This window comes from Lotus japonicus, chromosome 6 (assembly GCF_012489685.1).
Source record: "Lotus japonicus ecotype B-129 chromosome 6, LjGifu_v1.2".
Taxonomy (NCBI): Eukaryota; Viridiplantae; Streptophyta; class Magnoliopsida; order Fabales; family Fabaceae; genus Lotus; species Lotus japonicus.
Window position 1 is genome coordinate 7960432 of NC_080046.1, and position 70511 is coordinate 8030942.

At 37.1% G+C, this 70511-nt stretch overlaps 7 protein-coding genes across 10 annotated transcripts; 3 read left to right on the plus strand and 4 right to left on the minus strand.

Annotated features, from left to right (window-relative positions):
• The first annotated feature begins 11210 nt into the window (after positions 1 to 11210).
• On the plus strand, positions 11211 to 15338 carry LOC130726061 (probable polygalacturonase At3g15720). The gene is made up of 7 exons (XM_057577281.1): positions 11211 to 11354; positions 11463 to 11600; positions 11776 to 11949; positions 14132 to 14339; positions 14521 to 14602; positions 14686 to 14794; positions 14910 to 15338. Exons 1-7 carry the CDS (start codon positions 11211 to 11213, stop codon positions 15243 to 15245), a joined length of 1191 nt encoding a protein of 396 aa, XP_057433264.1. The 3' UTR covers positions 15246 to 15338.
• Positions 15339 to 17651: 2313 nt separating this feature from the next.
• LOC130724617 (probable polygalacturonase At3g15720) lies at positions 17652 to 20929 on the plus strand. Its single transcript, XM_057575889.1, has 7 exons — positions 17652 to 17804; positions 17911 to 18045; positions 19144 to 19323; positions 19412 to 19619; positions 19804 to 19885; positions 19971 to 20079; positions 20170 to 20929. Exons 1-7 carry the CDS (start codon positions 17652 to 17654, stop codon positions 20506 to 20508), a joined length of 1206 nt encoding a protein of 401 aa, XP_057431872.1. The 3' UTR covers positions 20509 to 20929.
• Positions 20930 to 23522: 2593 nt separating this feature from the next.
• On the minus strand, positions 23523 to 25246 carry LOC130726760 (probable xyloglucan galactosyltransferase GT14). The gene has a single exon (XM_057578067.1). It carries the CDS (start codon positions 25099 to 25101, stop codon positions 23635 to 23637), a length of 1467 nt encoding a protein of 488 aa, XP_057434050.1. The 5' UTR covers positions 25102 to 25246; the 3' UTR covers positions 23523 to 23634.
• Positions 25247 to 27120: 1874 nt separating this feature from the next.
• On the minus strand, positions 27121 to 33276 carry LOC130723047 (tRNA(His) guanylyltransferase 2-like). Its single transcript, XM_057573970.1, has 3 exons — positions 33172 to 33276; positions 31686 to 33078; positions 27121 to 28132 (listed from the first exon to the last, which is right to left on the minus strand). Exons 2-3 carry the CDS (start codon positions 32994 to 32996, stop codon positions 27908 to 27910), a joined length of 1536 nt encoding a protein of 511 aa, XP_057429953.1. The 5' UTR covers positions 32997 to 33078; positions 33172 to 33276; the 3' UTR covers positions 27121 to 27907.
• A 2172-nt stretch (positions 33277 to 35448) lies between these two features.
• On the minus strand, positions 35449 to 39914 carry LOC130723628 (selenium-binding protein 2-like). The gene is made up of 7 exons (XM_057574737.1): positions 39709 to 39914; positions 39146 to 39341; positions 38035 to 38262; positions 37476 to 37707; positions 37250 to 37357; positions 36866 to 37138; positions 35449 to 35852 (listed from the first exon to the last, which is right to left on the minus strand). Exons 1-7 carry the CDS (start codon positions 39851 to 39853, stop codon positions 35571 to 35573), a joined length of 1464 nt encoding a protein of 487 aa, XP_057430720.1. The 5' UTR covers positions 39854 to 39914; the 3' UTR covers positions 35449 to 35570.
• A 2753-nt stretch (positions 39915 to 42667) lies between these two features.
• Positions 42668 to 45338, plus strand: LOC130726459 (pentatricopeptide repeat-containing protein At4g14050, mitochondrial). The gene has a single exon (XM_057577720.1). The coding sequence runs from the start codon at positions 42950 to 42952 to the stop codon at positions 44792 to 44794; it is 1845 nt and encodes a 614-aa protein (XP_057433703.1). The 5' UTR covers positions 42668 to 42949; the 3' UTR covers positions 44795 to 45338.
• A 927-nt stretch (positions 45339 to 46265) lies between these two features.
• LOC130723101 (probable acyl-activating enzyme 16, chloroplastic) lies at positions 46266 to 57447 on the minus strand. Of its 4 annotated transcripts, none has more exons than XM_057574035.1 (18): positions 57216 to 57447; positions 56491 to 56682; positions 55488 to 55602; positions 54693 to 54780; positions 53490 to 53701; positions 52619 to 52737; positions 52234 to 52383; positions 52074 to 52141; positions 51875 to 51980; positions 50965 to 51123; positions 50417 to 50470; positions 50241 to 50321; positions 49589 to 49726; positions 49082 to 49241; positions 47581 to 47660; positions 47300 to 47445; positions 46705 to 46762; positions 46266 to 46615 (listed from the first exon to the last, which is right to left on the minus strand). In XM_057574035.1, exons 1-18 carry the CDS (start codon positions 57372 to 57374, stop codon positions 46523 to 46525), a joined length of 2178 nt encoding a protein of 725 aa, XP_057430018.1. In that variant the 5' UTR covers positions 57375 to 57447; the 3' UTR covers positions 46266 to 46522. The 4 variants fall into 4 exon arrangements, with proteins under 4 accessions (XP_057430018.1, XP_057430019.1, XP_057430020.1 ...); XM_057574036.1 differs by having other exon boundaries at positions 56491 to 56678; positions 57216 to 57355; XM_057574037.1 differs by having other exon boundaries at positions 54693 to 54785; positions 56491 to 56678; positions 57216 to 57355.
• Positions 57448 to 70511: the final 13064 nt, after the last annotated feature.

Genomic DNA, 70511 nt, shown 5'->3' on the forward strand with positions numbered 1-70511 from the left:
AGAGGGACTAAAGTTAAACTAACTAAGCCACTTATCTATCTAAGTCACTGATTTTCGTTTGTGTAATATTGTTTCTGCATCATCCTCTCTATCTGGTTAACTTGTGAAGAAGACAAAAAGAAGATAAAAAGGTCATACTAATAGAGCTTTCTTTAGATACCAATTATCAAAATTGTTTGGATGTTAAAAATCTCTCCTAACAATCAAAGTAGCAAATAGATATGTAAAGAGTTGTATGAAAGAGGTAAGATAAGTAGGTTAATGTTCAAATTTGCAACAATTAAATACTCATACATCCACCAAAGGTATCTTAATACTGAGGCTTGGCTACGGCAGCCATGGGCATTAGACCAAGATGGAGTAAATGGATTTCTAAATAGGATTAACAACAAAACTTAGGATTCTGAAAAGAGAGAAACATTAGAATGCTCTTCATTTTCACACTTGAAACCAAAAATTTAGGTGCAAAGTATATCAGAAAGTATGAAAGGGGCAGAAAACCTTACATGTTCTCCAATCTTTTTACCAACAATAAAATGGGAAGAATGTTTCACCATCTCAAACAGTTTGCCACCTCTTCTCTGACTCCAGCAATAGCTTCAATAGCTTTTAACATTACATTGTGTTTTCTATCTTTGCTAGCACCATCCTCCAAAAGAAAAAGTTTTGACTTATCCTTGATTCGTTCAAGGTGCAAATGCTCTTCATTTTCCTTTGCTCTAAAGAAGAGAGTTCTTCTGAGCATCATGATTAAAAAAAATACAGTCATAAACATTATGATTGCATAAAATTGGGGAATCCAGACGTTTCAAAACATTTTTTTTGGAAAAAGAAAATACAACTTCTTGCAAATGTTCATTAATCATCACATTAAAGAGATAAAAGCTAAATACTCTAGGCCAAAAGAATAATCCAAATTGCATCTGGATACAGAACTGATCTCTTCAGGTATGAAAGTTCAGCCATGTGAGATGCCATAAAATGAGTGAAATTAAACTTATTCCAGAGGAGAGAGTAAGCAGTGTAAAGTCACTTGTCAAACCGAAGTTATTTGATTCTATACACATTTCAGAAACCCAGTTCTTTTATTTAATTTAAAAATCCCGTGAGTGCATCAAAATTAAACTCATATTTTTCCACTAATGCAATCAAACATGATAGGGGTGTGTGAATGAGCGTGTTTCACCTGAGCATTAGGACTCGGCTAACATCTTTCTTGGCAGATGAATCTCCACCCTTGGCTCCTGAATCCTTGGTATGACCCTGAAACACCACAAAATGAAAAAACCATAACATAATATGCTTAGAAGCACATCAGCGAACCGTAGCCAAACAGAAACAACTCCAAAACAGAGTACAATTAGCTATTCAAGCAATGGAAGAAAATAATTTGAAATTACCTCCATCTGCAACATTCACAATCAGTCCAAGGCAGCAAGACAAAAGCCAACCAAAAAACAAAAGCACAAAAAATCGACCTTAATCGTCTTCGATTACCTCCTCCTTATGATGTTATTGCACTCATGTATCCAATGGGGGGCTTGAGTGGCGACGCGACAGTGAATCGGATGGATGGGGATTGCAAGTCGATAGCAAAGATGTGGCAGAGGAATGGGGATTGCAAGTCGATGACAAAGTGGTTCCGTGGAGAGATGAGACGATTATGTGGGGGTGGTTCCGGTCGGTGGAGAGATGGGATGAGAATTGCATGGAGGAGTTAGTGCACCTGGGGTAACGACGGAGGTCTAAGGGAGCGCGGTGGCGCCGTGGTGGACATGGTGAGTCGACAGAGGAGGTTGAGAAAGGGTTTCTTATGGTATGAAATAAGACTAATGAACTGAGTCAAGAGACATTGTGTGTGTGGAATGGAATGTGTTAAAGAGAGATTGTGAACCGGAAGTGGTGGAGCTGGGCGAGGTAGGAGAGGTTGTGGGATGAGAATTCCATGGAGGAGATGGTGGAGGTAGGCAGGGTTTTAAGAGGGTTTTTGCTAATGGGATGTATTATTGATTTAAATCACTTATAAGATTTTATTTTTGTTTAAAATGACATTTTTTTAGGAAATTTTAAGGTTAAAATAAAAGAAGATATAAAATATTTACCCATTGAATATCTTTTTGTTTTTTCCTTCACATGAATCTCTTATAAATGGAACATGATCATGTTGGATTTTATTTATTTTAATATTTAACATAATCACTTGTTTTTTTAAATTAAATATGTAATAAAATCCTGAGTTAATTAAAAATCCAAAAATTCAACAAAAATACCATAAAAATTAATTAATACTCTAAAAATAAATAATAAGATAAATTAAGATAAAATCAAGAAATAAACAACCTAAATCCTAATCAAATCTAAATTTTAAAAAGGTTCTAAATAAATATAGATAAAAACTATCGAAATCTAGCAAATCACAATAAAAACTCATAAAATCCTGAATTAATTAAAAATCCGAAAATTAATAGGTGGAAAAGCTGACGTGTAAATAATTAAGTGAGAATTAATCTCGGAGCGACACGTCACTAACTTGGCCTGTGAGAGCGACACGTCATGCTAGAAGTTGTTCTTTTCTAATATATATAGATAGATTATATAGTTACTCATAGTCAAATCTTGATGTTTTAAATTAAATAAAATTATTAGTCAACAATAATATTATTTTCAAATGATATGAGAAATATTATTATTTTTGTTTAAAACACATGAATCTGAACTAAGAAATATAATTTAAAACTAAGAATATATCAGTTGAAAATTTGTTTGACTAAAATTTCTATGTATCCTAAAATCGACACAGGTTGGTAGGTAGAGAATACCTAGAGGTGCAAGACAACTCAATAATATTTTTTCTAATATATAAAATAATAAAATCAAGTCAATATGATGAGTGCATTCAAATCCAATGTCTTATATAAAATAACTGAATTACTAAATTTATTCTATATATTTTGTAGAAATTAAACTATTTCTTATATTTTAAAATAAAATATAAATATTAGTCAATTCTTGTTGAATATTTTGTTTTATTTCAAAAGTTTTAAAGATTGAGTTTCACATTGACTATTGTCTCAGATTGACTACTGAGAATAAATAAAATATTTTATTTTAAATTTGGAAACTTAAATTATTAGTTTTTGAAAGTTTTATTTTGACTTTGTCTTGATTTCTTTGACTATGTCTAGCTTTTTCTCTTTTTTGTTTAAAGAAAAACTTTTTCTCTTTTTTACCTATTTTTCCGATCATGTAACGACCCATGTACAACACTTTTTTTTTTGGTAAGCCATAATAATATTAATAAAAGGCACAAAGGGTGCCACCCAAATACAAGGAAAAAAGAGAAAAGAACATGGAAGATAAAAGAGATACAGAGACGAAGAAAACAGGATATGAGCAGATTAAAAAGACTAACTAGAGGTTTCCAAAACATTGCCCATGTACAACATGTTTTTCTTTTTTCAATTCAGTCTCCACTCTCTTTTTTAACATGTTTTAATTGTTAATTGAGAAAAAAGATGATGCACCGACGGTGTAAAATTTTTTGACACCATCAACCAATCAGATTTTAAAGATGTGTCACGTCAATTAATGAAATTAAATAAAAAAATAAGTTTTCTCACATTCCTTGTTAATTTGTGATAATAGTCAACCTTTTTCGATATGAAAAATAAGGTTTGGATGTAAACCATGTAAAATTTGTCTAAGTGATTGAGTGTGATGATTGTGTGGTTTTTGACTTTCTTTTGGAAAGATCAAGAATTGTTTGACTAGTTTATGCTCGAGAATTGTGATCTTTTAGTCCAAGATTTCAAGCTAATTAGTAGTTATGCAGTTCGACCCCTCTCCGCAACAATCTCCCATACTGCCTCATCCACTGCCGTCTCCAGATAGCTCTGGTACCTTCATCCTAGGAAAATTCAATCTGCATAACGTACAGTTGTCAAGATGCACAAAGCAAACACTAAAAGACTGCAGAATGTTGTGCACATATCCCTGCTAAGGAAGAAGAAGACCAGATTGAAAAAGTCCAGAAGAGATCTTTTTGAAGACTCTTAGCTAAGAAAATCAAAACCTCGGACATTTATTTTAATTTTGTCTTATCCTTCACACTTTACTTATGATAACTTTAATTCTTTGTCTAGGTTATATTTAGCTTATTAATGTCTATTCTCTATCTCAATAAATTCTTTTTATAATGCCAAAGGGGAGAAAAAGTAGAAAAAATGGTTTGTTTTTTTTAGATAAGCAAAATTGTATTAGAAGGGAGTACAAGGGGTACCCAACCCATAATACATCAAGGACCAAAATAACAAAACAAATACAAAAGGAAAAAAAACATTTTTTAATTCAATTATCAAACTCAGAGGGAGTTAATAAGACAATTAATTATTAAACTCAAGGGGAGCTCATCATGAAAATTTTATAAGGCCTTTATTTAGGAAACTTGTGTGATGTTAAAAAAAATTGTCATTATTAAAAATGGGAGATTATAAGGTCAAAATGAAATATTTTCTAAAATCTCAAGTCCTAAGTTTTGAGTAACAACAACGATCTAACATAATTGAGCCCGTGGAACACAAATCTACTCAAAGAATTTTTGTGTTTCAACTTTTCAGGAAAGCTAGATATGATCCTTGGCGTCCAAGAAGCCAGAAAAAGGATAGCATCGTCCTGGACAATAATCATGGTCCAGAAGCAGCATGGTTTGACTGCCTTAACATATCAACGTCCTAAATCTCAGCGTTCAACGTCCAACACACCACTTCAAAAAGAAACGCGACACTTGGTTAAAGAAGCGAAATAGATCCGCTAGAGTAACTAAGTCGGAGGTTGGAGGAAAGGAAGAAGCGAAATAGATCCGCTGGAGTAACTAAGTCAGAGGTTTGAGGAAAGGAAGAAGCGGAGTACTAAAAGGAAAAGGGTGAAAGTACAGAGCTGTCATATCAGGTCAAATCGAACTGCCACCTATCAAGAACTTGGTCTATCATCTAAGCTTTGAAGCCAACGACTAAAAGAAAGTTCTTCACACCAAATCATAACATATTGAGCGTCATATTTTCTCTGAAATATTCTTGGGCCCAGTAGAGCCAAACACATACATCTATAAATGAGTAACCTAAGCTTACAAACTCTCTACATCACTCTATAGGAAGATAATCAAAGTAGAAGCCCGGTAGAATACTAGAGAAGTCCCGTATAATACTTGTTGGAAGAAGTCCTATAGAATACTGGGAGGAGTACTAGTTTAAGGTTTTTGAATGGCTTTGAATCTCCAAGTAGATTGAATAAGACGTTGTTTGTCTTGATCCCCAAGATCAAAGAACCTTTAAATTCTACTCATTATAAGCCCATAAGCGTTTGCAATGTTATTTTCAAGATTATAACAAAAACTATTGCAAATAGGTTGAAGCTTATTTTACTTGATTTAATTTGCATCACCCAGAGTGCCTTTGGCCCCGGTCGTTTGATTACAGATAATGCTTTGATTTCTTATGAGTGTTTTCATTATATGAAGAAGAAAATTTCTGGCCGCAATGACATGATGGCTCTGAAGCTCGATATATCTAAGGCATACGACAAAGTTGAGTGGTCTTTTTTACAGGTTGTTTTGGTAAAATGGGGTTCCCTCCAATTGGGTTGATCTCATTATGAGATGTGTCACTTCTGTTGAGTTTTTTATTATGCTTAATGGCAACCCTCAACCGAGCTTTGTCCCGAAGAGAGGTGTTCTCTGCCCTTATTCAGAAATCTATCTCTTCTTCTTCTTCCTTACATGGTATAAAAGCCGTCATCATGCGCAGTAAAGGATCTAGGAATTTTAAGTTGTGGGGGCAACTTATACGTATAATTTTTTTTTTGAAAGTTATACATATAAATTTATAGCACTAAAAATACATTATTACTATAAAAAAAGAGTATAGTTTGTAAGTATAGTTTGCACTCCTCTAAAATTATCCATTATCCAACAAACCAATACTATGGGGGCATTCAATGTAGTACATAAAGAAAAACTTTTACGTGGGGGCATACTATTGGTTCTGGGGGCTTAATTTAGTCTAGTTTATTACTCTTGTGAAACTTTTTTTTTCCAAAAAAATGGTGGGGGCATTTGACCCCTTAGTGTTTCACGTGGATCCGTCGTTGATCATGCGCATGTTGTGCCTCATTTATTGTTTGCAAATGACAGTAGCCTTTTTGCTCGAGCCATAAATCAGGAGGCAGAAACGGTGCGAGCCATTCTAGCCACCTATGAGCGAGCGTCTGATTAATTAAGACAAGTCAATGCTTTCAGTTAGCCGAAATGTGCCTCAAAACCGTCTATATGAGCTTAAACAACTTTTGGGAGTTAAGGCAGTTGAAAGCTTTGACAGTTGCTTGGAGGTTACCTACTCTTATTGGTAAGTCTAAGTCTCATATTTTTCAATTTGTTAAGGACCGTGTTTGGAAAAAGCTTAAGGGGTGGAAATAGGGTTCTCTTTCAAGGTCGGGAAGGTAGGTTTTAATTCAATCGGTAGCTCAGGCTATCCCTTCTTATCTTAGGTCCTGTTTTATGCTTCTGATAAGTGTCATTTTTACGTATATTTGAATATCATTTTAGGCACCTATTTGACTTGTGTGCTTCAATTTATATCATTTTAATCATAAATTTATTAGTTTAGTTATTATTTAGGTTTAGGATAGGTTTTATGATGATTTTAATTCTAATCCCAACTTTTTGATGCAGAAAGTTAAAATCGGTCTGAGCAAAATTGGAATCCCACATTCGTTAACCATCGGATCGAGCTAAAACTTGGATATGTGGTTTATAACACATGGGACTTCAACTTGAACGGTTGGATCGGGAAAAGATGCATGTTTTGGCAAGAAAAATGGAGTTTGAAGATGTGTTGGGCGCTCAGCGGGTTGCAGAGGCCGCCCAGCGCCCATGGCGGTTCCAGAAACCCAACCTTGAAGGAATCTGGCCGCCCAGCGCCCTGTACTGCGTTTTACACTATAAAAATGTCATTTTCAGATTTTTGATGGAGAACTTGAGGAGAATAGAACCCTAACAGAGGGAAACACTTGAGAGACAAGGAGAGAGGCTTAGGAGGCTAGAGAAGAGGCTTGGGTATCGGATTCGGCGGCGAGACATCGCGACGGTTTCGGTTCTTCTCATTCTTCTTCTCTATTTGTAAAGCTATCCATGAAAATGGATAGCTAATCTCTCTTTTGTTGGGATTTGATGTAGTTGTATGATACTTATGCTCTCTATGTTATTCTCTTCAATATAAATCATGTTTCTAGTTGTTGAATTAGTGGTTTTCTATTGATCTTCATGCTATATCTTAGATTGATCACCTATGGTATTTTGTTTGATTCGACTTGTGAGCGAAAGCTACAACGTTTGAGTCCGAACTAGAGTTAATCACCTAATAATCCTAATTGATAGACATAGAGTTAGGTTTGTTAGTCACTAAACACCCAAACTTCATGATAACTTTCTTTCTTAATCATGTGAGACATCAATGTTTAGGATTAGAGAGTTATTGATATCCACTCATACGAGACATCGATGACGAAGGATTGAATTGGTGTAGATGAATCATATGCTTGAACATGTTATGTATTTAAATCACTAGAATGCAAAAAGGTCAAACAATGAAGTCTAATCCCAACAATTCCTCATACTTGTTGTCTCTCCGTTAGTTTATTTGCTTTCCATTTAGTTTTATGTTCAAACAATCAATCAATCTCATTGTGTAATCATCATTTAAGTTTGTTAACTATTGAACGGCGTAAGTATTACACCTCCCTGTGGATACGACAAAACCCTTTACTATACTACAATTGAGTCTTGAGAGATTCAAACGTAGAGTGGTAAAAAATCTTTCAACAAAAATAGCACTTGTGCAAATATTGAGAGAATGGTCTCCAGGTTTTTCTGGGGCAGAGATGTCTCAAAAAGAGGCCTTCACTAGGATAGTTGGAGTAAATTGTGTCGTTCAAAATGTGATGGTGGCCTAGGCTTTCGAGATTTCCATGCTTTTAATCAAGCTTTGGTGGCCAAAACTGGTGGCGGATTTATTCTCATACGTATTCACTCTTTGCTCAGATTTTTAAGGGAGTGTATTTTCCTCATGGGAACCTTTGGAACGCTAAAAAAAGGTTGGTGACCGAGTTATGCTTGGTCCAACATTTAGGGAACTAGATGGATATTTGAACGCGGAGGGTGTTGGAAAATTGGCAATGGTCAATTGGTTGATGTAAGGCATGATAATTGGTTACGACATGGGCGTCCTCTGATTTATAGTGAGGATCAATTGTCTAAGTTGAATATTACAACTGTGTCTGATTTGTTGGTAAATTATGGCAGAAATGGGAATAAGGAGTTAGTTGAAAATGTTTTTTTGTCATAACACTGCTTTGCAGATTTTCTCCCTTTCGTTGTCGGTTCATGGAGGTGTAGCTGACTCTTATTTTTGGCCTGGTACTATGGATGGGGTGTACACCTTGAAGCATGGATACTCTTTCATTAAGGACCACGATGCAAGGTCCACGACGTCGGTTTCACTAGCCGCGTCTCCCTTGACGGCCAAACTATGGAAGATCTTTTGAAAAACATCAGCGTTGCCGCGATGTAACTTGGTGTGGCGTGCGTGTTGTTCTTTGCTCCCTGTTCGTGATTCCTTGTAGCGGAGAGGGTTGGATGTATACCATATGTGCCCTTTCTGTGGAGTGGCTAATGAAATTGTACACAATCTTTGGATTGAATGCCATGTATCAAGGGGTTATTGGTTTGCTCACTCTCTTGCTCTAAGGTTAGACATATTCACCTCTTTTCCAGATTTTCTCCTGCAGTTTTTGGAAGGTGTTGATTTGGTGGCGGTCGCTCGGTGGCAAACCGGATCATATGGCCTTGGGGAGGCCCAGAACAAAGCGATTTTTCAGGGGAGGCCATTCGAGTGCCATGACACCCTTCGGCAGGCTGCTATGCTGGACGTGGTGGCAGGTACAACGTCGGCTGCTTGCAAAAGTCCCACGATGCTTACGGGGGTGTGGATCATACCTATGCAAGGGACGGTAAAGCTTAATTTTGATGGCGCTTAAATGGATGATTCAGATGCAGGCATGTGAATGGTGGTTAAGAACCATGAAGGCTTGGTTCTTGCAGCTGCAGCGGACCTTGTGCAGCGTCCCTCTTCAGTGTTGGTGGCGGAAGCTCTCGTCTTCCGGTGGTCTGGTAATGGAGCTTGGCTTAAGGGAGAGTTTGTTTTGAGACTGATTGTCTCAAGCTATTTCAGATGTGGAAAGAACCTTCAAATGAAGAAGCGAAGTATCTTTCTACTATTCTTAATGACGATTTTCGGTTTTGTCGTTCTTTTGATTTTATTTCTCTTGTTTTTGTTTGCCGTAAAGACAATGGTGTCGCAGACTTTTTTTCCAGGAATGCTTCCTCCTACGCCAATAGCGTGTGATTATAGAAGTTCCTCCTGATGTTGATGCTCTTGTAACAACGAATATTTTAGCTTTTATGCCCACAATTTAATATACTGCCATGATTTGTTTCAAAAAAAAAACTTCTAGCGCATGAAAAAAACTTAACATTCATATGAAACGAACAAAATATATTAGTAATATTTTTTTGATACATCGAAAAACTAGACAAGAAATAAAACTAAGCAAGGTAAAATGAGTCCCTCAACATGAAGGTTTCCACCTCCACAAGAGGTCACTCAATTGATAATGAACTCCTACTGTACCCGCTTGGACACCAACTTTTGCCAAGCAATCAACCACCCTATTGCACTCCCTAGGAATACAATGAAGCGCTACCGACCACCCCCTTCCCAGAAGCTCAATAATTTCCTCCAACAAAGGGCAGAATCTGACTCTATCCCCATCACGAAGGGAGGATAAAAGCTCACTACAATCAACTTCTGCAATGACATCTCTGCATCCCCAAGCCCTAGCCATCCCGAAGAGTTGTAGCCTTCGCCAGAAACGTGTTTTCCCCAATCCCAAATGACCAGAACCCGCACAACCAGCCTCCATCTGCATCGCGAAGGAGTCCACCACCTCCCATGAAGTTATTGCTACGCCACCGACTTCCATCAATATTTAACTTGACCTTTCCTTGCAGCAAACAACGCCAGTATCTGCCAATGCAAGGGTCACCCATCTCCAGCTGGTGCGGATCAAGAATCACCACAAACTCATCATGCTCATGCACCAATCTCCGCCACACCTCCTGGAGAGACCATGGTACTTCCTCGAATCGAATACCATGTTATTCCTCCACTTCCAAAGCCCCCAAATACCCGCTACAAACAAAATCCAGCGGCTCCCCTTTGCTTGGGTTTCTAACCAATTCCAAACATCCATCACCATGAAATTAGGCCAACGCAGTGCTCCCCGCCTCAACCAAACCTACTAATTAAACACACTGTATAGTGAGAGTTTTTTCAAAAAAACGTATAAGAATTTTTTCTTTATAAAATAACTCAATTCTCATTCATCTGACTTATTATTCTTTTCTCTTGAAAAATATTATTTTACTTATATAAAGTGAATATTTCTATAAATATCGAAGATGCATGATTTAATAATTTCTTTTGCATATCACTATTACAAATTAGAAGATTTTAATTTCTTTACAAAAAAAATTCTAAAAAAAATTCTTTACTAATTTAGCAAAAGATTTCCTTATAAAAAACATAGTGATATATATTAATTTACGTTCATTCTTTGAGCTTATAAAAAAAAACGTTCATTTTTTGAAAATTAACATGAAATGATACTTATAAGTTATAAGTGTAACCGTGGTTATTTTTTCTAGACAAAAAAAAATTACACCAGATTTTGCGCAACCAAAAAACCTAATACTGTAATTGACTTTTTCATTTGCTGTACCCGGAGGTTGAATAGATGAAGTAATTAATTGTATTTTTTTTTTGAAACAGAAGTAATTAATTGTGGAGCCCTTATAAATGGAAAAGGAAATTAACTAATCAATTATATCCTATAATTTGCAAATTCGAATTACTTATCACGAAAATTTCGACGTTATATTTGTTTGATCATGAATTTTTAAACAGTAATTAACGTCATTATTGCTGATTACAATTTCCCTGCAAGAAATGGTGCGTATTCCTCCAGTATATAAACTATTCTAATTTTACTACTTTTCACATTGTAAGAAAATTCGAGCTTCACAACTTTCTTTCTCCAAGATGAAAGGCCTTTTCATTGTCCTTTTAATCATGTTTGTTGCTACACCTACCTTGTGTGCTAGAGTAACACCTAATGCAGGATCTAGAGTCTTCAATATTTTTAGCTATGGTGCAAAAGGGGATGGTCAAACTGATGATTCACAAGTATATATATTTTTACTATTTTCAAATTATCTCAATTAACTAATTTTTGAATATTTCTTATGAGTCTAATTTTCTCAAATCTGATGCTAAAATGCTAAACTTTTAAAGGCATTTGAGAAAGCATGGGGAGATGTGTGTAATGCAACTCAAGGCACCACAACGCTTCTCATACCTAAAGGGAAATCATTCATGTTACGACCTGTGTCGTTCGAGGGTCCTTGCAAACCTGCCGCTATTAACATTCAGGTAAGTTGTAATGAAATATCATCACATGCTTGACTAAAGAAGCACTTCAGCCTCTGCGGTGAGAATCATATATTATCATTTTCTCATCTTTTATAGTTTAATTGCTCTATTTTTTTACAGTATATTTCTTTCAATTGGTTTAATTGTTTAAATATTACATTGTTTTGCTTGGCAGTTTGAGGGCACTATCATTGCCCCAAAAAGTGTTGAAGCTTGGAAATGGCCAGAAAATAATAATAGAGAATCATGGTTACGATTCTGGCGGATAAATGGTCTTGTTATCAAGGGAGGAGGCACATTTGATGGCCAAGGTTCTGCGTGGTGGAACAAGCACTCCGACAGGCCTATAGTATGTTCTTTTTTTTTGAAACTTAGTATGTTCTTACAAAAACCTAATAGTAATAGACATTTTTTTCCTCAGAAATAAGTCAAATAACCCTTTCTTTTCATGACAAATATAAATACATATTTTTTGTAATTTTATATTTTTATATTTTCTGTTCTACTAACTCACCAACTCATCCAGATTTTTCAAGGTATACTGCAACTTTAACATATTCTTTTTTTTTAAATATTCTCAGCAGATCAATGCCATTTAACATATATAGTTAATTATTATTTTGCAATCATTATTCCAAAAATGGATCAACCTGCGCCCTATTTTTAGTGTTTTTTATAGGTAAATATTGATTGTTAATAATGTTATTAAATTAATTTGTTTACCATATTTGAACCCTAACCCTTCACCCTTTATTCCTTTTTTTTTTTTGATAAGCCATAGTAATATTAATTATAAAGGCACAAGGGATACCACCCATTACAAGGGAAAAGCTAAGCAAAAAGGAGAAAAAACAGAGGAAGAAAGAAACAGTACAGGATCATAGCAAAAACAATACAGGGGATGCCCATGACTATGCCAGCAAATCACCGAGTAAAGGAGATTTGCATCCTACAAATAGATAAGGAAAAGTAAGGCAATGTCCAGATAAACAATTAGTAATATCCTTCTAATGCACCGCTTGGAGACATAAAATGGGTTGTGAGATCCATTCATATAGATTATAGAGAACAATGGAATCCTGTAACCCTCCCTGAAAGCCAATGCCATACACGGATTTGTGCCCTGTCAAAGAGTTCATCTTGTTGTAGTAACTCTCCCCCATTAAAAGTTATCCCGTTCCTATGCATCCACAATGACCAATTCATCGCAAACCAAATCATTCTGAAAGCTGCATTTTGTTTCGATGATAATCCTGGCCAGATAAATTGCAGTAGGAGATCTCTGCAATTTCCCGGAGCGCTAATAGACCTCCAAACCATCTATAACATCTAGTCCACAAACTGAGAGTAAAAGGACATCTCACAAATAGGTGGTTTGCTGTTTCAGTTTCCTGCATACAGAAAATACAATTCAAATCAGCATCTGCAGGTAGGGCTCTTCGCTGCAGCAGGTTTGATTTGGTTGGCAATCTGTCCAATAACAATCTCCAGGAAAAAACACACACATTGGATGGGGCTCTAGACCCCCAAATCAGTTTGAAGATCGGATCCACATTCTCAGAGGGGAAACCTTTGATTAAATTGTAAGCTGAATGAACTGTGAAAGTACCAGTTGGTTCCAAGGTCCACAGCCAAGAATCAGATATCCCATTATGCAATTGCACTTGCAATCCCCCAATAGTCCTTCTAAGTTCTTCCACCATCAGGTCTTCGCGCATGCTAAGAGTCCTTCTCCACTTAAAGTTCCAGTTTAAATGCCCATTAACCCACTGAACCATGTTCATCAAAGTGCAATTCTTCTGAATTGAGAGGTGAAAAAGTTTGCTAAAGCCAATTTTCAGAAGTCCATTCCCACACCATTCATCTTTCCAAAACCTCACCGTGTTCCCGCACCCAATCTTTCGTTGAAGACCTAAGTCAAACCAACAAACATTCAAGCTAGATTGATAACAAGCTTTGAATAAGTCACGCCACCAAGGCGAATCTTTATTCGTGCTATTCAAGCCCCCGATCACCTCTCTATTTCCATAGCAAGCCCAAATAACCTTGCTACAAAGATCATTGTCTTGCCTCAAGAATTTCCACCTCCATTTTCCCAAAAGTGCCAAGTTGAAAGTATCCCAATCCTTGACCCCCAAACCACCCTCATCTTTTGGTTTACAGATTGCATCCCACTTCACCCCAAGTGATTTTTGAGGTTGAATCATTCCCTCCCCACATAAAATTTCTCATAATCTTCTTAGCTTCCCTCAAAATAGCTTTGGGGATTCTGAAGAATGAAAGAAAAAACAGTGGTATTGCGGTTAACACACTGTTTATTAAGCAGACACGACCTCCAAAAGAAAGGGTCTTTTGGGGCTAAAGACGGGGTATAGGACCAGTTTACTTAAATGTTTTACTGAATCTGTGACTTTTCTTTCCATTAAAGAAGGTTTTGACAATTTGAAAATATATTTCCCGATATCAATTCAATTATTATTGAAATTAACTATGAAATTGATTGACAATATTATATATATATATATATGCAGGCACTTCAATTCCTTAATTGTGAGAATCTAGCTCTTAAAACGTTGAACCTAGTCAACAGTACAAGAAGCCATATAACTATAGCTTCATGCAAAGACTCTATCATCACTGACATTTATATTTCTGCTCCGGATGATAGTCCTAACACAGACGGGATTAATATCTCAGGATCATCTAATATTCTCATTCAAGATTCAAAGATTGAAAGTGGTAATTCATTAATACATCCTCACTCCAATTTCAGAAATATTCTTCCTATCCTACGCCATCATTGTTATCTATTTTCATATTATTACCATAAACTTAAATTGGCTAGAAAGTTTAAAACAGATCCAATTTTACATGATTTTATTTTTATTTTATCTATTATTATTAATTTTTACACATACAGGGGATGATTGCATTGCCATTAATCATGGTTCTACCTTTATCAACGTAACCGGTGTTATGTGTGGTCCTGGCCATGGAATTAGGTAAATTTCCTTAATATCGAGATTTTGTTATTGAGTTACTCAACAAATATTTGAACTCCTATGATTCTGTTGTTGATGTATAGTGTTGGAAGCCTTGGAAAAAATGGAGCGTATAATACCGTAGAAGATATCTATGTGAGAAATTGCACTTTTCAAGGAACTATGAATGGAGCCCGAATTAAGACATGGATGGTAACAATTGGCTCTAGTTTTGGATAATTTTTTTTTGAATTTTTTTTTTTGAAATCTTGGATAAACTACTATAATGAAACAAGTGATTAAATCTTTTTTTTTCTTTTTATATTAGGGAGGATCTGGGTATGCAAGGAAGATAAGATTTGAAGATATTATACTCATTGGAGTAAAGAATCCTGTGATCATTGACCAGCAATATGACGCTTTAATATATAATGGTCTAAGCACGGCGGTAAAAGTGAGTGATGTTACTTACAGTAATGTGAGGGGAACCTCAGCTTCTGAGAATGCAATCATATTGAGTTGCGACGCTAGCGTTGGTTGCACGGACATTGTATTAAATAATATTGACATAACCTTAGCAGCTGGAGGAAAAACATCTGCATTGTGTAGCAACGCTCATGGGACAGCCTCTTCTTTTAATCCAACTGTCTCATGTCTTTCTTGAGTTGAGACTAGCTAGCCATTGTTTTCATGTTGCTAACTAGTAGGATCTAGCGCACTTTGATCCAATTCACTGTTTTTTAACATTCAAAAAGTGTTGCCAAAACAAGCATTTGTTATCTAATGCAAAATTTATGCTAGTAAAAAAAAATTGAAAGATCGTTTCATTGTCATTGGTATTCTCAATTTGATTTGAAGAGCAGATTATACCTATTAGAATGTGATGCAAAATTTATAGAATGTAATAGAAAGTTGCAAAAAGTAATTGAAACATGCGTAAAGTTAATTTTTAGAAATCTAATGCACAGGGGAGAAGGTCACAAATGGGCTACTCAGCAACACAACACCGACTATACGAGAGCAATTCTCTTTTAATAAAATTCCTGTGTTTTTTTTTAAATATTATTCTTGATAGAGATTCTAGTGCATACACAAATGTTCCAGACTAAGAATTTCCAGGAACATATATATTTCCTATAATTTTTACTTTTTTTTCCCTTTCTAGCTAGATTGTTATTTCCGATAACAATGGTGGCCAAGTAACCCGTTTTGTTTTAGAGTGATTTATATATTTTGTTTATCTTCACTGTTTTTCAAGTTCAGTTCATACTAAAATTTTATTTGAAATAATGTTACTATATTAGTTTGAAATCTCCTCAAATCTTAAAACCTTTTCAATGAACGCTAAATTATTGATAGGATATAAACAATTAATTTTATGATTTTGTTCTGTTTAACCTGCACCAAATATGAAATATGATTTAATGGTTATGTTCAGTGCATGCATGCAGGGGTGGAAATAGGCCGAGCCGAGCCAAACTTTGCGTGGCCTAGGCCTGGCCTGCATTATCTTTTCGTGGCCCAAGCCTGGCTTGTGGCCTATCAATAGGCCAAATTTTGTGGCATGGCCTGGCCTTTTTTAAGGTCTGGCCTGGCCTACAAGCCTGTTTAAAAGCCTATTTAACAGACAATTTTATCAAAAGAATAGGCTGGCGGGCTAATAATTCTTTTATATATCATTGCACTTTCTTTTCAAATAAAAAAACCTGTATCATTGCATTTCAAAAACTAAATCTGTATCATTGAATTTGTCCGGAACGTTTCTAATCTAGGTTAGGGTAGGGACTTGGGGTTTTCTTTTATACTAAACTATACATCAGTTTTAAACGAGCCGAGCTGAGCCGAGCCTCTAACGAGCCAAGCCATAGACCCCTGACGAGCCGCCTGACCTATTTCCACCCCTACATGCATGCTATATTTTATCAAACGTAACACACATGAGTGTCCTGTGTCCTATTCCATCCTATTACATTATGTTTCGTTCTGTTTCATTGTGTAATGAAACACTCTCTCCTTTCTAAATTATATGTTACTAGCTCATTTATTGGTTGCTGCCAGGATTTTGGATTGGCTAGAAGAAAAGACTTGATGGCTATGCTTTCTTTGAAGGATGCATAAATTGGTTCAAATTGGTGGTTTTATTATTTGTGGATAGATTGGTTTTGCTTGCTTGTGAAGGCATGAGGAGTGAAGGGAATTATTTAGTCTGCATTCTGGTTCAGATCTTTTTTGGAGAAGCTATTTCTTTGATTGGAAATATTGATCAAACAATTATATGGGATTCATTCGTTGGTGAATTATCTTTTGTATGGTTGGGCAGCTGGGTTTGGGGTGGGGTATTAGATTTCCTTGTAAATTTCCTTGAAAATTTCCTCTTGACTTTTCAAAATTAGTACTCTTTTTCCTTGCTAGATTTTCCCAATGGGGTTTTATCCTAGTAAAGTTTTAATGAGGCTTGTTTTGTTAAGTCTATTTTCAAAGAGGTATTAGGTGGGGTAGTTTCGATACTTTTAGGGTCTTTTGTACTTGTAAGTTTTAGCTTGTCTCTTCTTCTCTCCTTCTTTCTCTTTGTATTGGGTTGAAGTACCCCTTGTACTTCTATTCAATATATTTCTTATTGCCTATAAAAAAAATGCTGGCAATTAGATTATTATAAATCCCTTATATATATATATATATATATATATATATATATATATATATATATATATATATATATATATATATATATATATATATATATCGGTAAAATGTAGTTGACGAAGTTAACATTCATAATGGAATTGAATCCTCATATTACATAAAAAAAAAATTGACTAAAACAATCTTGTATAATTCTCATTTGATCTTTTATATACTAAAATCTAAAAATATTATTTAAAATCAATTTCAAATCTAACGTTACACAACACTTTGAGAACGAATTATTCAAATAGTTAATGTAATCATGGCTGATTATTACAAAATCGTATTCATCCAGTAGTATATAAATTATCCTAATTTCACCTCTTTTCACATCACAAGTATTTTCGAGCTTCACAATCACCACATAGGTTTTTTTTCCACCAAGATGAAAAGCCTATTTACTGTCCTTTTAATGTTCATTGTTGCTACACCTAGCTTGTATGCTAGATTAACACCTAAGGAAGGTTCTAGCTTCAATGTTGGCTTCAATATTGTTAACTATGGTGCAACCGGCGATGGTCATACGGATGATTCAGAAGTATTTTTGTTTTTCTTAGTTTCATATGCATAATTTGATGTAAGTTTTAAATATTTCTTATTGACACTAATTTTCTCAAATTTGACACCATTCTAAACTTTTCAAGGCTTTTAAGAGAGCATGGCAAGACTTGTGTGGTGCAACTGAAGGCACCCCAACACTTCTCATATCTAATGGATCATTCGTGTTGCAACCCATGTTGTTCAAGGGTCCTTGTAAACTTACTGCTATTAACATTCAGGTAAATTACAATGAATAAGATAACATGCATGAGGAATGAAGCCCTTGCCACTTTGTAGCTTGTGAGAGTTATTTGTTTCTTTAATTTCTTTCATTAACCGTTAAATATACCACCAATTGTTGCATGAGGAATGAAGCCCTTGCCACTTAATTTGTAGCTTGTGAGAATTATTTATTATTTGTTTCTTTAATTTCTTTCATTAACCATTAATTAAATATGCCACTAATTGTGATGACAGGCAGACGGTAGAAAATCCTCAAATTATGATATTTTATGATATTAAAGTCATTAGTCATGTGATTTATTTATTTTTGTATGACCTAATAATCTTCATTTATGGCTATGTTTGGCATGTTTAGCTGATAAGCTAGCTGAAAGCTGAAAAGCTAGCTAAAAGCTTATAAGCTAGCTGATAGCTGAAAGCTGAAAAGCTACGTGATTGAAACAAAAGTGTTTGGTAAAACTAGCTGTTAAACAAGCTGAAATTGTAAAATGACATAAAATGACATACTTGTATAATTATTTTTATATTTAACATTACTTTATTTTCACATTAATACATATATGATATTAATATTAAAATTATTATCACTTTAAATATTTTTATTAACTCAAGTTATTTATCATCTTAAAAATATAATATTAATTCTTACTTATTTTTATTAATATAATATTTTTAATACTTATGGTGCGCAACGGTGTGGCAGGAATGGTGGCGGAAACTGCATACGTAAGTGTGAAGGGGAAATAAGTTTAGTGTTTTTATAAATATATATAAGGATAATGGTGGAATTTTAATAAAATAATAAGGATAAAAATGAGAATAAATTTAATAAGCTATAAGCTTTAAGCTATAAGCTACCTGAGATAGCTTATAGCTTAAAGCTTTAAGCTACTGAAATAAGCTCCTTCACCAAACACTTTTAAAGAGCTTTTAAGCTAGTCAAATAAGCTTTAAACTAGTCAAATAAGCTATAAGTTAGCTGAAATGACATGCCAAACATAGCCTATATTTTAACTGGTCCAGTTTTGTCAATTTAATTTATTTGGTTCAATTGACTCTAATGTCCAAGATATACACATTGTTTTGCTTGGCAGGTTGATGGCACTATCGTTGCCCCGGAAAGTGTTATTGATTGGAAATGGCCAGATAGTAATAGAGGGGCATGGATTAAGTTCTCGGGCATAAATGACCTTGTTATCAATGGAGGAGGAACATTTGATGGCCAAGGTGCTCCATGGTGGACACGGTACAATGACCCGGATTACAAGCCAACTGTAAGTACTGGTTCCATTTTACTATTTTGATATTTTATTTCCCATTTTTATTGGAGTTAACTATGAAATTGATCGACCATATCTGCAGGCACTTCAATTCCATAATTGTAATAATTCCGCACTTAGCGGGTTGACCCACATCAACAGCCCAAGAAATCACATAAGCATCGATTCGTGTAATGACTTTAGCATCTCAAACATTCATATTATTGCTCCGGAGGATAGTCATAACACCGACGGGATTGATATCTCAAAATCATCTAACCTCCTCATAGAGAATTCCAAGATTGAAACCGGTAATTAATTAATACATACTCCTCAATGATCCTCTTCAATTTTGGAAATATTTCTCCTATCCTACTCAATGATCACTTCTTAGTTCCATATTATTACCATATATTTAAATTAATAAGTTTCAAAACCGAACCACTGTGATTTACTTGTCCAGTTGTCCTTAATTATTTATTATTATACATACAGGGGACGACTGCATTGCCATTAATAGTGGTTCCTCCTTCATCAACATAACTGGTGTTACATGTGGTCCTGGCCATGGCATCAGGTTAATTTCCATAATTTTGAGATTATGTTATTTAGATTCTTGATAAAAAAAATTAAACTCTCTATGTTCGGTTGGTGATCTATAGTGTTGGGAGTCTTGGGAGAAACGGAGCGTATGAAACCGTAGAAGAGATACATGTCAAATATAGCACCTTCACAGGAACTACGAATGGAGCTAGAATAAAGACATGGATGGTAACAATTGGCTCTAGTTTTTTTTCCCTGAACTGCCGTAATGAAACAAGCTTAAATAACAATCATTTTATGCGTTTTTGTTTTAATCAGGGAGGATCCGGGTATGCTAGGAAAATTACATTTGAACATATTATACTAATTGGAGCACGGAACCCTGTGATTATTGACCAGCAATATCATGATTATGCAATAAGTGATCTAAACTCGGCAGTGCGAGTGAGTGATGTTACTTACTATAACTTCACAGGAACCTCGACTTCTCAGGATGCAATCACATTGAATTGTGACACTAACGTTGGCTGCATCGACATAGTATTGAATGATCTCAACATAACCTTTGCAGATGGAGGGGAAACACTTGCATCGTGTAATAACGCTCATGGAACATTCTCTTCATGTTATCCAAGTATCTCATGTCTTTCTTCATGAGTTAATACTAGCCAAGGTTTTTGAAGTAGCTAGTAGGATCCAATGTATTTTGGGACTCGTAATTTTTTTAGATTTATAGAAAACTATTTTCTTTTTTACAAGAGGAAGAGCTATTCTATTTGGAATGAAAAGTTATATCATATAATGAACCAATGGACCACCTTTGCCACCGTGCATCACTCAGCCACCATCTTCTCCGGTGACTCTTCGCCAGCAAGTTTGAGAACTTGAACTTTGTGAGCATTATTGTTGTTATTTTCTCCCTTGATCAATGCAAGTACTGTAGCGGAATTTGATGAGCATCATCGTTGTTGCTGCTGTTGTGGTTTATTGCAGTAGTATCCAAAATTCTTGGGTGATTTTAAATGGGTATCTTGTAGAAATTATTTTGTTGTGTGGTCTTCTGTTTAGTTGATCGTGTTTGAAGTTTATTTTTTGTTGATTTTATTCAACTGTTTGAGAATTTGACAGCTCGTTTTGTTACTGATCTACATTTCAATTTAATAATATAAGTCAATTTTGACATTCCGAATTTACTTGTTTTGATCGCACTCTGTTTTTGTGGGTACTATGGATTTCTTGAGCATCTTCCAATATAGGCTTCTTGATTTTTGATTGTATAAACTAGATAAATCATGAATTCCCCACGGGATTGGAGTACCCCTTGTACTCCATTGATTCATGAATGTTACTTTGATTTATGAAAAAAAAAAATTTATTCTTTTCTTTTAGTTACCAACTCTAAAACCGCATGATGAATTAAAATTAACTTATCTTTCTTTTCTCAAACTATGTCATTCTTTTGGTATGAGTCCTGTTTGTTAAGAACCATGCATCTTAAGTATGAATATATTGTTTGAATGCTAAAGGAGAATAAATGATCGAGTTGATGAATAAACTTGAAAGAGTTGTGTACAATGCGTTATGTTGCACATAAATGGGTTGATAAGTAAGTCAGGAGGACAATGAGAACTGTGAAAGAGATTTTAGTAGAGTTTAAGGCTGTTACCTTTCATGCATGGAATAGAGAGATGGTTGTGATAAAGAAAAGGAAAATTGTTATTTTAAGTTGTTGCGTTAATTGCTTTAGTAAAAAGATTTATGTGTGTGTACTTGTGCAAATGTCTCAATGAATATTCTAAATAGAGATAGAGGACTCTAAGGAAAATGAGAGGAGAAAATATTAATTGTATGCGCTTTTCTATTTTAGCAAAAATATGAATGTGTGGTTTTAAAGTCGATTGACTAAGTCAAAAGTTTCTTGGAGCGTTGGATATTGTTGTTGTAGATTGTTGTGATGAAAATGTCTTTGAGATTCATCATAATGGTTTGTAGCCATTAAGGATATTGAGTTTTAACTTGCGGTTGCGTGGTTAATCGAGTCAGTTGCTTGTAGAACTCTTAGAACATGTTGAAGTTGTAACTCTCGACCACGAGTTAGTAAGTTAAGTTAGTTAGTGACTACATTTAGTGTACTTGTGGAGGGTACGAAGAACATAAGTGCATTGCGATAGTGCTACAGAAAGGAAGGAAGCGAGCTGACGCGAAACGCAAAGACATGATCGGATCAGAGTCAGAGCTTAGGAAGGAAAGCTCCTAAGGTGAGGGCAACTTTTCGTTTATTAGCTATGTAACGCCCCAATTTCTAAATTATGGATCATATTAGTAACCCAACAAGTCTAAGGACTAGTTCGGAATTTTTTCAAAAAGGTGATGTTATTTTCGAAAACAGACCCATCATGACCCAAGCAACAATCCTAGAAGTTCCCTGAAAAGTAAGGTACAACACAATGCTTGATTAAAAACCTATTTCCTTAGACAGAACAACCCAAGAGTCTTACTTGAATTTAAATGAGTTTATCTTTAAGCTCTCGCTTGATAAAACATTTCCAATTTAACTTTTTAAGATTTTCAAACTCTTACCATATCATAATATTTAAATAATACCCAATAATTATATAATATATATTCGAAAATTCCAAATAAAATAATAACGACGTAAAAGATTTATTCCAAAATTTAACGACAAAATAAATTCAAAATTAGTTTCACGCAGTACGAGACTTCAAGATCCTCGTCTTCACCGCCTCAAGCTTCTTGCTGCCTAGCGGTACTTCAATATGTACTCCTCTGCATCGCCACATCAAAAGTCCACGTGTCGTACTCTGTGTTCCCGAATTTCACCAACTAGTTATCCATGGTCTAAAAATAGCGTTTAAGCACCCAAGTAAAGCTCATGTCACAAAATATTTGGCACATACACGATCCATACAACAAACAACCTCAAACTGCATGTAAATTCAAGACTAAAATAGATGACACGAGTCATACACAAAGGGTTAATGGTAAAATTAGTCTATGAGTTTGTACGTGAGTTTGATTTTAGTCCCTTTGAGGAAAAATAAAGTTTAGTGACAGTCAAAAACCGTCAGTAATTGTAAAATGACGTCATTTTTTCTTAGAAAAACTAAAATCAAACTCAGAGGTTAATTTAGCTCAAAAAGATGTTTAAGCCCAAAAACAAAGTAACAGGTAACTTTGGCAAAGTGGTTTCAAAAAAACTCAGGCAAAGTAAAAGTAAGAGACTACTTTCATTTTCTAAAAGGAAAGTGGTCTGTTTGACCATTTTTAGAAAAGAAGAGAGGTAACGCCGTAACGGTGTCTGTCTTTTGAGGTACTCGCGGAAAGTGTCCTTAATTACAGGCGATAATAGGGGAATTGGGGTCTACTCCTTCAATGCCCGGCCTGTTATTATTTTTCTCCTCTCCTCCTTGAATGCGACACTGTGATGTTAGGCCATGTACATTTCCATGTTTCAATGGCTCATTCATTCATCCATCAGTCACATTACATGACATTCACATGCTTCCCATGCCCATGTCGGTAAAACACAGAGCTGCAGCTCAGTACAAAGTTAACTCAATGTCGGCAAACAAATAGTAACTATTACTAGAGTCTGTACCTATGTGGTAAATTATAATATGTAACATGTTTAACAAAATACATGATAAATGTAAGCAAAGCATGATGAATCAATTATGAATCAGAAATGCTGTTGTTCCACTATGTATCATCTTAAGTATGAATCAGAAATGCCAGAATACATGCCCTATAATATATTTTTCTTCAGCTGTAATTATCTGAAAATGTGTACTTGTAATGGTCTTCATCTGCAAAACCAACACTAGGATCTCTCCCATTCCTTATTAATTCCCTTACTATCTCTATCCTTTCAAGTATCCCTTTAACTGCAACATCAAATGCATCTTCAAGGTTATCTAAATTGGACCTAGGATCTGCATAAATTATCCTTGGAATCAGCTTTATAACCTCCTCTCTCATTGCAACCACCTCATCTTCTGAAATTCCCAGCAACACCTTATCTACAGAAACATTCCATTCTTTCACATCCTTCACTGGTATATACACAGAGTACTTAGTCCTGTTCTTTGGAAAATACCACAGATACTGTGAATAAGCTGTACCAGGATGAAAAAAAACAGGAACACAACCAGCCAACATGGAATCAAAAATTGATCTTCTAGTGTACGAGTCCCCTGGAGGCTGCAAACAGAACACAGATTTTTCAAACACCTTCATAACATTAATTGGATCATCACATTTCTCTTTACCATAGCTACAATCAATGAACCTGCAAGCATTAGAGCCTCTGCATTGGTCTATGATCTTCCCTCTGATGGAATTTTCAAGTTCAGGCCTCGGAGCACCGGTGAAAGAAAACAAATATGGCCGCTTTCGATGTAGAATTTTACTCTGCCATTGGAAAACTTCACTTTCATTTCTGGGATGGAATGAAGTTGGGTATGGTATAGCATAGTCATTGTTCCATGAACTAGCTTCAACAGCCAACATTGACATGTTCATGGATTCAGGGAAGAATCTAAACTTGCTACCCCAGTAAGACTCATCATCAAATTGCCTCCTCAAATCCCAAGAAATCCTCCCAGAAACAAGGAAATGATCTCTCCCCCACATTTTCTTCCACTCAGGCTTGTTCACCAGCCATTGAAGAAGTTCTTGACCAGAGGAGTCCCTTTCTGTCAGATTAGAAACCCAGAGAAAGCGACTCACGTCAAGACCAGCATAAAACGGGACAAAGATTGCAGAGGCAAGGGAGGAATCATTGGTCAAACAATTGTACTTCCTCATCCTGTTGTGAAAAATGATCTCCAGCATGAACTGGTTGGTTTCATAACAACTGTTTGTGATTTCAGGACCCAAACCGAGGTTCACCATGTACGGACACATGTTGGGCTTGTCGGTGCCTCTGGTGAGGGAGTGACAATTCTCGAGAATGTGGCGGTTGAAGCGTGGAGGAAGCTCGTGAATGTAAATGTAGCGGTCCTTGCACGGGTTTGTGGCGGTGTTTGAGAGCCAGTGTTTGGGACCATGAAATGTGGCTGAATAATCAAGGAATATGAGTAAAGAGCAGAGGAGAAAGGAGATGAGAGATAAGAACAAGAGCTTGTGATTGGGGCAACTTCGGGTGAAGATGGTTGGCTTTTCCATTGATCTTTGATTCAGGTGTGTGACAGTCAGAGAAACTTGCTCAGAGGTTGTGATCGTCTGCATTTAACATCAGTGCAAAGTCAAGGACAATATCAGCTTTTGAGATGTATGATAGTTGCTATTTTCTCCATTCCAAAATCATTGAAGGTTTACTTTTTTTTTTAATTTGTATCAAAACTATAAAACTATAGTTGTTTTACATAACTAACCAAAGCATTTTATCATACTTTCTACCCTTTGTTGAATAAATAACAATAATTATAGTTATACCCACTCACCTACTAATCTAATTAGTAATTACTTAGTATTCCACTTCCTCTCCGTTAAGAAAAACAACTTTTAATTGCATTATTTAAATCTTACGTTTTCAAGGGTAGATTGATCAACATATTACTTAGACAATATCAGCTTTTGAGATGTATGTGTGTAGGTGCGTTGTAAGGCGGAGTTTGCTCTAAATATTTAGACATGTTTAATAAATATTGTAAAAAAAAACCACAACACAATAGAATATCACATAACCAACAAAATTTCACGCAATTTATTTATATGTTTACTCATAAAATTATTTTCAAAAATTAGGAAAAATGTACTTTAAATTATACGAAAAACTAATTTTTTTAGGTTTACAATGAAAGTATTTACATGTTAAAAGGTTAGCTTAATTGCACGTGCTCCTTGAATTTTCACCTATGTGCAATTTGTCTCCCACATGTTTAAAATGAGCACATTTACTCCCTCATGTTTCAATTTGTGAAAATTAACCCCTTCTGTTAGTGAGTCGTTTAAAGATTGACAGAGCTGGCTGACGTGACTTGCTATTTGCACCCATGTTTCATGCACCTCCTTTTTTTAGCATATTAACCTTAAAAAGAAAAAGAAAACGAAAAATTTAATTGAATCACATGGTTAAAACATTTTAACCCTAATCCCAAGTCAGATTCAATCCACCAAAATTAGCAAGCTTCTCGTGTTCTTTGTGCGATTCCCCCCCTTGAAGTATCTTGTGAATCTGTGAAGGTCATCGATCTCTTCTCCGACGTAGATTCATCGCACGGTTCTTCGTCGAGATTCTTGTCAATGGCTAGTGTGAGGGTAGAAAGGGTTGAATAGCCAAAAGTTGTGTGGGTAGAAAGGGAGCAACACCCAGAGGATGTGAGGGGAGAAATGGAGCATATATCAGATGATGACAGCTTAAATGAAGATTAGGAAGCAATAAGTGGTGATGAAGAACCTGATGATGTCAGCCTTGATGACTCACACTATGATGAGAGGTGAGAGTGTACAATTGTTCTGCCAACTGGAGAATATGAAGCAGTAACTGATGAGCTTTGTGCAAAACCCCAACTATACCAACTTTGAAGATTTTGAAAATGAGGATGGAGACTCTTCAGACTTAGACACTCCACTTGGAACTGATTCAGATTTTGAGGAGAGGCCCAAGTTTCCCGAGATTAAGCAAAGTGAAGAGGACACTGAGGTTAGATTTGAGAAATGTCAAATTTTGACATCTGCTGCTCTTCTTAAGAATGCAGTGAAGGATTATTGCCTTGCAGAACATAAAGAATGTATATTTGGAAAAAAAATGATCCAAAAATGGTTGTAGCTAAATGTGTTGAGGACTGTGACTTCTACCTTACGGCATCAAAGTACAAGCAAAACACCTACAATAAGATGCTACTAACAAATGTTAAATTAGAATGAATCAAGTTCTTCGTTCTTACAACACATATATGAGTTCTGTATAGTATAATCATCTAAGAAAGATTGTTCTTATTAAGAAAATTTGACAAAACGAGTAAATCAGTGAATGGATCCAAGTTCTTACAACACAATGATTAGGGTCGAACATACCTCCAGAAAGAATTTGGTCAAACCAGGTTGTAAGCGCTCCAATGAGAAAACTGTAGAATTAAATCATTAATGCAGGGGAGATGAAAAAAGGTATTAGATAAGTTACAAACATATGATACTAACAAAGTTGATATATGATACGAACAATTCATCCTTTTTCTGAATGCAGCATATCAAGCAGATATTTGCATTAAAATGCCTGTATATATAAATATGAAAGGGACATACTTTTGGCTTGTATCAGGGTATTTATTAAAGGCTGATCCAATACACATGGTTCTTGTTGAACAAAGAACCCCTTGAGTTTCAGTTACAGCTCAAACTTGTTCCCTCTCATTAGTAAACCTTACAAAACCATAACCCTTTGTCCAGCTTGTGAAGATACCTTCAATTAGTCATCAAAGGCAAGGTATTGAGTAGCAAACTAAGCCCAAGTAGGATCTTCATTGGCTTTGTTACTTTAAAGGGTAAGACGCCAACTCACTCATGGGCACCAAACAATTGCTTGTTACTCAAATAGCCTGTGTAATTGAAAAGAGAGTTGAAAGGACGTTTTAAAAGGAAGAATTAAAAAATTGATATCGCCAAGAGATGAGAAGACAAAGTTGAGATTGTAGAAACACCTGGAGTCCTCTACCAAAGAGTGCAAGAAATAGACTCTCCATATGAGAAGCTGCTCTCTCATTCAGTCCCCCAATTTGAACATAATAGATCAAACGAGACTATATGAAAAGGAAATGAGTGAAGTAAAAGTTGACACTTGACATCATCACTAAAATGATGAGGTGACTAGAAGGAACATTGGAATTTAAGTTGATGTCATGTGAGGCTTACATGCATATTTGACCCACGAAGATAAATTGTATATAGTACTTCCCGGTATCATGTGTACTAAATAAGAAAATATTATAATATATAATCCAAAATGTTAAAAAAAACTTTGAAAAAATGAGCAGCAAGAATAAAAAAAAATACTTTCATTAGGAAATACAATGTAACACTTCATGTATAGCTTTTAGTCAAGGATCTCTGGGCGTTCTGACCAAAAGGCTGGTCCAATGATGTCAATATGTTCTACAATGACCTTTACATTACTTTCAGAAGACTCTCCATCATTCTCCTGGTGAATGATTACATTGTCTACCTTGTCCCAGAAAACCGAGGATCCATGTCGGAACATCATTGGTAACTCATTGTAGTGAATACCCAATTCCTCAATTTTCTTTTGCAGTTGAGCACCCTTCTGATAGGAACCCAGATATTAGTAGTCCTAGTATTGCTAAGGTATTTGTTAGGAAGGGTAGAAAGGGAAATAAAATTGATTCCCACTAGTGATAACTGCCAAGCTGATGTGGCAGTATCTTCAGGGTGCTAGGAGTGTGAAAGAGAGAGAATGCTGAGGTGAGAATGGCTATATAAGCGTGTATTGTGAGAGAGAGGTTAGGCTTGAATTGGGTTTAGGCTTGGGACTTGGGAGAGAATAGAGGCACTCTCTAATTTGCCTCTGCTATCTTTTCGTTTTTCCTTTTCCCTGTAATCTTCTGCAGCACTGCTTCTGGGTTTCTACCAGAGGGTTCAGTGATATTATGCAATTCCATCTCTATTTTCTAGTTCTATTCCTAGTATCTAATATTGTTTCTACATTTCCTTGCTGAAAACCGGGTTCCTAACATTGGTATCAGAGCACCGATCTAGGTGCTGTGGTAGCCTTTGATTTGCTAAGATGTTTCCAGAATTTGATGGAAGAGTGGCTTATGGATGGATCATCACCGTAGAGCAGTACTGTGAGGCCAAGGGAATATCAGAGGAGAAGAAATTCTCAGTGGCGGAGAAGGCATTGACGCGTGATGCTCTCCTTTGGTGGAACGACTGGAAAAGAAGAAATCAGAGGGCAACATGGATGGATTTTGTGATAGCTCTACTCAGAAAATTCGAACCAGATTCTGATTTGTTTCTGCCAGATCCAGTTCAAGATACTGGGGAGGAAGAAAAACAGACGGATGAAACCAGAAAAGCCAAAGCCACAAACCTGGAACTGAGAAGAAATTGGTGTGAAGAATGGGTCAAGTTTCGTTGCACTGGTGATGAACGGTTCGAAGGTGACTGGATTTCAGAGAATGAGGAAACTGAAGAGGATCTGACAGAGAACATCATCGTTGCAAGGGAAGAGATGACCATTGCTGCGAAACTCCAGATCTGCGACACTCTTCAGGAATCAAGAGGTGAGGCGGCGGGAGTGATGCTAAGTGTCAAGCAACCACCACCACCGGAGATGATAAATCAGGAAGAGAAGAAGATCGAACAAGTACCACCAGACCAATCATATCGTGGGGCAGCGCTAACATCGGCGACGCCCATGTTCATAACGAGGACAAGGTCAGTTTACGACCAACGGTTGTATACTCTGCAGGCAACGGAAAGCGGATTGGCCAATTTGCCACCACCACAACCACCAGATAAGTCGTGTCATGCGGTGGTTGAAGAGACGCTCAGAGGAGCAAAATGGAAGCAAACTCAAAAACATCCACCACCAAAACCACCGGAGTACTTGGACTGTGGATGTAATCCGGCGGCGTACGCCACAACGCCGGCGCCGGCGAGGTCGGAGGACAAAGCTACACCGGCGACGAGAATGAGAGAGAAGATAGCAGAAGTTTCTAGACGTCAGAAGGCAAGTGCATGGGCAAAGTGGGTGAAACAGGAATTGGACCCTTCTCTCAGCATAATGGGCCTGGCCCAACGTGATAGTAGCTGTGTTGCAACAGGTAATTTGCTTCTTAAACTTCTGATTGCTTTTGGCAAAATAGAGAGAAAGTTACAAAATTTGGGCCCATTATATGAATCAATAGATTGTGGCCCAATAACTGAAAATAGAAATAAGCCTTCTCAAAAAGGGAATCAGATATGTGGAGTTCTTCGTACTTGTGTTATAGTTCATCTATGGTTGAATCCCAAGATGTTTATGGATGCTAAACATGGTTCAATTGTTCAAATATCCTTCTTTGAGGCTAGCAACCTACAAGTTCTCAAAGATTCATCTCTTATTCATTCTAATGCAAACTTGGGAGTTCGTGGACAAAGCTTTTTGAACTTGTCTGAACTTGGAAATTTGATTGAAGCCCAACATCTAATTTTATCATTACTTACTAATAGCAAGGTTGGGTCTAGACCTGTTCTAAGAGGTCCTTTAGAGGTTTCTGGAGAAGATAACATGATGGTAGCACAACTCTACTGGGAAATTGAAAATGGCATGGTGGAATTGCCTCATCCTCCTGAAAAGTGTAATAAGAATTCTTCATGGATTCTCACACTTCAGATATGTCGGGTTGAAATTGCTATTGTTGAAGTAGCCACAACTGGTTCGGGTTTGCGTTTTCCCTGGATTAGAAGGCTCTCAGTAGAAGTGAGTATAGATGTGGATTTTCCAACAATAATACAGCTCCAGGTACAATCTAAAATACCATTCTGCAGTACTTTAAAAGCTCTTACTCCTAATGAGATGATCAAGCAAGGGGTACAAGCTGTTTCCTTTCACAACACAGATGGAATTTGGTATGTGAAGTGGCAGAAAGATTCTAAGTCATGCTTACTAGACTCTTGTGTAATTTACATGATATTGAGAGTTGTTAAAGCAGTTGCTAAAAACACAAATAACATTCCAATGGAGAAGCACATGGACCCCTCCTATGTCATTTGCTCGTTGGAATACGGAAGGTTGACCCAGGAAATTCAGAAGCTCATTGAGGGGGAAGGTGACATAGTTACAGTAAGAGTAAGAATGAAGAACACAGCTGTCTGCATTATTACCACAATGACTTGTAGTACACTTGATGTCAAGAGGGCCAATGAAGAGACTGAACAACAACCGGTGATCTCTAGCCATATGTTCATCTCTAGAAGGGTGAGGACATCTGACCTTGTTGCCCAGGCTGTCTGCTATGCTTGCACACAAGCTGATTTTGCTGAGGAAATTTTTAGCAAGTCCTGGACACATATGATAGCAGCTAAGACTCTATTGCTTGGGTTGCTTGTTGCGATTGAATGCAAGATGAATACATGGGACCCTGGAGGTTGTTCTTATTTTTCAGCAACGACTTGGTCTACATCCTGTTTCAAACAATGAGATTCAGGAGGTGTATTACTGAGTCAACCTCTTCTGTCTTGCTTAAATGAAGAGGGGGAACTGCAACCTGAACTTGAACAACTACTGATTTCAAGATCTGGACAGCAGGGAGATAGGGAAGTGCCTATGAAGTGGAAGACCCTACCTGATTCTGACAGCTCATGGGAGTCCTTGGCAGCCATGAAGGAATGTTTCCAACTTCCATCCTTGAGGACAAGGATGTTTTTGAGGAAGGGAGAGATGATAGGAACCCAGATATTAGTAGTCCTAGTATTGCTAAGGTATTTGTTAGGAAGGGTAGAAAGGGAAATAAAATTGATTCCCACTAGTGATAACTGCCAAGCTGATGTGGCAGTATCTTCAGGGTGCTAGGAGTGTGAAAGAGAGAGAATGCTGAGGTGAGAATGGCTATATAAGCGTGTATTGTGAGAGAGAGGTTAGGCTTGAATTGGGTTTAGGCTTGGGACTTGGGAGAGAATAGAGGCACTCTCTAATTTGCCTCTGCTATCTTTTCGTTTTTCCTTTTCCCTGTAATCTTCTGCAGCACTGCTTCTGGGTTTCTACCAGAGGGTTCAGTGATATTATGCAATTCCATCTCTATTTTCTAGTTCTATTCCTAGTATCTAATATTGTTTCTACATTTCCTTGCTGAAAACCGGGTTCCTAACACCTTCAAACTATGCTGCGCTTCCCTTTTGCTTTTTCCAGATGCAACAAGCTTCCAGAAACAAGTGTTATACTGATTGTTGATGTGGCAATCCACTTGCCTCCATGAAAGATAGTCCCTTATAATTTTAGCTGATGGGTAGCAAACTACTCGTGCATCAAAAGAAGGAGGATACTTTAACTCACTTTGTGGGAAGAAATCTTTCCATCTCATCACATAGGTTGATGTGAAGAAAGACACAATAGCTGAAATGATTTTACTAGCTCTCCTTTGATAAATATCACTGGATTGCTTAAGAATGAAGCTATACTCATCACTAACCCCATAGGCAAAGACTATGGCCTGCCTAAACTCTTCCACCACAGCTACTGCACAAGAATTCATCAGGTTAAGAGCTCTAATATCATTTGGCTTTGCAAAGTCGTGCATCTCAGAAAATCTGTGAAAGTGGCATCCATCTATGCGAACTACAATCCACGTAGATGGCATCAACTTGCTATCAAATTCAAAGGACCTCACATACTCTGGTTTCACATTGTTAATCTCCTCCGCAAAACAACCAAGTTCCTTCACAAGAATAGTCTGCTCATTCCAAAATCTTTTACTTGCTATTTTCTTGGAATGCACGGTGATTATCTTTCTCCGGTGCCTTTTAATTGGATCCCCATTATCTGCGTACTTCACAACATCCTCTACCACTGTCTTTAAAATACAGGAACCTTGTCGGAATATCGGCTCTAGTTCATTGTAATTGACATGGAACTCATCAAATAAAAGATCATTTAGGTCGCGTTTCTGAGCACAATTGATGAAATCCAGCGCTTCCTCCTCACTCATCCCGCGTTCAACAAGACGCCAAAGGCATTGGTCATGTTGATTATTCAAATGACAGATACTTTGCCTCCAAAAAAGATATGCTTGAACGGCTTCTATGGACGCACAAGCTATGACTCGCCCGTGGAAAAACGGAGGAGATTGCAGTTTCTTCTGAGGGAAGAATTCCCCCCATTTTCTCACAAATATTGCTGAGAAAAAAGAAGTGATGATCGATAACACTTTGCTAGCACGCCTTTCGTAGAACTGGGAAGTCTTCTTGAAAACAAAAGTGTACTCATCACTGAACCCATATGCAAAAACCACATCCGCATACTCTTGAAGCACCGCAACAGCGCAAGAGTTCATCAATTTCAAGACATTTACATCATGAGGCTTATGAAGTTTACAGGCACTGATCCAAACTAGGATGAGATTGGGAAACAAAACCTCATCCTCAAGTTCAAAACACTTGACATACTCATATTTACTATTTGCCATACTGCACACAAAAGCTGTGGTCTCTTTCTTCTCACAGGAAAATCATCAAACACTTGGTGTCCTCATCATTATTCATAAAAACCTGCATCAATTCATTCACACACAAAAAAAAAAACCTTCAATACTAGGCATTCACTTCAAATACTATGCAATGAGCAGAATGAAGCTCGCGAACCTGGAGTTTGGAGACGATGATGATGATGAACCCGAGAGAGACGACACGGCGGCTGCTGCGGCGACGAGTTTCAGCAGGGTTTAGCGTTTCAAAGTGTGTGAGAGATTTAAGACAACGGTTCTAATTTTCGAATTTTGTTCAGAAAATTTGGGTTCCATAAAAAAACACCAAAAAGCTAAAAAGATAATAATTGTAATAAATATTTTTTACACTTTCAACATGAAAAATGTTAACATCCCTTTCTTCATGCCATAGCCTGTTATAGTATAAGGTCTGATAGTATTAGGCTTGATAAAAATTTAATACTATACAACGTTTGGTTATACACTGTATAACTTATCATTTCATTTGACCTTTTTAAATGATTACACCTTACTAAACAAAAAATTTAATATTATTTATTTTTATCATCGAACTTCATCAAAATTAAAGGTCATCATTGTCCTAGATGTTCTCTTGTGCGTTGACTTGGGAGGAATAATAGTAGTTTCCTGACTTTGAACTTGTGTTTTGTACAATTGTCATTTTGGCTTTTATCAAAGGAAGATTTTAATTCGTTTGAAATTTTCGTTTGTCATTAAATATCTTTATAACTTTGTTGATATTACAATTTTAATCTCGAGAAATCGGAGCGATACACCCACCATGTTCTTCCTCGGGGTAAGCTTCTTTTTACCATCTTTGTCAAGGTTCTTCTTTGGGGTTACGTTCTTCCAAGTCCTTCCCATGTCGATTGCAGACTTCCATCGTCGTTTTTGTCTTCTTCGTCGAAACCTAGGTCTTGATGTGTTTTCAATGGTGTGAATATGGTCCCTAGGTTTTCAAATTAGGGATTATGTTCCCAATCCATGGTCACATGAGATGCACATGACAAGCCAACTCATCCCTGTCCTCTTTCTCTCTCCAACATGTGTTGTCAACTCAATTAAAATGTCCACGTCACGTTTTCTCACGGAAGGTTGATGGAAAACTAAAACTTAAAACATCAGTTAACGTTTGGGATGAGAAATGCTAATGATTTTCGTTTGGGACCAAAATCACACGAATGGACAACGTTGGGACCCAAAGTGCAGTTTATAATATATATATATATATATATATTATATATATATATTGGTATATTCTATGGTAATTGTGTCATGAACATAATTAAGTTGTCATTTATAACATTAGATAGGAATTACAATTTGACTATGTTAATAGTATCATGTAAATATTTTTTTTTCAAACAATATTTGTCAATCTTAAAGGCAAAAAGTGTATCGCTCGGGTACAGATTCTAGTATATATATATATGGGGATATAAATTGAATACTAGCAATTTTGAGACTTCTCTTATCTAATCTTATGTTCTATTTATTTGTTTTTCTTTTATTCTATTGCATGACACAACCTTTTTCAAATGTTGATCGCCTAAACAATGAACGAAATCATTCCTTGGATCATAGGTACGATGATTTGTTGGACTTTCAATCCTATATTACTTGAGCGATAAAGTGCACTTATTCTTTACATATGTATTTTTAACACAACAATCACCTTGCACACAGGGTCGAATGTGCAAGTTCATATACCAAGTAATCACTCAATCTCTCACTCTCTCAAATCCGAACTCTATATAAGCCTACACTTTAAGATAAGTCAAATATTCTGTTAGCTAAATTAGTGGGTCAAATTCTATGTTAACTGTAAATTAGGAGTGCAAATATTATTTCCTTAATTTAAGAAAGGAATTATAGCATTCCTTTAATAGAATAGGGTTTCATGTTTCAGAATTATTCTTTGAAACACTTATATATGGTATCAGAGCCTATCCTAGATCCATTTGTTGTTTGTTGTGGAGACCTCGTATAATTGGGCCACCCGTTGTTGTTGATCTCATGTTCTAGGTTGTTCAGTCCTGGACGTGAGGGGGTGTGTTAGAAGTCCCACAAAAGCTAGCTCAAGAGTTAAGGCTTGCACTACCCTTATAAAGGCTACACTCCTAAGAAATCGCGCACCATTCTCTCATTTTGTGCTCTCTAAGTTCAAACTTAGAAAGAGAAGGTTTGTCTTCTCTATAACCCTAGCTCACTATCATCTTGTTCTTCTGTTTCTCAACATCAAACCACATGTGGATAAGGCCATGTAAACGCTCACCGGAATGTAAGCAATTCGCTTGAGCTTAGATTTAGGCGAGGACCAAAATTAAACAATTCTCTAGTCATATGAACCAAATGCAACTTTGTTCTGTGAGAGACTAAAATCAAACGAACCAACATTTACGGAGCAAAAATATATATAACCCTACAATTTATTAAGTTTGGTGGTAATCACAAAGAAATGATCCGAGACATGGAAGTTTTGGAGGTGAATATAACTCTTAAAAATGAAAATAAACACTAATATGACATTTGAACTTAAATCCATATATCTGAAGTGCAGTCACCACCAGGATATCTCATCTCATGGGCAAGGGCAGGACCATCAGGCTCAGCTCCAAAGTCAACAAAGAAGTTGGGGTTGATTTTCAGGCCACCTTTCTCAGTGTCAACATCAATCTGCAATATATGGGATCCTTTCTCTACAAGCCCTGGATAAAATTGTTTATCCCAAGCACTAAACAGTGAGTTAGTAACATACAGCCTCTTCCCATCCAAGCTCAGTTGAATCATCTGAGGGCCCCCTCTCAGCTTTTGTCCCTGAAAAGTATAATAAGAATTCAGTACATGCAACAGAGGAGCACAAATAAGCTTATTCTTTTTCGGCTTCCCACTTTTTTGTCTTTGTTCATTTGATACCAGTTAACTTAGTTCTACTCATGGAGAGAGTGGTTTTAAATTACAGTCTACAACTGAAATTGCAGCCACAAAATCAAGTATTTCAACTGCACTAGAGGAAATGACATGCTACAGAGTAGTGAGACCTTATTCTGGATTTACATGAATGTTTAGTCAGTTGTGAATGAGTTTATTCAATACATCACTGTGCTATCTGGGGGAAAATAGATCTAACATGGCACAAGAGTTGAATAAATAACACAAAGTGAACATGCTACATTAATGTGAAATTCATATGGTGTGCATGAGGTAAAAACTGGAACAAGTGTGAAGCAATATATGCTTCTACACAAGGTGAACATGAAGCAACTACCGTTTCATATTAACATACCAAGTCTAGTTTTACTCTCTTTAATGGATTAAAAATAGTGTACAAGTCCAAGTAAATACACAAAAGTAGTCTTTTTAGTTGGAGAGCTAAACCCAACACACTTTTCTGGTTGAAGGCTGGGTGAAGTGAAACTACCTGGTTGAAGGCTCTCATACAATTTGATAAAAAAATTGGAAGAAACATTCTGCAAAAAGCTAGTCTCTACATTTGGAGATCCCAAAGCCTAATAAACCCCACGCCAAAATCTCATACTTCTAATGTGGGACTCAAGTCCGGTGCCTGAAATTGGATCCTTATATTCATCCATATTCTTTGCTATGAAATATTATCCAAGCACAATTTTTCTCTTTGAAGGCAATGGGCACTCTGCACTAACAATTAGAGTCACATTTCACTCTTCTCAATTTTCACTACACTCTTGAAAGCAAAACCTTAAAAATTGTTAAGAAATTTGTTTACATTCATCCAACTAATTAAACCCAAACATGTTATGCAATGAGTTTGAAAATAGGAATATGAAATTGAAAAGTGAAATAGCACCAACCTGAATCTCTGGAACATCAGATTGCCAAGTTTTACCATCTTCTCCTATAGCTGCTACAGGGCTTCCTTTCTGGATAAGGCCTCCAACCCATAGTTGGCCAGTCAGCACAGGATTCTTAAGGTCCTCAATGTTATACTGCCTTATATCCCCGTGAAGCCAGTTTACGAAATACAGAAACCGGTCATCAAGAGAAATCAGAAAATCTGTTATAAGCCCAGGCATCTCAGGAAGAATCCAGTTTTGCACTTTCAGTGGTTTCACTGGTATTGCAAGCTACAATGCAAGCATAGTCTATTAGTATTATTGGTCGAAATACCTTTGTTGAAGTATCAATACTAACCACTATCAAGAAGAGAATGGACACTAAATATCCTTTGATAGTACCTCATGGCTCCATGATCCATCTTGGGTTTTGAAAAACCGTATCATGTTACTTGACAATGCACTCCCAACAAAACCGGTGTCTTTAGCAGGATCATGTAGGAACCTTATCTGTATTTATGGTGCATTAGTTACAAAGTATGTCAACTTCTGCAAATGGTTCACAAGTATAAACAAGTACAAGTACAGTGTATGTTAAACATCTTGCAGATTTTGTTAAGCAATTTACCTCCAAAGGCAAGAGCCCTGTGTTGCCAAGGTCCAATGTTTGTCTCAGTTCGCCCCCGGGCCAATTGTATACATGTAGATGCCTCCCATACAATCCATCAGCGACATGCTGTAAGTCAAAACCTTTGGTAAAAGCAGTAGGAGCACCCCAGGATGTGCTAATCATAGTATTGTGCCGCGGCTGGTACCAAAAGTCATACCCAAATAATGGACTGTGTCCTGGTTTCTCCCATCTAACCAATTTGCAGGACACAAACATTAGATACTGAAATAGTTTCAGATAGAATTGTTTCCAAGGATGTAACATCATGTAATGCACAAGCACTTAATTTAATCAGAACTGTTTCACAAAATGCCTGTCATCTAAACCATAAATTTATTTCAAAATTCAAAATGTGCAATTGAAAGTTACTAAATTCAAAATGTGCAATTGAAACTAGAAGATCCAACAGAATCAGAAAGCAAGAACATGCAGAGATGCATAAGGATCGGTAAACTGAGTATTTTAGACGTGGTGATAAGCATCACTGCATTTCTGAATAAAATCTATAACTTTGTACCTTCCTTTGACATTAAAGTCTGAATCAAGAAGAAGAAATCCATTTCCTTCAGCATTCCCATCTTTATCTCCGAGGCATGAGATCATTAGCTCACCGGAAGCCAGGCAATGAGATGTGTGTGGATAAGCTAATCCAGTCTTTTGTATGATATCTGCAGGGTCAACAACTTTGTGCAAAGATGGAGACCTTGGATTTGTTTTTGTGTCAATCACATATATACGGCCTGATCTGAAATATGATAAAGTAAACTTTGTAAGAGATGGCCAAAAACAATGTTAATTAGAATAAAGATAGTAACTTCATTGAAATTTCTAGGAATCAAAGCAGTGGGCAATACAGATATTTACCAGAACTTCAGTACTTTCTTAAGGTAGATAAAATGCCATGACAGAACATTTGAAAAGATAAAGGAATGAGGGAGAAAACAGAAACAATTAGCAGCTGGGGTTCACATAATATATATTTGCTAATTTATTGTTATAACACCATTCTTTTCAAATAATCACAGTTTCTTTACTGTGTCTCTCTTTGATGAAGATAATTTTGTCACTATATTCACTCTTTCTAATAACATAATATCTTTGAAAAATCATAAGATTATAGAGGAAATACTGCAAGCTGGAATTATCAGGGAGCATATGAATACGGTCCCATTCAAACAAGGTAATGCAGAACTTGCTAGCCAATATTACTTGTTGATCCAAGGATCAATAACAGGGAAAAAAAACAATAACAGAGAAGTTTATTCAATTATACAATCCAATTTTAAATCAAGACAGCTAACATGTGTGGTCAGTTACTCCCCATTTTTAAAATAAGAAAATAACATCACCATCAACTTGTGAAAGGTGTATCCTCTTCAGCATCACAAGAGTACTATCAACCAATTGTCATCAATATTTAGGACGTTTCTCCGGTACCCTTGTACAAAGAGAGAGTTCAGTACCCTTCAGCTTATTGTCTAAAATATTAAAACTAAATTGCAAATTATAAAAATTTATTTCAAAAGATAACATGACCTATCAAGGCAAAGTGGTACCTACAGCAGCCAATATTTATATCAATCCTAATTTTTATATTGATCAAGGGAAGTATATGCTTAGGCTCTTACACAAGTGAAGGTGCAATGAGAAAGCGTCGCTCCGCGGATGGGTCTCCATGGCAAGAGCTGCAAGAATTCCAGCCAGTATGGTGCAATTCATCACCCACATAAGGAACAGGTAGCCTGTGGATCACTTTTGAGTAAGTTGGAGAGCTTGGATCCACATCCACAGTAGCCAAATAATCTGGCTTTTCAATTCCGGTACCTGTATTATTGAATTGAATGAATCAATAATCAATTATAATTTAATCAAAAGTAAAATTATAACTCCAAAGTCACAAGAAATGACCAAAACTCAATCAGCCAATATAATAACCAAAAAAGGGCTCCAATAATAAAAAAATAGTTCAAACCATCAAGCCTCCACTATGATTTGAGAGTGAGATTAATAAAATAAAAGGGTGTTTGAGAGTAAGATTTCCTTATGTCATATATAATCATTCAGATTCGTTTATCATAAACTCAACATCAATTCTTCTTCAGATTAAACAGATTTATTAATAATAACATGTAGCAAAGGCAAAATCTTCATGATACAACCAACCATAAGATGAAGGGGAATGGCTGGTTACCTGCATAGACAGCAGTTACATAAATCAGAGACTCTCTGGGACCAGACATGGCTTCAATCGGAGAAGCATAACCTGGCCCTGATTTGCAGCATCCATTAACACTTTTTTTCTCATTCACCACACCATGATCCAACACAGTAGCCATCTCTCTCTCTCTCTCTCTCTCTCTCTCTGTGTCTCTGTGATAGCAAGAAATGACTAGATACAATGCATGACTGCACAAACAAACATCTTATATGGTTGGTCACTATCGTACACGTATGCTTTAGATATAGAAAAGATATATTAAGGATAAATTGAAATATCAAAATATTAAAAAAAATTAGTTTAAATTGTTGTAAAATAAACTGAAATGATGTAACTAACAAAAGTAATTAAAATTACCTTAATTTTTTTAGAAATAATTTAAATCAAAATAAAAAAATTCAAAACCATGACTGATTAAGAAGGAAAAATTAAACAATTACCCGTTTGTATCCAGACAGTATTGTTGTCTTTGTTCATATTGGCATTATCTTTACCTAAAAAAAAAATTATCTTTAATTTTTTAGAAATAATTTAAATCTGAATAAAAAGTTTTTCAAAACCATGAATGATAAAAAAAAAATAAAAGGAAAAACAATTATCCGTTTTGTATTTAGTCCGTATTGTTGTCTTTATTCATTTTTGCATCAAAAATGTCCACGAAGGATAATGCTCGTAGTTAACGAGGTTATCCAACTCTTGACACGTGTTTTTTCATCTAATTGTCTATTTTGGAAGACATGCCGTATGTCTAGATTCTTTAATTTTGCAACCAACGGACAACAAGTAACCAGAAAAATAAAAAAGAAAAAAGAAGCTATCATGACAATGCATATTTCAAATGTTAGTCCATTCACTCACTATTGCATTTTTTTTTTTGAGTAAGATCAATTCATTAAGAAGAGAGGAGCAGAAGCTGTTACATCAAGTTGTATTAGCGAAATAATCCTTATTGGGAGACTCCTTCAACCAAACAAAATTATATTTACGTAAATGAATGCTAAAAAATGTGCAACATGATTACTAGAAGTCAAACAAAGAACTAAAAAAGCATCAACACTAGAAGTCTAACAAAACAATCACGAACAACAACACTTAGATAGGAGTTACCCCGAGAAGGGAACTTCCAAACTACAAATCGTTGAGGCACCATGTGTTAAAGGAAACTCTACGAAAGTATAGATCTGATGTCATAACAAGAGACTACCTAAAGGAAAAAGTCTATGCAATAACCAAAAATAGAACCTCAAAAGCAGATGTCTGTAGTCGCTAAACTTCCCCATTAAAGTCAAGGGCTATTAATCCAAAAACGGGTTATGCTAGCTGACGAAACTGCATCAAAATTAATCTTAAACATCTCACTCATTGGTTGCCTCCAATAGGCCTGAAGAGGAGCCCCCGCTGGTTTGGTAACAAGTCGCGTACTCTTCTCTCCCTTATCTTCTCTTTCTCTAAAACCTAACCCCACTTCTACGGCCATGGCTATCGCCCTCTGTCGCGTTCTTGTCCCTCTACGTTCCTCTCCTCCTTCCCCTACCAGCAAAATCAAAACTTCATTCTCCGTTTCTCTTCCCCCTCTCCCACCCACTGACTCTTACCTTCAACATGATAAAAGCAATTCAATAGGCTCGAATGGAGCATTTAATCTTATTTCTCACGCTTCGAGTTTATTATTCTACAAAGCCAAGAGAAAGTGCAATTTATGGAGTATATATCTAGGAATGGGAGGTGGGTTACCCTATATACCCACTAGTCATAATGTATCATGAACCAAATGTTCAAAAAGCATAAGCTATTGGGTAAATGACTCTAAATGACTTTATATTATAATTCTAACATGCCCCTCAAGCAAGAGTCTATTTGCGCTTGAAGCGTGAACAATTCACATGCCTACTTACCATGTGTTGAAATTCAACATTTTCTTTTGTTTTATTAGATGAAATGGGAACGACAAAGATCAAACTCTACACCACTTAGTCATATAGGCTCTGATACCATGGCAATCAAAGCTTTTGGACAAATTACTCTGAATGATTTTATATTGTATTTCTAACATCTTAAATACATGCCAAAGGTCATTGCATTTAAAAATACAACAGACTTAGCTAATCCTGTTGAAAGTTACAAACATAAATGGTATTAAGGACGACTCAAAGCAAATGAAGAACATGTTAATGAAAAAAGGCTCAAACGTGGTTCTTATGAATGGAATGTTGATTTGGGAAGAGGGGGTGAGAGAGAATGGAGTTTGATTTTTCAATGAAGGTCAGAGGAAGGGGAAGAGAGAGAGGGGTGGAGGGAGAAGAATGGGGTGGAAGGTTGTGAAGTCATGGCTGCCCCTGAAAGTGGGATTAAGGTTTGGGGAAGAGGAAGAGGAAGAATGACGAGAGAATGGACTAAAGTTGATTTTTTTTTTGCACTTCCCAAAACAAATGTAAGATCTCTATCTGAATTTGTGTATACTCACCTTTTTCAGTTGATATAGCCGCTAATTTACTCTTATTGAAGTTAACCTTCAACCCATAAATAAACTCAAAGCAACGTAAGACACATTTTATCACAACCGTGTTCTACAGATTGGCTTCCCCCATATAGAGAGTATCATCCGCAAACTGAAGTAATGAAACCTCCACAGAGTCATTCCCTCCAACTTAAAAACCATTGAATTTCCCCAACTTCACCTACATTCATGAACGACCCATTAAGTCCCTCCGCTACAATAAGAAAAAGAAAGGGGGCTAGGGGATCCCTTGTCTGAGACCCTTCTCCATTTTAAATTCATTGCAAGGGCTGTCATTCACCAATACTGAAACAAACGCAGATTTAAGACAACTTTTGATCCACTCAATCCACGTATCAACAAAACTCATCATCCTCATCATATAAAACAAGAGCTACCACTGAATAGAGTCGTATGTCTTCTCATAGTCACACTTTGAAAATAACTAAGGATTGACTTCTTGCGAATGCGAGCCTCATCTACTATCTCATTTACCACCACTATGCTATATATCCAATATATTCCTTCCCCAAGAAAGGCAAACCTTATTTTGCTCTTATTATCATTGAACACTTATTGTATAATAGTTAGAAGATTTAGAGAATCTACCAACAAAAAGAACCAAGATTTGGAGGGAAAGACACTAAATTAAGATTTACAAATGTTCTCACGTAGCAAGCATGTAGGATGAAGTGGGTGAACGTTGATAGTTGATGAATGTCACTCTCTCGCCATGCATACGCACTCAAGTCTCAACTCAGCTCTGTGGCACGCCAGAGCCCATTCCTCACTAAAAAACTTCACGCACAAATCATCAAATCTGGTCTCAGCCAACACGAACCCTTCCCCAACACACTCCTTGACGCCTACGGCAAATGCGGTCTCCTCCAAGATGCACTCCAACTGTTCGACACATTGCCCCACCGAGACCTCGTGTCCTGGGCCTCTGTCCTCAGCGCCTGTAACCTCGCCAACCTCCCCCACCGTGCTCTCTCCATCTCACGCTCCCTTCTCCATCAGGGTTTCCAACCCGACCACTTCGTCTTCTCGACTCTCATCAAGGCTTGTGCTAACATGGGTCCTCTTCATGTGAACCAAGGGAAACAAGTCCATGCTCACTTCTTGCTTTCGCCCTACGCCAATGATGATGTGGTTAAGTCAACACTGGTTGATATGTATGCTAAATTTGGGTTGCCGGATTACGGGCGCGCTGTTTTTGACTCGATTTCTTCGTTGAATTCTATTTCTTGGACTGCCATGATATCTGGGTACGCGCGGAGTGGACGGAGGTCTGAGGCTCTACGACTGTTTCGTGAATCGCCATACAAGAATTTGTTTGCTTGGACTGCTCTGATATCCGGGTTGGTGCAGAGCGGGAATGGCGTTGATGCGTTCTACACGTTTGTTAAAATGCGTCAAGAAGGGATTACTATAGCGGACCCGTTGGTTCTGTCGAGTGTTGTTGGTGCTTGTGCTAATTTAGCTGTTTGGGAGCTTGGGAAACAGGTGCATGGTCTGGTCATAGGACTTGGTTATGAGTCTTGTGTGTTTATAAGCAATGCCTTAGTAGACATGTACGCCAAATGCAGTGACCTTGTTGCTGCAAAATATATCTTCTGTGAGATGAGCAGAAAGGATGTAGTTTCTTGGACTTCAATAATTGTTGGCACTGCCCAGCATGGACAGGCTGAGGAGGCATTGGCTTTATATGATGACATGGTTTCCGCCCGGGTTAAGCCAAATGAGGTCACCTTTGTTGGGTTGATCTATGCCTGCAGTAACGTTGGTTTGGTTAGCAAGGGCCGTGCTTTGTTTAGGTCTATGGTTGAAGATTATGGGATTAAGCCCTCTCTTCAGCACTATACTTGCTTGCTGGATCTTTTTAGTCGATCAGGGCACCTTGACGAGGCAGAGAATCTCATTAGAACAATGCCGGTTAGCCCCGACGAACCTACTTGGGCTGCTTTACTTAGTGCTTGTAAGCACCACGGTAACACCCAGATGGCAGTAAGGATTGCTGATAAACTATTGTGTTTAAAACCAGAAGATCCTTCCTCCTATATATTGTTATCTAATGTGTATGCCGGCGCTAGTATGTGGGAGAATGTTTCAAAGGTGAGGAAGCTAATGATGGTTAAGGAAGTGAAAAAGGAACCAGGTTATAGCTGCATTGACTTGGGAAAGGAAAGCCATGTATTTTATGCTGGAGAGACATCTCATCCAATGAAGGATGAGATTCTAGGTTTAATGAGGAAGCTAGATGCAGAGATGAGGAAAAGGGGTTATGTTCCTGATACCAGCTATGTTTTACATGACATGGATCAACAAGAGAAGGAAAGACAACTTTTTTGGCATAGTGAGAGGTTGGCTGTTGCCTATGGGCTCCTTAAGGCTGTTCCAGGGACAATTATACGCATAGTGAAAAATCTTCGTGTTTGTGGAGATTGTCATACTGTTCTGAAGCTCATCAGCACTATAGAGAGTAGGGAAATTTATGTCCGAGATGCTAAAAGATATCACCATTTTAAGGATGGGAAATGTTCGTGTAACGACTTCTGGTGACTTGGGAATTTTGATTTACAATTTCACAATTTTGATGCTGAATCAAGGCCCTTGCTATCATGAAAAATGCTAGCCTGTACTCTTGTCAGATGTGTTTTGCCTATGCCTTTCAGATCAGTAGTGATCCTTACCAATTTTTATTTTTCAGAAATTTCTCTCTCCCTCAAATATCTGCTATTGACGGGAAAATCTGCGGCACTCATGTAGTATACACTACCTCCATTAAAATATTGACACATGTTCCATGAATGGTTAGTTTGCCCTTTTTTCAATTTTTTTAAATTTCAAAAAGAAGGAAATTGAATGTTTGTGTGAGAGATATACTGGGTTCAGTACTCCTTTGCTCATTATTGATCTTTCCTTCAAGATCAGTTGGCTGGCAGTCATTGTCTCATAGGTAGAAATTGGGTAATTTCATATTCTTGGATCCTTGGCTTATTTTATGGGATTCATGGATAGTACTATTCAAAAAAAAATTGGAAAACTTAGAACTGTGAGAGATCATCAAATTTCAGGAATAAGTCTTACACGAGCCTGCTTGGATACATGCTTCTTAGAGCTTATTGAAGCTTATCTACTAGAAAAAAAACACTAAATAAACTTGCTCTTAGTTTAGTTTACCTTCAAACGGGCACAAATTCAATAAATTACAGTTGATGTTGCTCCCTGTCAATATTTCTTCCTTCAGCTACATAACGTTTTGAGTGACTTCAAAAAAGAATTGGTGGGATAACATCAAGAATTTTCCTTTTTACTATTCAAATTGGATTTCTTTTGTATTACAGCACCACTATTCAGCACAAAAGGAACAAATGGAGTCTTCAAGAAATGCAAGAATGTTTTGGTTGAGTCACTGAAAACCAAATATTCATGCGAAAACGTTTATGCAGATTTGTCGGAAAACAATTTGTTTACTTGTACTCTCTTCTAGATTTCTTCTAAAAAGTTTCACACTATCAAGCATTTTCCTTTCAATTATGTTAAATAGGATTTCTATTTTGCTTCTTCTGCACGTTAGTAATGAATGTGTACGAGCGGTTATTCAAAGAGTTATGATTAACTCACATCCTCATTACATTTTCACCTTCACATTCATTGATCATGCAAACCGGTTTTCAGATCAAGCTGATTTTTGTCAAGCAATTCCTGTGGCGCCCAAACCCGTTTAGAGTGCTTTTGTTTAAGATTATGAAGAAATGGTTTATGGCTCCTTAAAAAAAATATTTTTAGCGATTTTTTGTTGATCAAAGTAGGTTATTCAAATAATATGTTTTTAGCTCATTCTGATATTTTTTTAAAATATAAAAACTGAAACAAGTGCCCTCTTAAAATGTGGTTTGTCCAGTCAGGTTAGACATGGTCAAACCGGTTTTGACAGGCTACAGCTATCTAAATTGATGCTAATCAGTTCAAACTTCAAACTAACTTGATACACTAACATCAGAGGAAGAAAACATTAAATTCCACCCTGTGAGAAGATAACAAAAGTATATGCACATTTACTTTTAATAAAAGAGAACAGTATTTTTCATCCTGTAAGAAGATTGAATAACAAAAGAAATGCTAGACAGGAACAAGGATTAAAAAGTTTGCTACTGTCTAATTTACAATCAAAACACTAATGTGTCGTGCCATTGGCACAAGGTAAGGTTAGCTGTATAGATTCTATAACTAGTTCAAGTATTGAGCCATGTCTATTGTGCGATACACCATTGGCTTTTGGTAAGTTTACTTGTACAGATTCTCTATTTGGTTCCTGTATTGAGCCACAACTCTATCCCTTCGAATTTTCATGGTGGGTGTCAATAGCCCATTATCAATCTGTCATTATAGTAAATGATTAGCCAAATATGTCAATTCTATTCGGTAAATAACGTAAAGGTAGACGCTACAAAGAAGTTCGATCTAACCGTGAAGGGATCGTTTACGAGAAGGATTGGCCCAATTTGAAATGTAGACCCTGACATCCTGGAAGACAAAGACAGGACGAAAAAGGGAAAAGGCAAATTATTCAAAATGTATTTAGGGAAACAAACAGCCATAGAAAACGTAAACTTTGTCTTCACTTTTATTTTCAGTTCTGAAACTCTATCTTTTTGCTCAAGCAAGAGACCTGTTTTAGCTTCTTAAGGAATCTAGTCATGGAAGTCTACAATATATAAGTGAAACTTTGCCATAAAGCAAACAGATGTAATTTTCTTCTCTCTCATAATCATGTTACAAATGAGGCCTTTGCAAAGCAGTGCAACTTACTATAACACACAAATTAGAGCTTCTAGGGAGAGATTTAATTTTCAGATAAAAAATATTTGCTCTGTTTCACATAACACTTCAGAGTTCAGACCAAGTATTTAAATTTTAAATTCATTCTTAAAAGTTAAAAAAACTTCACTAGCAGTAAACAAATTAATTTATTCTCTTGTGAACTGAAAAAACATACAACATACAATTGCAATGTCTATAAAGGCACAAAATTTCTCTGGCTTTAGTGAGTCATGGTCTTACCAGGTCTTCAATTCTTTATGGATTAGGTTGGTCACTTTTTCCTGACTGACATCTGAACTATCGGAGTCTATAATTGACAATTCCCTCGCTGCCTTTAAGACTTCTTCTTTGTTAGGAACAATTACAGCTCCTAGACGTCGCTTATCCTGTATGTCACATTTTATCACCAAATGAGTAAAATCATTGGATTTTGTCCTGTGTCTGACAGAGATAATGAGATATATAGTTCATGATGAGATCTTGGACCATTAAAGTTTAAAGACATCAAGATTTAAATTCACCTGGCCAATGACAACAATTTGTTGTATGAGGTTACTCCTCATTGCAGCTTCTTCTAGTTCTCCCGGTTCAACATTTTCACCTTCTCTTATAGAAACATGTCATTAGTACTTACATAGGGAGGGGAATCAATGATCAGCAGGCTTTTTGTGCATAGATAAAAAGAAAAGTTGCAATTATGGGTCAAAAAAAATGAAACTCATTCTTGAAGGAAGTGAAAATATATATGATAACTAACAAAGCCATTTGTTAATTGCAAAAAAGAAAAAGAAAAACAGATTAGTCATAAAATTCAACAAGTAGCTAATTCACCACTTGAGCAGCAATAATAAAGTTTTGACCTAGCCATACGGTATAGAAAATGGCAAGAAAAAAAAGGTTATCAAATTTATGTTCATAAGATATTTGCTGGTTATTTGGAATATTTTAAACATGATATGGTGATTAATTATTTGGCTGTTTTAAACTAAAATAAAAAAGGTAACTTGAAAAGTACATGTACATACATAATATAAAGTAGATATTTGTATGAAACCCATTTATTAAACAGGGTGCTGGTTGTTATTTTTGTAGTATAAAGACCTTTTATTCCAAAAATACATAAAGTGATGTACCAAAAAAGATCTTAAAGCATAATTGGTGTTACTGTTTAATTTCTATATTGTAAAGCTAATATATTTGCTATAGTCAACATCAACAATAGTACCTACTCCTATAATGTATATCAATATCGACCACAAAAGTTACTACTTAAAGCATAATGGGTGTTACTGTTGAATTTATATATTGTAAAGCTAAAATATGTGCTGTAATCCATAAGAGTACCAACTACTATAATGTATATCAATATCACTTTTTTTGTACTAAATTGCTATCGCAATTCTAACCCCCGGGTGTGATGAAGGCCAAAGGTCTCCCCAATAGTGCGGCTTCTAAGGATCGAACTTTCAACCTAGGGGTTCAAACAACTACTTTTAAACCACTGTAATGGGCACCCATTGGGTAAATATATCAATATCACTAAATAACATTATCAGTCCGCCTTTTCATACATAACCTGAAAAAATATTTAAAAAATTAAACGATACTTATTTTGAATGACGCTTTAATAGCGGTAAATTTTGAAAAGTGGCTGGTGGGTTACTCTTGATTTTCCTCTTCACTTTATTGATTATTTTATATAATCCAAGCAAATTCAAACCAAATTTAAAATTGTCTAAACACCTAGGTCATGATAAAAATATAAAAACTAAAAAAGAATCTTGTATGATGGATGAGTACTATTTTAAGGAAAAACAAGATAGCACAAGCACAAATAGACACAAAAGTGTGCCTTGAATCTGTCCAGTTTCAAACGCCAAGGTTTTTGCACTAACAGTGTCCATTCTCCCAACCAATAATGAATAAAAAAAACATGGAAAGGCCACAAAACACGAACATACAGGGAGGGAGGACACATTGCATAAAGGATTCAAAAATCACATACATAAACTTAGGCTCTACCTGTTGAAAGCACAATCGTGTCTTTAGCACGGCCATCCACAACAATCACACCACCAGAATTACGACTACGCCCAGTTGAATGGAAGGGAACAATCCAACCTATATCACCAGTACTCAGCCAGCCATCCTTATCTATGACCTGATTTGTAGCTGAAGGATTCTGATACAAGAATAAGACAGGTAAGTGTAACTGACACAACTTGATCCAGCATATGTGAGTAAGACTACATGACTAGCATGTGATGTGAGCTCTTAAGTAAGCAACAAGTATTAACTGCCTCAATCTTTGAGTTTTCTAGACAATCAAATATTTATAAATGAACAAAACTATAACCCCAGTATAAAGAAGGCATTTTAGAGAGCCTAAAATTCTATCTGATAGCCATATGTAACCAACAAAATTATTATGAATTTTTCATTAACATGCACTCTCTCTCTCTCTGACATACACACACTTACATGTCAACGCTAGACCCACCTTGTTAGCATTTTGACAAATTAGATTACCTTGTAGTATCCCTTCATCAATTGTGGGCCCCTGACTTTTAAAATCCCCTTTGAACCAGGTGGAAGAACTTCATCAGTTTCAGAATCTACAACTTTGAACTCTGTATGCTTAATTGGATGCCCAACAGATCCAATAACCTTACAAAAAATTGCAGTTGCAACATTTTCAGATAAAATCAACACTCTTCGAGATTCAAATGACAAACTAACTAAAGAATTCCATTTACATAATAATTGTGAATACCAAGCTCTAGACAGGGACTAGTGACCAAGGGTTTACAATGTGCTTGATATTCACAGATTTAGTAGACTGGATAACTTTTGAAAGAATCAAACAAAAAATAGATCAAGTAAGCATGTCCACACCTCATTTAGTAGAATTCTCATTTAGCCCTTCATTCTAACAAAACCAAATAATTGCCATTTTCAATTTTTTTCATTTTTACTTTTTTTTACTTGATCCTTAAACTTGTGAAGAAAAAAGAATGACATATTCATATAGTGAAACAGAGGGAGAATCTCATAATTCAGTATAATAATGATATGTTTAGCCATTCATTATAAGTAGAGTAACAAGTTACTGAAAGGACAAACAATGTTTAAAATATTGATACTTGGCATAGTATGATGCGGTCGATAATTTATTGCTTACATTACAACTAAGCTGCCGAGCAGCAACAACTGGTGAAGTTTCTGTCAAACCATATCCATTCTGCACGTTCACACCAATGGCCTGCATATCATTTTATGAAAAGTATAAACAATGTGAGAAGAATGCCAAAATGAAAACTCCAGCTTAAGAGTAACACAGGTGTGTAAGTATCAGACCTCAAAAAACTTATCAACATGAGAAGATAAGCTACCACCACCACTTATTCCAGCCTGCAATGTGCCAGATGGTTTTGCTTATCATGAGAAGAAAAGCTATCAATTTACAAAACATTAACAATAAACAATATGGTATGTAGTTTAGAAGAATAATTTATATACCATAATATAGGGGAAATACTAAGGAGCGGCCCCTGATATACATAGAGGATGTTCATGAAGAAGATCCAGAAAAAGCAAGGGAAAGGAAAGAATAAAGTAACTATAGTACAACCAAAAAGAAGAGGAAACTAGACAAAATGAAACCTTGACCCCAACATCTATCCAAGGGTTTCTTTTTCCTTAAGAAGTTTATTAAATCAATGAGAAATTACTCATTAATCACACTTCAAAGAATTTAACCAATTAATTGGTCACATAGTCATAAACTGGAAACATTCTCCCCAAATGATTTTGCAAAGATCAGTCAGTATGGAACCCCGAACAAGAGACAGAATAAAGTAAAAACATAAATACTTTATTATAAAGAGAAGTTAAGAATACAAAACCTTCAATATTCCAATGGCTAAATGAATTTTACTGTAGACCAGTTTCTTTGCCAGCATATGAACTGGAAATAATATTGCAGCAATAACTCTTGCCCATAACCAATCCAACATCGAATAGAGATAGGAAGGTGACTTCGGATCCTTTGTTAGACATTTACCCTACAAACATATTCAGAGTTTGTAATCTTTGACCAGAATAAGAATTATTACGAGTCCATGCACTTGTTTATTCTAACAGGAAGAAGAAAAAAAATCAATGCCACTGATGGAATAATTTTCGAGTGTGCACCTTAGATGAGTTTTTCAAGTGTGTCCGAAAAGAAATATTAGTATTTAATGGTTTATGCCTATTGCTCTGAGGTATGACCCAATTAAATATCTTTGCAAATAGATCCAATTTGTTGTGATGAAGTGGTAGCTCATAACATGTCAGATCAGCAAAATGCAGTCCAACCCACAATTTCTCACCTCATTTGGATGAGAAATGCTACCAACAAATTCTGCAACAAAATTTGGTTTTCGATCTAGCTCAATGGCGTGTGATCCATATAGCTGGCCTCACTTAGTGGGGTAAGGCTTTTGTTGTGTTTTTTACAGTGCACCCTTTTAGATTATTAGGTGAGATTCATGTAGGTCCCAGCAAAAAAGGAGTTGGACCCACATGATTTGGGGGACCTACACATCCACATGAATCTTATCTAATAATAAAGAGTATTTATCAACTGTGTTGCTAGCATTCTTCTGTTTGGATGATCCCATTTGACAGCCCTTATCCTTTTCTTTTTTTTTAATACAAAAAAGTTTGAATAAACAAGGTTAACCTAAAGCAAAGACTAACAGAATAGAAGGAAAACAGAGAACATTGATTTTAACACTTCAGAGAATATACAGAAAGAGCTGATAAACAGACCTCATAAATCCGCTTACACTCCATGTACCCTAAGCTGACCCTTATGAATGTCAGTGCAACAAGCTTTCTAACAAGGGAGCTTCTAGATATCTGCTTCTGGATCCCACTACAGAGTAATCAAGAAAATAATAAATACAACTTATAAGTGGCATTAAATACAATGGACTATAGTAATACAATTTCTGGGTTAAGGGAATACCTATATAATGTTTCATAAACTAAAGGAACAGAAATCAAATAATGTGGCTGATAGCGTCCCAAATCATCCTAGAAGGAAGTAAAGTACAGTCATTAAAACATGTGGCAATGTGTGGTCCTTTATGACATCATACAGAAACATAATAATAAAGTAATAGTACCTTCAAGTTTCTCACGGTTGTGTATACTTGTTCAACACCGCATGAAAAAATGAAATATTCACAAGCTCTTTCATATGCATGCCAAGGAGGCAGCATGGTTAGAAATCTATCCCCAACTTCAGCAGGTACAATGTCACATAAATTTTTAATCTAGAAATTAATCAACACAGACAGAATAAATGGTATATTAAAAGCCAAGAATCAAACTTCAATTAATTGCTTAGAAATAGAATCAATCCAATTGAAAACAATGGATTTCCGGGTCACTGCTTCATTGATTCATAACCTAAAAATAATTTTCTGTACTCTAAAAATCAACACTGATTGTCTGAACTCTGAAAGTACAATTGCCACAATAAATTTTAGAAAAGATTTGCAATCAAACCTGATGCAAAAGATTCTGATGGGTTAGCATAACACCTTTTGGATTTCCAGTAGTTCCACTTGTGTACATAAGTGTAGCAATGTCATCAGATTTTATTGCTTCATACGTTAAGTGCTGCCCTGCAATCACATTGTAGATCAGTTGTTGAAAACCTGATTACTGCTCCTTTGCAGAATAAATAAGTAAAATAATTTCTATTAAAATATAGTAAGAATATTAACATAACTCTATTTGTATAGAGTTATGTTTCTGGCTTCTCTGTGGTCATTGCGATCTTAGATTTGCATTAAGAATTGGAAGTCAACATCACATTTAGTCCCCTTCCCTTTGGGCTTTTGTTATATTTAGCCTTATCTGTTACGTAGGGATCCTCCCACCAGCAGTACCTCTTCTCTATCTTTTTGCTGAAATTTCTTCTGATACTTCGTCAATTAACAAGAGGTAACATAGTTCTTATGCATAATGATAGAACTGGACTAGCAAAACTGAGAAGAAAGAGAAAAACTCTTATTGAAAAAATAAAAATGTGTTACAGAAGCTAGCAAAACAGTAGCTAGCTTTTGAGAGGCTAAGACTAGTTCTCTCCAAAACTGAATGGCTTTCCAGAATATTTTCCCAGCTAACATTCCTTTCCTCTTATAGGAATGGTAATTGGTCACTAACTGATGGTTACAACCATCCTAACTATCTAACAGTTACAATGGCCTATTAATTCAGGTCCACACTAATCACTAATTCTGGGACATCCTTTAACTGGATGAGGCCCAAGAATTTCTAATGTCTTCTATGATACACTTTATTGATAGGTGGTCTAATACTAATTCTATCATATAATAATCTGAATTTGTAGAGAAAGATTCAGGTGACATACGAGCATCATGAGAACCAAACAATGCCTTGCGACTCTCTCGTCCCAAATGTATGACTTCCATGAAAGTAAAGACTGGCACCTCTTTCTCTACTTCTCTGATCAGGCTTGATTTTTCTCCCCAAAGTAAAATAATATATCTCATGGAAGCCTTCAAATAAAACTGTTTTGCAATCCGATTAAACAGTTCGGGGTTGTCCACAGCTAGTCCCACACTGCATAACAATGGCAGAAGTCAGCAACATTCCATTGAATCATACATATTTAAAATTATGCAAGTTACTAATTAAAACACGCCATCTTAGTCAACAAACATATATGCGTAAGAACTCCTGCTATATTCAACAAAAGAAAAACCACTAATGCAATTGTGTGCGACTATTATTACTCTTTTAAGTACAATTCAATTATTGATGTTAAATATTTTAAGACAGGTGTGACTGGGTATTCTTCTCTGAACTACCGCCCATGTAAAGGAAGAACTCAGTCCCAAGTCGTTGTAGACAAGATATTAACCATCTAAATCAATTTACATTATCTACTGATGTTAATTTAATCTCTTTTTAATCATATTTCTTGTGGAACATTTTGACAAGAAAAAGTTAGTTACTGTTTTTTAAAGCTAAATTAATTTAAATACATATGAAGTTATGTTGAGATTGAGACAATCAAGCTAAAGAAAATTTCCCTAGAAATTTTAGATGTGAAAATAGACGAGAAAAAAAGGTGTGATGGCTATCACTACAACTTTTACAATAAGAAAACCAAGTGATCAAGATGGTGTGAGTTTCAACAACACAACAAGGCGAGAAATATCAAACCTTAGTCATTGCATCAGATCATAACAGAGATTAAGTAAATATAGATTCATTTCTCATTAATCCTAAAACTTCGCAATAATGAAAGTGACCGGTCTCAAATTTTCAATGCATATAACTATTTAAATAACAACAAACAAAAACCAAGCATTTTTCCATCAGGTGGGGCCGACTTCATGGATCAGTCGACGCCATAAAGCTCTGTCATAATTAATTCTATAGATACACCATTTATCTCCACATATAATTATCTAAAAATAATCAAACGAACTAGTAAATGTAATAAATAAACTTAAAACCATATTTCAAATTGAGGGTAGAAGGTAATTGTAAAGTGGCCAAAGTATACACTAGGTATAATCTGCTTGAATGGGAATCTTTATTAAACCTTTCAGAGTGGTTGTATATTTGCAGCAGTTCTTCAGTTGATGACCTTGAACCCCTTACCACATTGATTGCTCCACATGCCATCATACCTAGACTAAACATAGCATGGATGTGATTAAAAACAAAAACTACTTTAGATAATTATTAATTTATTATAAGCCTATCACCGTGGAATGTTCAAAATTATCGACGTCATAATATCGGATTTGGCTATTGATACTCCCAAGACTCAACTGCCTATTCATACTCCCCATGATTTTTTTGTTCTTTGGACAAAAGAGCACAAACAAAGCAAAGCAATTGAGCATTTACACAACTCCCACGCAAGTAAATATTGTAAATCAACTAAACAGTTCAGCATAGATATAATATAAATTTCACTTTCACTCAATAATGACAGGAAACGAAGAATGTTCATCATTGCAGTAAAGACACAAAGAAGTCTAACTGCAAAAGCTTTTTGCTTACATTTTCTTTAAAAGAGTAAAATAATAAAAGAAAAAACAGGTGTAATACTAACTTCATAACCAGGCTAACTGCATCAGAAGCAACATCGAAATCTCCTATTCACCATTTGTATTCACAAAATCACAAACAAAAGTATCTCATAAAAAGTGGTGGTGAAGGTAATTTTGAATATTTGGCTTAAGCTATTGTACTTTAAATAAGTTAAAACCATATGTTTCTTAGTTGATTGCTTCTGAAAAGTTGGTAAGCATACAAGCTGCGCAACTAGTTTCCTAAACAACTTGATCATTTAGGTAAAGTCATAAATAGCACACAAAGTTCCACACACCTTGATCTGCTACAAGCCAGCGACATGAATTATCAGCGAAAAGCGCAAGCTTCTCATCAGGTCTTATTCCAATAACTCTCAAGCCCTCGGAAAAGTCCAATATTGCGTCCTCCAGCTGAAATTTTGATAAGATATGAGAGTCAATAAAGCATACCACTAAATTACATTTCATAGGATATGTTCCTCATAGACTTCAACATTGGAGAAAAAATCATTACATAAATCAAGATCATAAAAAACATAAAATAATTTGAAATTGGATTACACTTTGTCAACAAATCTTAAGATTAAAATATAATTTTTTTTTCGAATACCTACTATTGTGCAGCATAGGATCAACATGATTACAACATATAGTTCAACAATCAAATGTTCAAAATGACCAGTCATATTCTATAAGATATTTAAAGGTGTGAGATTATGAAGTCTTAAATGTTAAAACAGTATCAATAGGCCTTTCACATATGTTGCTGAGTCCAATTGCATCCTATATCAGATATACATGACCATTCTTCATATTAATATTCAGGTAGACACGTCTCGCCACCAATAGAACTAAACCAAAGTTCTTGAAGAAAAAAAATAGAAAACGAGATAAAGAGGAGTACTAGAGCATATGAATATGTCCACCAAATCAGGGTTAAGAATGCATCTGAGCTTGTATAAACAGTTTCAATATATAAAGGCAGCAATTAATAAGCTACGTAGCAAAAACAAATATACACAACAACGACAATCAAAGTCTTTTTCGATCAGGTAGAGTCAGCTACATGAATCACATGTTTGTACTATATTCAGTCATAAATTAAATTAACTACTTAAAATAGACCATGTAGATCTAAATCTTGCTTAATGTTTTGACTAAGAGTTTTACCTTGGCCTTTCTTTACCTTTCCACTCCTCTAACAAGGACTTTCATTGTTCTTCTTCTCACATGTCTAAACTCTAAACTATCTTAGGCAAAAAGAGAAATAATATGTAAAGGGGTGAGGGGTGCAAAAACCTGTTTGTATGTCATAGTTGAAGGAGGATCATGATATGGATCTACTAAGGCTATTTTATCACCATACTTCTGGGCAGAAGATCTCCAAATGTCAGGAACTGTTTTCCATTCATCTGAGGCCACAGCATCATTACCAGAAAGCAATGAACTTTCTAGAAAAGGGGAGAACCTTCTTATCTGCGTTTTCTCTGTCTACATGTAAAGAGGAAAAAAGTAACCAGAATGCTATATTCATATCCAGCACCCTCTAGACATACATGGCATGAATATGAATAGTGCAGGCATATTTATCATAGTTGTTTTAACTTTCAACAGACAAAGATACAATCTCCAAATCACACCTATACAATTTTTCATTAACTTCTTTTTGGTACGGAAAAATGGTAGAATTGATAGAAAACACCTCCAGACTACCGGGCAAGGCGTCAGTGACATGTTGGGGAGGCCAGCAAAAGGCTGACTCCTTAGTAGGAACGCCAAGATATCTCCCAAGGAGGGGTTGCCCACCAAAGGGTGCCCACCAACTGGAATTTTACTAGACGCGGAGAGATTCCAACCCTCGACATGGGGAGGTGAGACTTAAACCCGGAACTTATGGTGACAACCAAAGTTGGCAATTTTTCATTAACTTTGAAACTCAATTATCTTTCTCCAAAAAAAATTGTCCTAATCCAAAAATTAAAATAAATAAATAAAAGCGAATAGAGCAGTGAAGAAGCGATTACCTTGGATTCAGATAGGCAAAACACAGGGAAAGAACAGGGTCGAGAAAGTTTGACCCGGGTCAGGTTGTGGCGAGCAAAGAAAAGAGGAAGGGCATGAACAGAAGAATAGGAGAAAGTGGAAGCATAGTTGAAGCTGGAGCTGATAGGAATCGCTGCCATTGGAGTTGGCAGAAGCACGAGTAGGATGAAGAAGAAATGAGGATGAAGCACGTTATGGTCAAAGGATTGAGTTGAGTATGAACAAACATACTCCCTCTGTCCCTAATTATAAGCTAAAGTTGTAAAAATCACACTTATTAAGAAAGCCTTAATTGATGCATTGGTTTTCAAAAAAAATGTACAACTTTCTATGTTTACCCATATTTATGATAACACTTTTTCATCATTGTACTACTAATGGTGGTGCTCCACTACCAATAAATGCAAGGGTGAATATGGAAAGAAATATTAACTTTTGCAAGGTTAGCTTATATTTAGTGACACAAAAAAAGTCTCAATGTTAGCTTATAATTAGGGACGGAGGGAGTACTATTTATTTATAAAAATAAATAAAATTAGGCTTAATTGCACTTTTGTCCCCAACTTGGACCTTCCTGCGTAAATCGTCCCCAAACTTCAAAATTAGCAAAAAAAAACAACTCTGAAGTTTACACCCGGTTGCAAAATTGGTTTTCCGTTAAATTCCGTCTAAAATCTAACCGGAAATGATGACATGGCATTTCTAAATTAATTTTAACTGAAAATATTAATTTTTTAATTAAATAACATTTATTCAGTTGCATTTTTAGTCCCCCACTCTATAACCACCACTCATCCTCCCCTCCTCATTCCTCACTTTCTCCATCTTCATCAATACAAACCCAGAAAATTTGTAACTACTAAAATTAAAATCATCCTCATCTCCATTTTCATCAATTATTGTTCATCTTCATCAATACATACATTTGATTCAATTTCTAGCTGACAAAAAGTGTTTCACCACCGCAGAAGAACCCAGCCACTGCAAAACCCCTCGACCCAAGCCACCATCGACCACGAACGCTCTTCCATTCGCTGCTTCTTCTTCGATCTGGGTTCAGGGGCCTCTGAATTAGGTTTGGAGACCTCCGATCGGAGACGAGAATGAAGAGTTATGATGACAGGTCGAGAGAGAAGGAAGAGTTATGATGACAGATCGAGAGAGAAGGAAGAGTGTGGCTGATGGGATAACGACAATGAAGACGAAGACGCCGACGACAACGGCGTCGGCGAGGAGCACGATGGCGCCGCCGTCAAGGAGCAGGTAGATCGATCCGACAACGAGGAAGATGAAGATCTGAGGTGAAGGAGGCGCGAGCTGCTTCGACTTCGGATTAGGGACTTAGCACGATTGTTGCTGGGTTCGGTAGAGAGAGGGGTGGAGGTTGTTGTTGGTGACGAAAATGGGTGGTGGTGAGGCTTGTTCATGGTTAGGCTGTTCATGGTGAGGCTTGTGTTTTAGAGTTTGTTCATGAGCTTCTAAGCTTGTTCATGAATTTATGGGTATTTCTGGATTTCAATTAAAATACTATTTTTTTAATTCATTTTAACGGAATATTCTGTTAGTTTTCAGACGGAATTTAACGGAAGACCAATTTTGCATTCGGGTGTAAACTTCATGGATACTTTTTGCTAATTTTATAGTTAGAGGACGATTTTCGCAGGAAGGCCAAAGTTGGGGACCAAAAGTGCAATTAAGCCATAAAATTATTATATCAAATTAATTTCACTAAATTAAGAATATGAAAATAATTTAATTTTTTTGTGGCCAAAAGATTGAGTATGAACCGTGTATCCATGCTCAATGAGTGTTTTATTTTTCCAGGCTCTCCAAGTTGTTGACTATTAAACATGACTTCATATTTGTAGGATTCCTATTTACACGAGTGTTATCATGACTCATCTTTCACTGAGTATTCTTCTAAGAGTCTCTCCATATTCAACGAGTATTATTTAGCTGACCTTTCAAGGCTCAACGAGTGTTCTTTTTCTCGATTTCTCCAAGTTGTTGAGTACTAGACATGATTTTCCCTTCTCCTTCTCCTTCTTTCTTTTCTTCTTCTTCTCCTCCTCCTCATTCTCGTCTTCCTCCTCGTCCTTCTGCTTACATGCTTAATTACTTGTGGAGTTGAAGTCGTAGTGCTCGTGGTGATCAAGAACCAATTTTACAAAAAAAGTAAATCAAATCAATTTCAAAGGGGAATTAAATATGGTTGATGAAAATGGCTATCAAGTAAAGAATATTGGTATGACACTATTCAAAATTCATCTTGCTAAAGTTCGACCTTGATGACCTTGTTCTTCAAAAGGCTAATTTTGGAGGACAGAACTCTGGAAAAAGAAAGCGTGCACCGAATTTTGAGGGCCCTAACATAGTAGTGCAATCAACTAGCGGACGCACTTATGCATGCATGGAAAATCCATACTGAGGTTCTAGAATGCATCAAATTTAGGACGCTACTATAATTAATTAAGGGGTCGTTTGGTTGCTAGGCTAGGATTAGTGGCGGACCTTCTTGATTACAGGAGGGAGCTATAGCTCCGTCAAAAATTTTAGAAAAAATTTCAAAAAGGTATTTGGGTAAAAACATTATTCAGTTAATACTATATATAACAAAATATGTATGGAATTAAACAATATACGACACTGGTTCAGTGGTTGGGAACCACACACATGTTGTTAAGGGCTGAAGTTCGAATCTAGCCTCAGTACTTTTTTTACATTTTTTTCATTTTTAACAGCTAGCCTTAGTTAACTTGCACAAATATTAAAACTTATAGGGTTCCAAACTTATAAAAGGAAGTTATTTAAAGGTAAAATATATATTGATAAACCAAAAATTAAAAAGAAAAAGTAAAATTTCAAGATTATTAACCTAACTTATAATAAAATTTCAACATCCATATTTATGTGAACTATTTTTTTTTATGAATATTTGTGCATTAATAATACAAAATATTATAGTTTATATATTGCAATCTTTTTTTAGTTCCCTCAAATTTTTTCTTCAAGTTCCGCCACTCGCTAGGATAAGAGCTAGATAAAACATAGTGTTAGATAAAGACACAATATGATAAGAGAAAAATAAACTCTTATCATATCTTGTGTTTGAGGTGGACAAGATAATGATATAATATTATATAAACAATGAAATATTATGTAACAAAAAATTTCTTTGAATAGAAAATACTTAATATTTTTTAAAAATGTATTAATATTTTCCTTTGTCTATATTTCTTTAGACAGACTAATGTTGTGGCTCATGAGCTTACTTCTAGTGCACATAAATTCCCCTCTAATGAGTGGTGGATGATCCCCTGAATGTATTTCTCATGCTCTAATTGTAGACACTTCTTTTCAATTTAATATAAAGTGTGCTTTTATTAAAAAAAAAACATTATCACACAAATTTTCTGATGTGATTTGTCCGAATATGTTTTTACAATTTGTCTACTCGTTTTTTTTTTGAAATGGTCCACAATATAGGCTAATATGATAATTATATGTCGCATTCAAAAAATAATAATTAATTATTTGTCATGTTCAATATAATAATTTGTCTTTGTTAAAAAAAGGAACTCGTTTTCAATTGAATAAATTATATGTTATTTTAATTATATACGTGGAAGAGGAAAACTCCACAAGGGAAGAATCCTGAATCCGGATCCTCTCCAGCACTATGTTGGATCATTGGATGAATCCAACGGTTCAGATGTCACACATTAAAATAATAATAATAAAATATTAAATGAATTGGATTAATCAAACAAAACACGAATCATTCTCCCTATCACGAAGCTAGCTGATGTATCTCCGCCATCTTCTCCGACAAGACACGACCAGCACCTGCGGCTTTTACTTCACCGTTGTCTAGGCTATCATCTTGTCCGGCAGGGCCACGACATCAACAGTTTCTTCCTCATCCCCAACTCCCACTTCTTCTAAAATGAAATGGCATATATAGCAGTGGTATGAGTGTGGAATCGGGGATCTTATGAATTTTGAAATCAGTGACATGTATCAGAGTCTGACTTGGGCATTTCATCAAACACGTTTATTTTTGTTTGCAATTTCAGAAATTGCACAGTAGTGTATTTGCTTTACTTTAACTCTGTGTTGGCCCAATATTTTGGCCCAAGAAAGAAAAACGCATTCAGCCCAAAACTCTCGAGGAAGTCGAATTCTGACTAAAGAAAGGAAGAGGAAGTTGCACCAAGTTAATAGGGCGGCAAAACTCGACAACAACAATTACTGCTAAACACAGGCACATGTAACACGTGCCACACTGACCAAGTCAAATTCCCCCCACGATGGTCGAAAACATGGCCAGGAAACGGTTGGAGCAGTTGAAGCACACGATCTCCACCACCATGCGCAGAACTTCCGGAGCAAGCATCAGATCGTGGGAGAAACCAGACCCACTAACACGCAGAACACGAAACTCTATAAATAGGAGAATCCAATTCAGAAAGAGGGTTCCCAACTGAAAAACTCTGAAAATTCACTAAAAGCTCTAAACGTCCGCATCAATGAGACTTCGAGAGCAGCACGTGATGATGGAGGAGTATGTTGCAGAACCAACGCTTTAATTTCCTTGCATTTCAGTTCGTTAATTTCCAGTTTTTATGTGTAGCTTGTTTTGTCGAAATTTGCTTTCATGTTATTTTGTTTTGCTTGACTATTTTGTAATCGACTCATATTCAATAAAATCCAGTTTCGTTTGAAATTGTTTATTATTGTCGAAAACACATCCGTCCACACACTACACTTTGGCAAAACGTTTTCTCAAAAGGACCCTGAAATCTAAACTTCCTTTAGTCGAACTAAGAGGATATTTGTTTACCAAAAATCCGTGTAAACAAATTGGCACACCTGGTGGGACCGTTTTTGTGAAAACTAAGTTTTACAGAAGCGTTTTGTGTGTTTTGTTTGCTGCATGCTATTTGGTATTTGCTACTTGCCTGGATTGTGATTTATATGCACCTGAGAAGTGGTAAGACTTTGAGTATGGCAAGCAACCGAGGAAGAACCTCCCCTCAAGGGTCTAACGTGGGCAATCAGGGTAGTCCCGGGGGAAGTAGTGGTAATAATAATGAAGAAGTGTCTACTGGAATGGGGCATGGCACCAATATGTCAACCCAGAATGTAGCAATTTCTGCAGTTGCAGAAATGCCTGTATCTACATCAGTACAGGCACAAATTGTTCCAACAGTTACGAGGGAAAACATGCCTTATGGTATGCCTACGTCTATGATGCAAGGCATACAAGGCACGTATTCGACGTTCCCTGAAAATGTTCCTCCATTCGGTATACCCCCTTTTGGGGCAAATGGAACAATGCTAAATTTGGGGAGTCGAGTTAGCCCTTCTATTCCTGGATCTAGTTCACAAATTTATTTATCTACAGGTATGAACACTGGTTCACTTCAAGCCATTAGGCAGCAAGTAGATGATAGTAACCATGAAATGGTTAACATGCTATCTCGACAGATAGGTGAGCTAATCAACCCTGTGCTCCAAAATAATAATGCCAATAATCAGCATTTGGCACGACAGATGGATCGTTTGGCGACAGCCCTGGGGGCACCAGTCGAAGTCCAACCGGCACCAGGGATTAACCAAATCCCGTTGCCTAACCATGTCCCTGCCCCGGTGCGCTATCAAGCGCCGCAACACCAAGAGATGAGGGCAAACCCTTTGTACGAGGCAGTGCAGCCACCATTGCAAAATGTGTATATGGTAAACAGGGAAGAACACGCTGATGGTGTGCTAGAAAGAATTCGACACCAGAACGCTGGGGGGCAACAAAATGTTGCTGCCGTGGTGGAGCAATTGTTGAACCAACATGGTTTCAACGTGGGTTTCGCGAATAGACCCCATTTTGTGTCGGCCTTTACAGAGGAGGTTCTCGAATCAGAACTTCCTCGAGGCTGGAAGGTCCCCAAATTCACTAAGTTCTCAGGGGATTCAGGAGAGTCCACGGTAGAACACATAGCCAGGTACCAAATCGAAGCAGGAGACTTAGCCATCAATGAAAATTTAAAAATGAAGTACTTCCCGAGTTCTTTAACCAAAAATGCCTTTACCTGGTTCACCACCCTCGCTCCTAGGTCAGTCCATACATGGGCCCAGTTGGAAAGAATTTTCCATGAACAGTTCTTTAGGGGAGAGTGCAAAGTAAGTTTGAAGGACCTGGCTAGTGTCAAAAGAAAGCCAGCAGAGTCTATTGATGATTACCTAAACAGGTTTAGGATGCTTAAATCTCGATGCTTCACCCATGTTCCTGAACACGAGCTAGTTGTCTTAGCCGCTGGTGGTCTAGAGTATTCTATTAGAAAGAAGATCGACACTCAGTATATTCGAGATATGTCTTTGCTCGCAGATAGAGTGAGGCACATCGAATTGTTAAAGGCCGAAAAGTCAGAGGAAAGGGCCAAGACTACTAAGTGGCCAAAGAAGGAGAAGGTAGCGTACATAGATGCGGATCCAGTAGGTCAGAGTCCATGTGTCTATCGAGAAGTCCCTGCGGACGTCGATTTGAATGACGTCAATTTGGCTGAACTTCAGCCAGGGGATCCTTATGTGTGTAAAGCATTGAAACCACGTGAAAACAAACTTGGGGAGGAAAACCCCAAGAACACGATTCCTGCTGTAAAAACTTATACTTTTGATGTGGCCAAATGTGATGCAATCTATGATATACTTGTGTCTGATGGTTTGCTTGTGGTCCCCAAAGACCAAAAACTTCCCTCTCCTGAACAAAGGAAAGGGAAGAAATATTGCAAATATCATAACTTTTTTGGCCATTGGACCTCACAATGTGTTCGTTTCAGGGACCTCGTGCAGGGGGCATTGGACTCAGGAAGGCTCAAGTATGACGAAAAAGCCAAAAGTCAAATGAAGATTGACTCCGACCCACTGCAGGTAGCTGAAGCCAACTACGTGGAACCTTTCTACATTGGCATGGTTGACATTTCCGAGAAGCTGAATCTGGGCCTGACACTCGAGGAGGCAAAGGAGGAAAACACGGCTGTCGAAGAACCAGACGTCGTGAAAGAAGTGAACTTGGAAGAGGTTTACCCCAAGGCTGGAGAAACCCTTGTCGAGTTTCTATCCCGCAGCAAAGACGGTGAGAGAGAGGTTATGCTGTGCCCTCGATGCAGCGCTGTTTTCGACAAATCCGCAGCCAAGGCCTATCAAGATTCAGAAATGAAAAGGCATTATCAGAGAAAGGCTCCTGTATCCAGGAGACTGAAGTACCCTCACGAGGAGTGGGTCGAAAGAGACCAGGAACTCGATGGCCATAAAGGCCAAAAAACAAGCAGTAAAGACAAAACTTACCTCCCCAATGCTAGATTGCCAAGAAACCAATGGTTCAGGCCAACGCCTCCAAGGCCAAAACCATACCCTAAGTGGCAGAAAATCGACTTAGGCCAGGGATCCTCTTACATTAACAATTCCCGTGTGTCACGAAGCTACTCTTATGGCTCTGAGAACTACTATGCCCCTGAACAGATGACCAGGACTCAGTTCAGGCGTTTTTTGAGGAAAAGGAAAGCTGAGAGGGAAAGAGGTGGCAAGTTCCGTTCACTATGGGACATAAAGCCAGAAGATAACTCTCGCAATGAACCTAGTGTGGCGTCGATTATCAACCAGCTGGATCACGCCATCAAACAGGGAACAACCATACCACCAAATCCAGCTAAGGAAAAAGGGAAGAATGTCGTCGAGGATGAGGATGAAGACATGCTCGACGATTTCGACGACAGTGAGGGAGAAGAGCTCAACATCATCTGCATCGTGTCCATCCTACCTGCAGAATTCGATAGAATCTCTGAGGTCACTGAAAGTGAAGAAGACTACTATGTCGACGACGAACCAGATGACAATCCTTTGTGTTATTATGTGATGCAGAGAGGATCCGTCGAAGATGAAAGAGCTATCTTCCAAAGGCCAACCGAGCAAATGAAGAGCCATTTGAAACCGCTATTTGTTTGGGCCAGAGTCGAGGAGAAGGGTGTTAACAAAGTCCTTGTTGACGGGGGAGCTGCAATTAACCTCATGCCCGGATTTATGCTCAAGAAGTTAGGTAAAACTGAAGCGGATCTAATCTCACATGACATGGTGCTTTCCGATTATGAAGGAAAGACAGGTTCTTCCCTAGGGGCAATCATGTTGAACATAACCATAGGAACAGTAGCCCGTTCCACATTGTTCATTGTGGTCCCTTCAAAGGTCAATTACAATTTGCTGCTGGGAAGAGAATGGATTCATGGCGTGGGGGCAGTGCCTTCGACCTTACACCAACGTATATCCATTTGGAAAGCTGATGGAGTTGTCGAAAATGTACAAGCAGATCAAAGCTACTATTTAGCAGAAACAAGCTACGTTGGTAAGAAGAATTTTGAGAAGAGTTTAGCCACAATTGCTCCTTTAGACACAGTGGCTAGCCAATACTTCAACCCCTACTCAGAGTATTCAGTGACGTTGGATCCCATCCGGGGCCTAAACCTCAATGAAGCATGTAAACCTGATGCCATGAGCAGATGGCACAGTGATGAAGAGAAAGATGCCACTGATGGGTGGCAAGCCAATGATAAAGATGATTAATTCGAGCATGGCTCGAATTTCGGCTTACGCAGCCGAAAACAAAATAAGAACGGCCCTGGAGGCCGAGAGGATGGCCAAAGAAATGGCTATAGACGAAGCTAATGTCTCAATCCTGCCTGTCGAATTGACACCTCAGGAGGAGGCAACAATAAATAAGGATGACACGTGCATAGAAATAAACGGGCAGAGTGCTGAGGAATGAGGATTCGAGGACCTTTGCAATCTGAGGCTAGATTGCATCTATGATGACGGCCCATTAGGCTTCGAGAAGCCAGTGGTCGAATTTTCCAAGAAAATGGAAGCGCAAGACCCTTTAGAAGAAGTAGACCTGGGTGATGGCTTAGAAAAGAGGCCAACGTATATTAGTGCTCTCATTGACCCGGAGCTAAAAGACAGGATGGTGAAATTACTCAAGGAATTCAAAGACTGTTTCGCTTGGGATTACGATGAAATGCCTGGCCTCAGTCGAGAAGTGGTGGAATTGAAGTTACCCATCAAAGAAAACAAGAAACCAGTCAAGCAACTGCCCAGGAGGTTCCATCCAGATGTGTTGGTGAAAATCAAGGAAGAAATCGAAAGACTCCTTAGGTGTAAATTTATCAGAACAGCTCGGTATGTGGACTGGTTAGCCAACGTGGTTCCAGTAATCAAGAAGAATGGAAAGATGAGAGTTTGCATAGATTTCCGAGATCTTAACGCTGCCACTCCAAAAGACGAGTATCACATGCCTATTGCTGAGATGATGGTGGATTCAGCTGCTGGTCATGAATACTTAAGCTTGTTGGATGGTTACTCAGGCTACAACCAAATCTTCATAGCAGAAGAGGACGTGTCGAAAACAGCTTTTCGATGTCCCGGTGCCTTGGGGACGTACGAGTGGGTGGTCATGCCATTTGGGTTGAAAAACGCTGGCGCGACCTACCAAAGGGTAATGAATACCATTTTTCATGATTTTATAGAAACCTTCATGCAGGTTTATATTGATGACATTGTGGTGAAATCCCCATCAAGGGATGACCATTTGTTACATCTAAGGAAATCCTTTGAGAGGATGAGAAAATATGGCTTGAAGATGAATCCCCTTAAATGTGCCTTTGGTGTTATTGCAGGTGATTTTTTGGGTTTTGTGGTGCACAAAAAGGGCATCGAAATCAACAAAAATAAAGCTAAAGCCATTCTCGACACAAGTCCACCAACCAGCAAGAAGCAACTACAATCGTTATTGGGGAAGATTAACTTCCTAAGGAGATTCATTACCAACCTCAGTGAGAAGACCAAGTCATTTTCTCCGCTTCTTCGACTAAAAAAGGAAGATGTGTTCCGCTGGGAGGCAGAGCACCAAAAGGCATTCGATGAACTCAAGAAGTACTTGTCCAATCCACCTGTAATGGTACCACCCATCAAGGGGAGGCCAATGAAGCTGTATATTTCTGCCACAGATGAAACCATCGGGAGCATGCTGGCTCAAGAAGATGAAGATGGCAACGAAAGAGCCATATTTTATTTAAGTAGGGTGTTAAATAGCGCAGAAACTCGATACACTATGATCGAGAAATTGTGTCTATGCCTGTACTTCTCTTGTGTAAAGTTGAAATATTATATAAAGCCAATCGATGTAATGGTTTTTTCTCATTATGATATAATAAAGCACATGTTATCCAAACCAATCTTGCATAGTCGAATTGGTAAATGGGCTTTGGCCCTAACCGAATATTCATTAACTTACACCCCATTAAAAGCGATTAAAGGGCAGGCGGTTGCTGATTTCTTGGCAGATCACACCATGCCTAGAGAGATCATAACCTATGTGGGTATACAGCCTTGGAAGTTATATTTCGACGGTTCCAGCCATAAGAATGGAACTGGAATCGGGATGTTTATCATGTCCCCGCAGGGCATTCCCACTAAATTCAAATTTAGGATCAAGAGTAATTGCTCGAACAATGAGGTCGAGTATGAGGCACTGATATCAGGCCTCGAGATCTTGCTAGCTCTCGGGGCAAAGAATGTTGTCGTGAAAGGGGATTCTGAGTTGGTAGTAAAGCAGCTTACCAAAGAATACAAGTGCGTTAGTGAGCATCTAGCCAAATATTACGTGAAAGCTAGCAATTTGTTGGCTAAATTCGACGAAGCTGGAATAGGACATGTTCCTAGAATAGAGAACCAAGAAGCCAATGAGTTGGCGCAGATTGCTTCTGGGTATATGATAGATAGACTAAAGTTAACAGAGTTAATCAAGATCAAAGAAAAACTGAGTCCTTCAGATCTCGACATTATGGTCATTGATAATCTAACTCCTGACGATTGGAGAAAGCCAATTGTCGAATACCTGCAGAACCCAGTGGGGTCAACTGATAGAAAAGTCAAGTATAGAGCCCTAAGTTACACCATTTTAGGCAACGAGTTGTTTAAAAAGAACGTCGATGGCACACTGTTGAAATGCTTAAGCGAAGACGACACATTTATAGCAGTATCAGCTGCTCACGATGGCCTGTGTGGTGCTCACCAAGCAGGGGCCAAAATGAAATGGATTCTATTTAGACAAGGTTTGTATTGGCCAACTATCATGAAAAATTGCATCGAGTACGCAAAAGGTTGTCAAGATTGCCAAAAACACTCAGGAATCCAGCATGTGCCAGCTAGTGAATTGCACTCTATTATCAAGCCATGGCCTTTTAGGGGATGGGCAATAGACTTAATTGGCGAAATTCACCCAGCTTCATCAAAGCAGCACAAGTATATCATTGTGGCAGTCGACTATTTCACTAAATGGGTCGAAGCCATCCCACTACAAAACGTAACACAGGAAACGGTGATCGAGTTCATACAAAACCACATTGTATATCGATTTGGATTGCCAGAGTCCATTACAACGGACCAAGGCACGGTGTTTGTGGGACGCAAAGTGGCAGCCTTCGCAGAATCTTGGGGCATCAAGCTTTTGACCTCGACCCCTTACTACGCTCAGGCTAATGGCCAAGTAGAAGCAGCCAACAAAGTCCTAATAAGCTTGATCAAGAAGCATGTAGGTCGAAAACCAAAAAGCTGGCATGAATCTTTAAGCCAAGTCCTATGGGCTTACCGGAATTCACCAAGGGAAGCGATAGGAACGACGCCTTTTCGACTGGCCTATGGCCAAGAAGCCGTATTGCCCGCAGAGGTATACTTGCAATCATGTCGAATTCAAAGGCAAGAAGAAATCCCAAGCGACGTTTACTGGAATATGATGCTAGATGAAATGGTCAACCTCGACGAAGAAAGGCTCTTGGCACTAGACGTCTTAACAAGGCAAAAGGATCGCATAGCTAAAGCATACAACAAAAAGGTTAGAGATCGATCTTTTATTACAGGGGATTATGTGTGGAAAGTTATTCTCCCAATGGATAAAAAGGATAGAGTTTATGGAAAATGGACCCCCAGTTGGGAATGGCCATTTACAGTCGAGAAAACGTTACCCAATAACGCTTACGTGATCAAGGAATTGGGCAATCAGAGTCAATGTGTTACGATAAATGGCAAGTATTTAAAAGCATATAAGCCAATGTTGCACGAATGTAAAATCGAATGAAACATGAACGATAAAATTGCCAAATTATATTCATTAATCGAAAAACATTACAAGTATGGCAAAATACAAGTAAAACTAGAAACCTAAAAAGGAAAAATGGCTCTGTATCCGTCATATTTAGCTTGCATAGGTGCTAATCGACCCACCAGCGCCAACATCTGGCCTTCAAGTCGAGCCTTCTTTTGACGAGCAACCAGGTCTTCAAGGGAGGCTGCAAGAATCGCCACAACTGACTGAACAAGACCTTTAGGATCTTGCTGATCCAAAGAGGCCTGGAGAAAATCGAATTTATCCCTCCACTCATCTATTTGGTGTTCTTGAAAGAACACCATTACTGAAAGTTCCCGGAACTCTTCAAACAGAGGCTTGGCCTCCAAGAGAAGCCCTTGGAACTCCTGAAGAGGAATTCTAACGCGCGCAACGATTGGCCTATGAAGTAGTTGATCAATGAGTCCTAAAAGCTCATCAAGGCCAGCAGAGGAGTCATACAGGTTCTGGAAAAGGTTCTCTTGGAAAGCCAAGTCCTTGATACGACGAAGAATTAGTCTGCTATCCATGGTGAAGAATGAAAGGTTCTTGGATCGCAGAAAGAAGGGAAGAATGGAAAGAAAAGAGGTGCTGTTGAGAGACGAGTAGAAAACTGCTTCATTTATAGTAGGGAGGTAACAAACAGACGTATTAATGCAAGCATGCAGTTACCAAAGCGTCAGCCAAACACGGCAAGCCACGTCAACCACTACCACAAGTGAAGGAAGTTCTTGAGTCGTTGAACAGAAACGTGATAAAAGCGTTATAAATTATCGTGGTTTTCCAAGAAACTTGGAAGCTGAAAGGTTAGATTAAGCACCAAGTCAAATGGTGAGGCTTAGCAATTCAATGCAAGGAGTAATGTAGCGAAGGCTGATTCAACGATAAAATGCAAATCGAGAAATAAAGCATGTCGAGTATTGCCAATACAAAGTCATTCATTAGTTAGAAATCGAATAGAGTTACAGGACAGGAATGATAAAGTTGGCAACAAAGGCCATAATAGATCCATGGCCATTACAATAAAGCAACAATTATGAAGCCTAAATTCTCGACTTGAAGGCTTCAAGCT

What these genes read in the sequence shown, in the direction of transcription:
- LOC130726061 (XM_057577281.1), top strand. Translation starts at nt 11,211, where the DNA reads ATGAAAGGCCTTTTCATTGTCCTTTTAATCATGTTTGTTGCTACACCT. An exon ending in GTCAAACTGATGATTCACAA is followed by an intron (nt 11,355 to 11,462) that starts GTATATATATTT and finishes AAACTTTTAAAG; the next exon opens with GCATTTGAGAAAGCATGGGG. An exon ending in AGCACTCCGACAGGCCTATA is followed by an intron (nt 11,950 to 14,131) that starts GTATGTTCTTTT and finishes ATATATATGCAG; the next exon opens with GCACTTCAATTCCTTAATTG.
- LOC130724617 (XM_057575889.1), top strand. Translation starts at nt 17,652, where the DNA reads ATGAAAAGCCTATTTACTGTCCTTTTAATGTTCATTGTTGCTACACCT. An exon ending in ACCCGGATTACAAGCCAACT is followed by an intron (nt 19,324 to 19,411) that starts GTAAGTACTGGT and finishes CCATATCTGCAG; the next exon opens with GCACTTCAATTCCATAATTG. An exon ending in GAATTCCAAGATTGAAACCG is followed by an intron (nt 19,620 to 19,803) that starts GTAATTAATTAA and finishes TTATACATACAG; the next exon opens with GGGACGACTGCATTGCCATT.
- LOC130726760 (XM_057578067.1), bottom strand. Translation starts at nt 25,101, where the DNA reads ATGCAGACGATCACAACCTCTGAGCAAGTTTCTCTGACTGTCACACAC.
- LOC130723047 (XM_057573970.1), bottom strand. Translation starts at nt 32,996, where the DNA reads ATGGCAAATAGTAAATATGAGTATGTCAAGTGTTTTGAACTTGAGGAT. An exon ending in AAGCGCAGCATAGTTTGAAG is followed by an intron (nt 28,133 to 31,685) that starts GTGTTAGGAACC and finishes TCCTATCAGAAG; the next exon opens with GGTGCTCAACTGCAAAAGAA.
- LOC130723628 (XM_057574737.1), bottom strand. Translation starts at nt 39,853, where the DNA reads ATGGCTACTGTGTTGGATCATGGTGTGGTGAATGAGAAAAAAAGTGTT. An exon ending in CTCATTGCACCTTCACTTGT is followed by an intron (nt 38,263 to 39,145) that starts GTAAGAGCCTAA and finishes ATCATATTTCAG; the next exon opens with ATCAGGCCGTATATATGTGA. An exon ending in CAGGGCTCTTGCCTTTGGAG is followed by an intron (nt 37,358 to 37,475) that starts GTAAATTGCTTA and finishes CCATAAATACAG; the next exon opens with ATAAGGTTCCTACATGATCC.
- LOC130726459 (XM_057577720.1), top strand. Translation starts at nt 42,950, where the DNA reads ATGTCACTCTCTCGCCATGCATACGCACTCAAGTCTCAACTCAGCTCT.
- LOC130723101 (XM_057574035.1), bottom strand. Translation starts at nt 57,374, where the DNA reads ATGGCAGCGATTCCTATCAGCTCCAGCTTCAACTATGCTTCCACTTTC. An exon ending in TGATGAAGGGATACTACAAG is followed by an intron (nt 49,242 to 49,588) that starts GTAATCTAATTT and finishes TTCTTGTATCAG; the next exon opens with AATCCTTCAGCTACAAATCA. An exon ending in CACGATTGTGCTTTCAACAG is followed by an intron (nt 47,661 to 49,081) that starts GTAGAGCCTAAG and finishes CTATAAGAGAAG; the next exon opens with GTGAAAATGTTGAACCGGGA.